General features: G+C 42.8%; 3 protein-coding genes across 4 annotated transcripts; 1 reads left to right on the top strand and 2 right to left on the bottom strand.

Annotated features, from left to right (window-relative positions):
• Positions 1–16,039: 16,039 nt before the first annotated feature.
• LOC123060222 (B3 domain-containing protein Os05g0481400) lies at positions 16,040–19,318 on the top strand. Its single transcript, XM_044482815.1, has 7 exons — positions 16,040–16,265; positions 16,471–16,530; positions 16,628–16,726; positions 17,605–17,639; positions 17,726–17,897; positions 17,992–18,198; positions 18,842–19,318. Exons 1-7 carry the CDS (start codon positions 16,170–16,172, stop codon positions 19,067–19,069), a joined length of 897 nt encoding a protein of 298 aa, XP_044338750.1. The 5' UTR covers positions 16,040–16,169; the 3' UTR covers positions 19,070–19,318.
• A 128-nt stretch (positions 19,319–19,446) lies between these two features.
• On the bottom strand, positions 19,447–27,810 carry LOC123060207 (probable LRR receptor-like serine/threonine-protein kinase At1g06840). 2 transcript variants are annotated; one of them, XM_044482800.1, is made up of 21 exons: positions 27,491–27,810; positions 26,553–26,736; positions 26,211–26,352; positions 25,643–25,714; positions 25,272–25,343; positions 24,871–25,014; positions 24,708–24,779; positions 24,527–24,598; positions 24,356–24,430; positions 24,088–24,156; positions 23,802–23,870; positions 23,664–23,735; positions 23,098–23,184; positions 22,955–23,023; positions 22,159–22,655; positions 21,642–21,800; positions 21,244–21,527; positions 21,046–21,097; positions 20,466–20,716; positions 20,249–20,383; positions 19,447–20,016 (listed from the first exon to the last, which is right to left on the bottom strand). In XM_044482800.1, the coding sequence occupies exons 2-21, from the start codon at positions 26,647–26,649 to the stop codon at positions 19,669–19,671; spliced, it is 2,838 nt and encodes a 945-aa protein (XP_044338735.1). In that variant the 5' UTR covers positions 26,650–26,736; positions 27,491–27,810; the 3' UTR covers positions 19,447–19,668. The 2 variants fall into 2 exon arrangements, with proteins under 2 accessions (XP_044338735.1, XP_044338740.1); XM_044482805.1 differs by lacking the exon at positions 27,491–27,810 and having other exon boundaries at positions 25,672–25,714; positions 26,553–26,637.
• A 6,557-nt stretch (positions 27,811–34,367) lies between these two features.
• LOC123060198 (serotonin N-acetyltransferase 1, chloroplastic) lies at positions 34,368–37,800 on the bottom strand. Its single transcript, XM_044482787.1, has 8 exons — positions 37,566–37,800; positions 37,397–37,482; positions 36,669–36,732; positions 35,598–35,784; positions 35,404–35,503; positions 35,164–35,264; positions 34,971–35,064; positions 34,368–34,724 (listed from the first exon to the last, which is right to left on the bottom strand). Exons 1-8 carry the CDS (start codon positions 37,601–37,603, stop codon positions 34,645–34,647), a joined length of 750 nt encoding a protein of 249 aa, XP_044338722.1. The 5' UTR covers positions 37,604–37,800; the 3' UTR covers positions 34,368–34,644.
• Between the last annotated feature and the right edge of the window lie 34,289 nt (positions 37,801–72,089).

Raw genomic sequence — 72,089 nt, 5'->3', positions numbered from 1 at the left:
GTATAAATAAGCCCATTAAACATCGAAAATAGAATATATAATAGCATGGAACAATAAAAAATTACAGATACGTTGGAGACGTATCAGTAGCGTAAGTATTTCCCTCAGTTGTTGAGAACCAAGGTATCAATCCAGTAGGAGACTACACGCAAATCCCCTTGTACCTGCACAAACAAACAAGAACCTCGCAATCGCAATCAACGTGATAAAGGGGTTGTCAATCCCTTCACGGTCACTTACGAGAGTGAGATCTGATAGAGATAATAAGATAAATATTTTTGGTATTTTTGTGATATAGATTGGAAAATAAAGATTGCAAAATAAATAGTAAACTAGAATTGTAGGTTGGGAACTTATATGATGTAAAGTAGACCCGGGGGCCATAGGTTTCACTAGTGGCTTCTCTCAAGATAGCATGTATTATGGTGGGTGAACAAATTACTGCCGAGCAATTGATAGAAAAGTGCATAGTTATGATGATATCTAAGGCAATGATCATGAATATAGGCATCACGTCCGTGACAAGTAGACTAGAACGATTCGGCATCTACTACTATTACTCCACACATCGACCTCTATCCAGCATGCATCTAGAGTATTAAGTTCATAAGAACGGAGTAACGCATTAGGAAAGATGACATGATGTAGAGGGATAAACTCAAGCAATATGATATAAACCCCATCATTTATCCTCGATGGCAACAATACAGACATGTCGTTTCCCTTTCTGTCACTAGGATCGAGCATCGCAGGATTGAACCCAAAGCTAAGCACTTCTCCCATTGCAAGAAAGATCAATCTAGTAGGCCAAACCAAACTGATAATTCGAAGAGACTTGCAAAGATATCAAATCATGCATATAAGAATTCAGAGAAGAATCAAATAATATTCATAGATAATCAAGTCATAAACCCACAATTCATAGGATCTCGGCAAACACGCGGCAAAAAGAGTTACATCTAATAGATCTCTAAGAAGATCAAGGAGAACTTTGTATTGAGATCCAAAGAGAGAGAAGAAGCCATCTAGCTAATAACTATGGACCCAAAGGTCTGTGGTAAACTACTCACACATCATCGGAGAAGCTATGGTCTTGATGTAGAATCCCTTTGTGATCGAATCCCCCTTCGGCAGATCGTCAGAAAAGGCCCCAAGATGGGATCTCACGAGTACAGAAGGTTGCGGCGGTGGAAAAGGTGTTTCATGGCTCTCCCCGAAGGTTTCAGGGTATAAGAGTATATATAGGTGAAAGAAGTAGGTCGGTGGAGCTGCGAGGGGCCCATGAGGGTGGGGGCGCGCCCTCCTACCTCGTGGTCGCCTCGCTGCTTCCTTGACGTCCACTCCAAATCTCCTGGATCATGTTTGTTCCAAAAAAGATCCTCGCGAAGGTTTCATTCCGTTTGGATTCCGTTTGATACTCCTTTTCTGCGAAACACTGAAATAGGCAAAAAAAACAACAATTTGCACTGGGCTTTCGGTTAATAGGTTAGTCCCAAAAATAATATAAAAAGTTATATTAAAGCCCATTAAACATCCAAAACAGATAATATAATAGCATGGAACAATCAAAAATTATAGATACGTTGGAGACGTATCAGAGTTTTTGGTTTTCTTGAACAAGCAAATAAAAGTGAAAAGCAAAAACGAGAAAAACTATTTACACGGGAAAGCTCCCAACAAGCAAAAGAAGAACATGGATAATGCCACAACTAAGCATGCATGGAAAGTAAACTAACTACAACTATTTTTGAGTTTTCTTTTTAGTGCCACAACTAAGCATGCATGGAAAGTAAACTAACTACAACTATTTTTTTTATTTTTCTAAGGTTTTTCAAACACACAAAAAAGAAAGCGAGAAAATAAATTTAACATGGATAATGCAATGAAAAAATGTGGATACCGACAATTGGAATGAAATGTGTGAACATGAATGTAATGTCGGTGGAAAACACGTACTCCCCCAAGCTTAGGCTTTTGGCCTAGCTTGGTAATCGATCAGTAGCCTGGATAGTAGTCAGCGTGGTAGCTCACGGAGGCTCTTGGTGCGGATGCCTCGGCCTGCCGTGCTGCCTCAACCGCCGCGTTGTGGGCACGTGCCTCACTCTCAAGAACAAAATATCTTTCCCTGCTGTGATAATCAAAGAGAGCAGACGCAGGCAAATATGTGTGCACAACAGATGCTTGGTTAAACAATAATTTATAAGTGAAATTATGAATATCTCCTTTAAGGATCTTATGATTTTTCATAGCATCAAAGTCCAAATACTGTGTGGGTAGGATAGGGTCAAAGGGCAAAGGTGAAACACCTAGCTCTCTTGCTAAATGCGTGGCATAAATTCCACCATAGAAATAACCACTATTAGTGTTGTGTTGTAACCTGCATGCAATCGCCCCAAGATTATAACGTCTATCACCAGTGAGAGCAGCGCGTATGAGGCTCAAGTCTGGAGCACAAAGTGTACTATAATCTTGCTTGCCTACAATACATTTCCCATTGAATAAAGCAAAGCATTGAATTGCGGGAAAATGAATGCTCTTTATTCTACCTTGTGTCACTCCCCTCGTCTCACCGTAGCAAAGACTAGTCAAGAATGATTGGTACTCAGCCCTCGGCGGTTCGTCAAGCAAACCCCAGAATGGGAGTTTGCAGTGATGAGCAAATCTCTCTAGTGATATGGTGAACGGATTTTCATACAGTTTAAATGACACCCTAGACTCACGTGCATGAAATTTAAATCCTTTGACAAATGATTCAGTGAGAGTTTGGTGTTGATCGCGCTTATCTGAAATGTAGGGATTGAGACCGGCATTGTGAACATATTGCTCAAATTCCTCCTTAATGCCCACAAGCACCATATAATCATCGCCTGGCCATAGACATGTTTTGGTGGTGGCATCTCGAATGGAACTTTCACTTGGTTCAACATAAGACCTACGAGCGGAGCTGTCACTAGAAGATGCCCTCGAGGATCTCCTCCTCGAAGAACTCCTTCCAAATAGGTTCATCATGTTCGCGTACAATTTTCTGAAATTTTTTGGGTGACAAAAATTTATCAACAAAACTTTACAAGATTGATAGCAGCTACTCATAGGGATACATAGAGGCCATAGCAAGCATTCAAACTACTTAGAACTCTAAGAATTCAACATGCAAGCTTATCTATAGCAGCACCAAGAGTAGCTAATTATTCAAAATATAAACCACTAAAACAAAAACTAATTGGACAAACGGTGGGGTCATATACCAAGCAACAATCTCCCAAAACAGTTTCGGAAACGGAGCTTCGAGCAAAGAGATCGAAATCCACGGGTTTGAGAGCAAGAACACGGGAGAGAGAACAATGGTGAATTTTTTCTGGAGGTAGGTGATGATGTGGTGTGAAGAGATAAGTGAGGGGGCCCATGTGGGGACCACAACCCACCAGGGCGTGCCTGGGGGTCCTGGCGCGCCCAGGTGGGTTGTGTCCACCTGGTGCACCTCCCTCTGATGTTATTTGCACCAGAAATTCTTAATATTCAGAAAAAAAATTGTATTAAATTTTTAGGGAATTCTGACAACTTTTATTTTTGGGTCATTTTTTATTGCACGGGAAATTCAGAAAACATACAAAACATGGCATTTTATTTTATTTAACTAATAAAAACAAAAAACAAAAGATAGGGACAGAAGGTAGTGCTTACTAAATTCATCAACTTCATACCTCTCAAAAATGATTCATTAATAAGGTTGATCAAGTCTTATTAACAACCACTTTCGATTAGCATGAAACCGAAGAACTATCGTAAATCACTAAGTTACCTCAACGGGGATATGAATGTCCCCAACAATAAGCATTTCATATTTCTTTTTGGCGGTAGGTAGAGGTATTTGAAAACTTCCAATAGTGATTGTTGGAGATTTTTCAATAACATTAATACCATTCACTTGGAACTGTTTCTTCGGAAAGTGCACCGTATGCTCATTACCATTGATATGAAAAGTGATCTTGCTTTTATTGCAATCAATAACAACCCCTACAATATTCAAGAAGGGTCTACCAAGGATAATCAACATGTTGTCGTCCTCGGGCATCTCAAGTACAATAAATTTAGTCAAAATAGTAACATTAATTAGCAACAACAATGGGCACATCCTCAGAAATACCGATAGGTATGGCAGTTTATTCAAATCAAGTCTTTTATATAAAGAGAAAGGCATAACACTAACACCAGCTCGTAAATCACATAAAGCAGTTTTCACATAATTCTTTTTGATGGAGCAAGGTATAATTGGTATTCCCGGATCTCCAAGTTTTTTAGGTACTCCATCTTTAAAAGCAGGGCCGGCCCATAGGCCGGGGCAACGGGGCAACCGCCCTGGGCCCCTAGGAGGTAGGGGCCCCAGCCCAGGTAGTTGTACAGTTTATGTGTTAGGATATTTTTGTCTTTTGGTCCAGAAAAATAAGAGGAAAAAAAAGAAAGCCCAAGCCCAGCACGTAGGTAGCACTCACGGACCGAAAGAAACGATCGCTAGTTCGCTCCGCTGCGACACCACTCCATCGATCTCGTCGAGCTCCAGTCTCTTCGCCTCCTCCCCCAAATTCTCCAATCCCAGAGAACAGCGCCGCCGCTCCCATGCACTTCCAAATTCAAGGTGCCCCTCCCTTGCACCCATTAATGGAGACCAATGGTGCTATTCTCTTTCCCAATCATCTCTCTTTGCATCCTCAACCTTCCCCATCAAGTAGACGTTTGAGGCATCACCGCATCAGAGATGGTACGTCTCCCTCCAATTCTTCTCTTCCTAGTTCATACTCTTCTGTTGGCCTGTAATTCAAAGCTTCTTTGGATCCAGGGATGAGAAGGGGGATGGGGAATGAGTGTTTCAGCCTTGCAGATCTAGGAAGCTACATCGACAATTCGACATCAAGCCATATGCTCATATTCAGGTGCTTTTGTTCCTTGTATTGACTATTTTTCTACAATTATTTGGTGAGATATCTTTTAAAAAATGGTTACTAATGAGAAAAGGAAATGAAAAAAACTTAAGAGATGAACTAGTAAACTCACCGAAAGCTTCAATTGACATTTTTTTTATAAAAAAGGTAGTTAGAAACGGCAGTTCTTCGAATAACTTGAAGTGTTCAGAAGTATATTTGGCTTCTTACTTAGCTCAAAAGACTTTTATTGAATGATATTTAATTACGCAAATGTTGTGCTAAATTTGTAGAAACGGTTTCTCAAAATTATGTTGAATCAGCTGATCTCTTCTCGGAATTACGACTACGACAAATGACTATACCAGAATCTGATGTGCCATTGCGTGCTATGGAGATTTTCGAGTTTGTTAGAGACATAGACTCTTTTCCAAATATATTAATAGCTTATCGAATTCTATTTGCTGTAGCATTCACTGTAGCATCAGCTGAACGCAGTTTCTCAAAGTTGAAGTTATTGAGAAATTATTTGAGATTATCATTGTCACAGGAAAGATTGAATCATAGTTGCCATGTTTCCGGTACCGTGGGAACGAGGAACGGGAATGGGGGACGAGAGTCGGGGGCTGGAAAAAATAGGGTACAGTGGGGGTATACATCTCTAGAACGATTTTTCTAAAGCGGAAACGCAATCCAATCAATTCCGGTACGATGAATCCGGTACGGTACCATGGAACGAGGAACGTGAATCTTTACGGGTGCGGGGAGCAACTAGCTGGGAGGGACCGAGCGAGTACTTATACAGGGAATTGGCTGCATCGTCGATTCATGAAGACTAAAATATATCATCTCCTTCCCAATGGAAAATTTATTAGCAGCCTTGGAGTAATTTGAGAGCAGAACAAGGAAGTTATTTGGGGGAGTGGAAAAGAACGGGGCAGAAATTAAAACGAGGAGTTCATGATTGATATGGCTGACCTTTTGCTTACTCGATCGATTAATAACCAAGACTGTCGAGTCGCCAAACCTGAATTAATGATCCGGCTGCGGAAACGCCGAATCCGCATCGAATCTTACCGAATCGATCCTCGTTCCCAAATCTGATTCTGGGTCGATGAATCCGAATCGAGGGACGGCCCACCGTTCCCCGTTTCTGACTACAATGGATTGAATGGTCTTGCTACTTTATGCATTAGGAAAGCAAAGTTGGATGAAATAAATATTGATGCACATATCTGATCATCATATTCAGGAAGCTTTGGAGACGTTTTCTTCGGGTAAAGACATCGAGTAACGAACAGATTGAAGAAAATAGAATCTAATGTAAGCTCTCAGGCATTAACATTATATCTCATGATAACACAAACGCTTCCAGTTGCTATCAGTTTGGACAAGGTTTTCATACTTAGAAGAGCGAGATGATTGTCTCTTTATGCCCCTTAGAAGAGCGATCTTTTGTAGAACTATATTGTTTCCATGCTATTAGAATGTAGTTCTCTAGACCATGAATCTATGCTATGTATTGAATTGCTTTCGAAATAGAATGCATTCTGAATTTTTATTTGTCCATAAGGGCCCCATTTTGTCGTCTCGCCCCGGGGCCCTGAATATATATGGACCGGCCCTGTTTAAAAGTATAATTAGCAAGCATGGTGGAGATTTCAGCTTCCAGTATTTTTCTCTTATTGGTGATGATGTCTTTCATATACTTTGCATAAGGAGGCATTTTCAAGATATCAGTCAAGCGAGTACGCAAAAAGACTAGCCTCGGCATTTCAGCAAAGCGTTCAAATTCTTCATCATCTTTCTTTTTAGTTGACTTAGGTGGAAAAGGCATAGGTTTTTGAACCCACGGTTCTCTTTCTTTATCGTGTTTTCTAGCAACAAAGTCCCTTTTATCATATCTTTTATTCTTAGGTTGTGGGTTATCAAGATCAACTAGTGGTTCTATCTCAACATCATTGTCTGTTTCATTACTATTTGCTTGAGTATTTTGATGAACCTCATCATTACCTTTTTCATTATCATAAGTTGAGTGTTCATTACCAGATTGAGTTTCAACATCAGAAATAGAAATTTCAGTATCATTATCTGGAGGTTTTTCTACTTCAGGTTCACTAGAGGCATGCAAAGTCCTATCATTTTTCTTTTTCTTTTTCTTTTTAGAAGGACTACGTGCATCAGTGTTAGCTCTTTGAGAGTCTTGTTCAATTCTTTTTGGGTGTCCCTCAGGATAAAGTGGTTCCTGACTCATTTTACCTCCTCTAGTTGCTACTCTAGCAGCAAAGTCATGTATGTTATTGTTCATTTCATCTAGCAACTCTCTTTGAGATTTAGCAACTTGTTCTTATAGGGCTTGAACCATAGAAGCATGTTTTCCAACACCTCTAACATCATTTGAGATTCTAAATAACAAGTCACTCAAGCGAGCAATCATATCAGAATTGTATTTTAATTGTTTCATAACATTTGCATTGAAGTGATCTTGTTTTCTAATATAGTTCTCAAACTCATAAAGGCACTGGCTAGGGTGCATATTGTGAGGATTGTCATTATCATTGAATTTCATTAGAGAATTTACCTCTACCACCTTAGATGGTGATGGTGCATTAAGCCCATGTATTTCTTCAATAGGAGGTAAAATTTTAACATCCTCAGCTTTAATACCTTTTTCCTTCATAGATTTCTTTGCCTGTTGCATATCTTTAGGACTGGGATATAATATACCCCTCTTCTTTGGAGTGGGTTTAGCCAGTGGTTCAGGAAGAGTCCAATCATCATAATTTTTCAATATGTTATTCAATAATTATTCAGCTTGCCCAATAGTTCGTTCCCTGAAAACACAACCAGCACAACTATCTAGGAAATCCCTAGAAGCATTGGTTAGTCCATTATAGAAGATATCAAGTATTTCATTTTTCTTAAGAGAATGATCAGGAAAAACATTAAGTAATTGGCAAAGCCTCCCCCAAGCTTGTGGGAGATTCTCTTCTTCAATTTGCACAAAGTTAAATATTTCCTATAAAGCAGCTTGTTTCTTATGAGTAGGGAAATATTTTTCAGAGAAGTAATAAATCATATCCTGAGGACTACGCACACAACCAGGAACAAGAGTATTGTACCAAGCTTTAGCATCACCCTTTAATGAGAACGGAAATAATTTGAGAATAAAGTAATAACGAGTTTTCTTATCATGAGTAAAAAGGGTGGCTATGTCATTCAGCTTAGTAAGATGTGCCACAACAGTTTCAGTTTCATAACCATGGAAAGGATCAGATTCAACCAAAGTAATTAACTCTAGGTCGACAGAGAATTCATAATCCTTATCATCAATAAAGATAGGTGCAGTAGCAAACTTAGGATCATATGGCATTCTAGCATTCAGAGATTTTTCTTTATAATTGCATAATAATTTCTCTAGATCATCTCTATCCTTACAAGCAAGAATGTCTCTAGTTGTCTCTTCATTCATAACATAGCCTTCCGGTACCTTAGGCAATTCATATCTAGGAGGGCTAGTTCTAGTAGGTGTTTCAAGATTTTCAGTTTCAAGATCATCATCAGATTCAACAACATCATGTTGTCTTACTCTAGCAATTTGTTCATCAAGAAAGTCATCTAGTGGCACATCATTATCATCAAGCAAGGTACTAGCATCATCATAAGTATCATTCATAGCAGAAGCAGCATCATCAATAACTTGCATCATATTAGGATTAACAACATATGGTGGTGTTGCAAGTTTACTTATAACAGAATGTGAATCTAAAGCAGAACTGGATGGCAGTTCCTTACCTCCCCTCGTCTTAGAGGGATAAATCTTGGTCTTAGAATCCTTCAGATTCTTCATGGTGATAAATTGATAATAATCCCAAGTGACTCAACAAATATAGCTATGCTCCCTGGCAATGGCACCATAAAAGGTCTTGATAACCCACAAGTATAGGGGATCGCAATAGTTTTCGAGGGTAGAGTATTCAACCCAAATTTATAGATTCGACACAAGGGGAGCCAAAGAATATTTGAAGGTATTAGCAGCTGAGTTGTCAATTCAACCATACCTGGAGATTAATTATCTGCAACAATGTGATCGGTAGCAAAGTAATATGATAGTTTTGATAATAGTGACAACAGTAATAGTAATGGTAACAATGTTAACAATAGTTTTATAACAAGTGCAACAGTAACGATAGCAGTGGTAACTTAGCAAGAACAGTATAAGATAAATTCGTAGGCATTGGATTGGTGACTTGTTGGATGATATTCATCATGAGACAGTTATAACCTAGGGCGATACGGCACTAGCTCCAATTCATCAATATAATGTAGGCATGTATTCCGTAAATAGCCATACGTGCTTACGGAAAGAACTTGCATGACATCTTTTGTCCTACCCTCCCATGGCAGTGGGGTCCAATTGGAAACTAAGGGATATTAAGGCCTCCTTTTAATAGAGAACCGAAACAAAGCATTAACACACAGTGAATACATGAACTCCTCAAACTACGGTCATCACCAGGAGTGGTCCCGACTATTGTCACTCTGGAGTTGCCGGATCATAACACATAGTAGGTGACTATAACTTGCAAGATCGGATCAAGAACATGGATATAATGATGATAACATAAACGGTTCAGATCTGAGATCATGGCACCCGGGCCCAAAGTGACAAGCATTAAGCATGGCAAAGTCATAGCAACATCAATCTTAGAACATAATGGATACTAGGGATCAGGCCCTAACAAAACTAACTCAATTACATGATGAATCTCATCCAACTCCTCACCGACCAGCGAGCCTACGAAGGATTTAGTCACTCCCGGTGGGGAGCATCATGGAATTGGCGATGGACAAGGGTTGGTGATGACGAAGAACGAAGATCCCCCTCTCCGGAGCCCCAAATGGACTCCAGATCTGGCCTCCCGATGAAGAACAGGAGGTGACGGCGGCTTCGTCTTGTGGATTGCGATAATTCTTTCTCCCTGATTTTTTCTGGAAAATAGGATTTTATAGCGTAGGTTTCAGGGTCTGCGGGGCCACCAGGTGGGGACAACCCACCTGGACGCGCCAGGAGGGGGGCGCCCTGGTGGGTTGTGCCCACCCAGGTGCCCCCTCTGGTGGATCTTGGCTCCAGAAACTTTATTGATATAAAAAATTCTCGCAAAGTTTCGTTCCATTCCGATAACTTTTATTTCTCCACAAAAACAACACCATGGTAGGTATGCTGAAAACAGCATCAGTCCGGGGTTAGTTTCATTCAAATCATGCAAATTAGAGTCTAAAACAAGAGGAAAAGTGTTAGGAAAAGTAGATACGTTGGAGACGTATCAGCATGCGTCCCACATCTCTTATTGTTTCTCCACCGCTCATTATCATTCTGATTTCGATCTGCTACACGAGCAAGTCATTGCATTGCGTCACCATCACTAGGTTACCTGGTTGTCCTTCGCATGCACGCTCCACCTACTCCTCACAACAACTGTTGATTCAACTACAACACATCCATTTGTTGTAAGGGAGGAGAAACAACCTTCACGTATGGATCATAAATCTCGTGCTTCCTTTGTACCATTTCTAGCATAAACTGCCATGATGTCTATTTTACGATCAAGATGCTATGTGTGTGTGTGTGTATGGTTACTATTCATCACCCAGGATGCAGAATAAGTTATTCTTCGCCCGAGCTAATCTTACGATCATTTCATAATTAAATTACGTTTGGAATTCAAATAATTATATTCCTATTGATTCACTACGTAAAATTTGACATAAGAAAATAAAAATATAGGTCATAAGACAAGAAAATTTGCAGTTTATGTGTATTTTAGACTATGTTTTTACGTTTATAATTTTACATAACATAATATATTTTTTACGGTGATTATATATTTTCTTACGGTCTCTTTTTGCGTTGGAAATAAGACAAAACTTACGAAACGTAAAATTACGATGCATTGATGGTAAAATAGAGGGGGGTGAAGAATAACTATTCCTCACCCAGGATGACGAATAGCGCACGCTATTCGTCACCCTGTGTGAGGAATAATTATTCTTCACCCCCTCTCTATTTTGACGTCAATGCACCGTATTTTTAGGTTTCGTAAATTTTGTCCTATTTCATATGTAAAAAGAGAACGTAAGAAAATATATACATAACATAAAATATTTTTTACGACGAGTATATATTTTCTTACGTTCTCTTTTTACGTATGAAATAGGACAAAATTTACGAAACCTAAAAATACGGTGCATTGACGTCAAAATAGAGAGGGGGTGAAGAATAATTATTCCTCACCCAGGGTAACGAATAGCGTGACCCTATATATATATATATATATGTGTGTGTGTGTGTGTGTGTGTGTGTGTGTGTGTGTGTGTGTGTGTGTATGTATATATATGCAAGTTCAGCGAAATCACATACCCGAGAAATATTAGCGTTGGGAGTTCATTCAAGGTGCAGACATGTAATTTGTATTGCAGTATTAATTGATACTTTTTTATTACTCACCCCATTCCTAAATATAAGTCTTTTTAGATATTTCAATATGGACTATATACGGATGTATGTTGGCATATTTTAGTGTTTAGATTCACTTATTTTTCTCCGTTTGTAGTCCATGTTGAAATCTCTAAAAATACTTATATTTAGGAACGAAGGGAGTAACAGCACATCAGATGTATTGTCTACTTTCCATTGAGATGATAAAAGATAAGATCCTTTGCAAATTTGGTTAGAGAACTGATCCTTAGTAAGTTGATTTCAGAGTTACACGTTAAATTCAAGCCATCTTCTGCAAAACTTTTCTTATTTTTATTTTCTTACTCTTTTTCTCCTTACCGTGTACCCCTCTCTTTCAAATTGTTTATTACACTACCATCTCACTGCAACGTGTGGGGTATTGTATAGCTGACAACATAGCCAGCAACCAGCTAAATTATCAGCCATGCTCTGCTGATGAATTCACTCCCATATTTGATACTCCGTGGTAAGAGGATTGCCATCACGTGAACGAGCGCCTGGGCCCACCTGCCAGCCGCACAACGACACTAGCCGTCGCCCTTCCATTGTCGTGCGACGTGCTGGTCGAACCCTCTCCCCCCCCCCCTCCATTATGTTCAAATTCAAAATCCCCAAACCCGTGTCTATTTTCCCAACAAAGAACGAAAGGCAGGCCGCCCCGCCCCCTCCCACTCTCCAAAACTGTGAAAAGGAAAACGAGAGAGAGAGAGAGAGGAGCAAATGATTGGAATGAACAATAATCATCTCACTGATGGAAATTAGGGGTATTTACACCTAGTACATAGCAGTTTACAAAGGGGGTGGTTGCCAAAAAGGACAACCGACATATCATTGATTAATTACATAAAACTATATATTAATTATTCCTAACACCCCCTAATCAATTCTTGATCTTGTAAATAGCCATCTTCTTGATAAGGACTTCTTTACAAATAGCCGCGTCCTTGAGAATGTTCATCATTCCATCTTGAGAAAGACTCCTCCAAAAACCCTATGGGGAAAAATATGAGGATGATAGTAGTTGATATGTTGTTAAAACTCCTTTAAACCCAGTGGGAAGAATAAGGAGAAAATGATACAACATATAATGATTATTATCTCTTGATAACTTTATGAGAAAAACCTTTGAGAAGGAAAAACTCATTGGTGAGTTAAGAAAACAATATGCATTGCATGCTTTGCTTTTAAAAACCCCGACGAGGAAAAACTTGAGAGTAGCACATATGATGTTGAAAATATATTGCCTCATTAAAAAAATTTATGAGAAACTTTGAGCAAAACTCATAAGGAAAAGAGTGCAACCCGATATGTCATTAAAAACTCCTTCAAAACCCAATGGAAAAAATATAAGGATAAAATGATATGGCATATATGAACACTTGTGTTATATTGTCTCATTAAAAACCTTTTGTGAGAAACCATTAGGGAAAAACTCATATAAGGAAAAAAGAGTACAATATATGCAATCTGGGGATTGTTAACAAGTTATAGTTTGGGAGATTACCCCCTGTGTGCAAATCCAGAGGATGTCTCATATCAATTCCATTGACATGATAATGACATTGTGAATAATCTGTTGGATTTTCCAATATTTTGTTTGCAAATTATTTCCTCACTTTCTACAATTCACGAGGATAAGTGATTTTTTAGCAATGTGCTTTACGATATTGCTTTTGATATAACCTGTAGGTATTGGGTAACACAAGTGGTAGAATCTTGATAAAATCAGGTTATGCGATTCTACAGAATCTCAACCACATGATTTCGAGTGTGGTTAATCATTCTATCGAGCCATACATATTTTGCAATGCTTTTAGATAAAGCAATATGTCAGAATGATAAGTGGAAATGACCGTTAATGTCTATTTAGATGACTTTCATGATAAGCCTATTACAGTGAATTCACTCATTGATATGGCATTACTGAGATCAAATAAAGAGCCAATACCATTACATCATATCATGGTCATATTTTGATTTTTTTATGGAATTGTCCAAGATTTATTGTGAGCTTGAGACATAACCTAATATTTTTATATCGACCATATACCTTTTTGTTGGGGGTTGCACTCTGAACAAAGATAACAAATATAGTGTCAGATTTGATGTAGTTTGCAGTTATATAAGTGCCTTGGAGTTAGTGAGATGTAGAACTGTAGGTCCTGATTATCACCCTAGGTATGAATGGATTTGTACACTACCAAGGCAGTATGACCATATACGTCTTTTATTGTTATGATATATCCATACTGAACTTCTCGTATATGTTTTGGATATATGTAGACTGATTTATGTATTCTCAAGAGAATGCTCAAGTTGTAAGCTTAAGCTAAATTTGGTTGAATCCAAATTTTCCATCTTGAGATGATTTTATGTATTTTTAGGTCTTGTAGAGACATTTATGATGAAATCATCGATATACACTAAGATGATGTAAGGAAATCAAATTTGTGATTTCCTTATTAAAGCACATAAACAATCATCATTATTTGAGCAATCCTTCTGAAGAAAGAACCCAGTTAGTCGGTAGTACCATATGATTTCCGACTATTTCGAACCATAGAGTGACTTTTGAAGTTTTACACAAAAATGTTACGATTTACTTTTGGATCCGGAATTGTAAGCCCTACAGGGACTTCAATATAGATTTTTGAAATGAGTGACCCATAAGAGTATGTAGTCACCGCATCCATTAACTACATGAATAATATTATTTGTACTGCTAATGAATTTTATTATCGAAACATAATTCCACTCATACCAAAAGGGTATCTTACATCATAATCGATGTTGGGTCTCTACGTGAACCCTTTTGCTACAAGCCTCGCTTTCTCACCACCTCATTGACTTTGTCTATGAATGAGAAGTTTTTAGTATTTCATATGGATGATACTTATGATGAGTAGGTATTACCACGGTAAATACCACTCGTCTGCAGAGCGAGTGCTATTCTTCATTATTTGCTTCCTTTTATGTGAACCAATGTGAGTGCAAGAGACACTCAGCCTGCCTCTTCTGTTGCAAAACATTTTTTTATTTTCTTATTCTTTTTCTCTTTATCGTGCATCTTTTTTTTCAAATTGTTTATTACACCACCATCTCCCATGCAACGCATGGGATGTTGTCGAGTTGATAATATAGCCAACAGCCGGCAAAATTATCAACCATGCTCTGCTCATGAAGTTGCTCCCATATATACCTGGCCATGCCGGCAAAATTATCAACCATGCTCTGCTCATGAAGTTGCTCCCATATATACCTGGCTATCTATAGGGTCGGGTCGGGCTTCGAGCCAGGCCTACTAAAGCCCGATGCAAAAAACCCAGGCCCGAGCCTGGCCCGGCCGTCGGGCCTAAAAATCAGGCCCGAGCCGGCCCATCACGCTAAAAGCCCGCCGGGCCTCTTTGTTAATGCGCCAATACGATGGGCCCGAGCCCAGCCTGGCCCGGCCATCGGGCTTGAAATCTAGGCCTGAGCCCGGGCCGTGGACAAGGTCGGGCCGACCGGGCCAGGCTGCCCATGGCCAGGTCTACTGGGCAAACCCTAAACGGCGCCCTCTGCGCCCGTTCCTTCGGTGTACGCAAACGGGCGCACACCCCCTACACTGAGATGGGCCGACCCATACCGCCTCCCACTTTCCGTCTATAAGTGATGCAAAAAGAGTGCGACCAGCGGGTTTCGAACGTACGACCTCGCTTTGCAAGCAAGCTACGTTAGCCAACTCGACCGGTAGATCAGACGTGGTTACAAACAACCTTTCTGCTCCTTTATTATTCCTTCATTTCATTTTTCTTATTCTTTTTCCTATTCTTTTTTCCTTTCTCTAATTCTATGAGAATAGTTCAACGGATTATATGAACGTTCTTTGAAATTCGGTGAATTTTTTCAAATTGATGAACTTTTTTCAAATCATATGAATTATAAAATCAGTGAACTTTTTTTCAAATTCGATGAACTTTTTTTCAAAATCAGTGAATTTTTTTTGAAATTCGTGAACTTTTTTTCAAAATCTATGAACTATTTTCAAATCGATGAACTTTTCCATTTTAATGAACTTTTTTTTTTCTTTTTCGCGATGTTTTTTTAAATATGTGGATATTCAAATTTTGTTCAATTTTTTTTCAGAAGGAATCACGGTTTTCTATATAGCGTGGATGAGCTTTACCTCTTAAATGTTACGCGTTGCAATTAATTCAGTTGCGCATAGTTGGTCTAGTGGTAAGCCTACCATGCGCTGCTGCTTGTTTGTGCGGGTTCGAATTCTCCCAAGAGCGAAGATTCACAGTATTCTTTTTTGCGGCAGAAATACATTTTTTCAATGGCCAGCGTATTTATGGGCCGGCCCACTAGCGGGCTGCAGTGGGCTCCCGGATCCTCAACCGGCGCTTAAGGCGCCCTATAGGAGCTCCCGGTCTACTGTCCCATATTTGATACTCCGTGGCACTCCTGCCATCACGTGAACGAGCGCCTGGGCCCACCTGGCAGCCGCACGGCGACACCAGCCGTCGCCGTTGCCGTGCGACGCGTCGGTCGGATCCCCTTCTCTTCTCCCCTCCGTTCCGTTGAAATTCAAAATCCCCAAAGCCGTGTGCGTCTTCCTTCAAACAAAGGCAGGCCGGCCCGCCCCCCTCCCTCCCACTCCTCTCCCAAAGGACCCGAAAATACTTTGACCCTCCCCTTGACCCGCGTCTCGCCCTCCGCGTGGACAAGACAGAGGACAGAGAAGCCGGCCCATGGCGACGGCGGAGGCGGGCAGCGCCAGCGGCGCGGGCGCCGCCTACGAGGAGGAGCGCCGGAAGCGGATCCTCGACAACCTCAAGCACCTCGAGGTTTGTACTCTCGCGCTCAAATAACCAGCACGGACCAATCCCCTTCCTTCTCTCCCCCCTTTTCTTACGAGCAGCAGCAGATGCGCGAAAGATGAGTCATTTCGCGACGATACTCACTGCCGATTTGTCTCTGGATTCTTCGCCGTGGCTTCGGATTTGTTTTCAGAAAACTAATTTCTTTGCCTCTTCCCCCCTTTTTCTGCAGGATTTGGGCATATCGAAGATGGCCAAGAGCCTGATCCAGGCCACGAGGCAGCAGGACAAGGTGCGCGCATCGCAGCAGCTGCGCTTTCAATCCGGGCGGTGTTTTAGTGAGGCGCGGTTGCCGTGGGTTGTTTCGATCGATTTCGTTGATTTTGCAGACCCCTCGGGCGAGCCCAAAGTCCAGGAAGAAGTTCGAGGCCACCACTGAAGTCAGGCGCTCCTCCAGGGCCAGGACCACTGTTTCCTACAAGGATGATGTGAGTCCTCGCTCTTTTTAAGCCGGTCTTATGGCTTCGTTAGATTTGCTGTGTTTCTGATTTTAAAAACAGTTTTTTTACTATACTCTGTTCGAAGGAGAACATACCCTTTTTGGATGTTGTTTCTGTCATTCTTGCAATCTAATGCATCGGTTGGGCTGGGGTTTGTATATGTTCTAGTATCCGTTATCATTTGGGGCCTGCTACAGATACGAAATACCTGTGCTATATGAAGTTAGATATTGTTGTCCTGCTTCTAAACCTGTAGGTAAAAAGTGCAAATTCGAAAGAAAAAAAAATCCTTTGCTAATCCTGTTTGTGAAGTTCATGGCAACCTCAAATGGGTATTTTACAAAAATGGGTTCCTTAGTGTCTTGATTTGCCCCCAGATGCAGTTTTGTCTTTATTTGACTCTGTGAGGTAATTATTGTCTTTATTTTAATAGTTTCTTTAGGATACTCTGTTTGAAGGGGGATATATCCTTCCTGAATGTTGTTTCTCTCATTCTTGCAATCTGATGCGGTTGGGAACTTGGGATGGGGTTTGTATATGTTCTATCGGCGATCATTTGGGGCCACACTCCTCTGCCGTGACCGTGCCTGCTAACACGGATATGAAATATGTGTGCTATATGAAGTTAGATAGTGTTATTCTGTTTCTAAATGTGTAGGTAACAACTGCAAATTCGAAAAAGCAAAGTCTTTGCTAACCCCGTTTTGTGGAGTTCCTCAAATGGGTACTCTACAAAATTGTTCCTTAGTGCCTTGGTTTGTCCCCAGATGTAGTTTTGTCTTCATTTTGTTCATGAAGTGACTTAATTTGTTTTTGCGTTGCCATGCTAATGTTGACACTAGACTGCCATTTGTTTGTTTTTGCAGTTTCCGGAACTTGATGATTTTGTGCGCCGCAGAAGGTAGTAGTCTCACTAACTTTGTTGATTAATCTTGGACATGGTTGTCCCCTTCTTAATGTAATTGGTTACTCTCCTTTATTGACCAGGATAAGTAAAAGTGTGGACAATGGTAGGGGATACACTGGGAGAATTTCTTCTTATCAACAACAACAGCGTGCTTTTAAAAGAGCTGAGAAACTTAAAGATAGTCTAGACCCTGACAACCCGTCGTTTGTCAAGACCATGGTTCGATCACATGTATCCAGCTGCTTTTGGCTTGTAAGATGTTGTTCCCTGGATTTTTGTTTAATCAATTTCGATACATATGCAAGATCAACTAATACTCACAGTTGCGAATTTTCCTTTATACAAGGGTCTCCCTTCTAGTTTCTGCAAAGATCATCTGCCTCCCAGAGAACATAAGATGGTGTTGGAGGATGAAGAGGGTGTTGAATTTGATGCCGTATACATCGGAAATCGAACAGGTCTGAGTGGTGGATGGAGAGGCTTCTCAATGCACCATGACTTGGAAGATGGGGATTCATTGGCCTTTGAATTGGCTGAACCTGACAGATTTAAGGTACTAACTATTTTTCTCTAGTTCCTCATTAATCTGGAGCAGATAAACTTTGTTATCATTGCTGCAAAACTTGCAATCTTGTCCCAACTCTCAATTAAGGTCTTTTTCCTGCTGGGACCGGATTAAGGAGCTCACGTAGAACTATACAAGTGAACAAAATCATAAATTTCTGAAATCATAAATTACCTTCGAGAGAGTGCATATTAATGTATATAACACAAACAGGGGAAAACTGGTATGATACTGATATGTTCTTCCCTCCTTTTCTTTATGCAAGTCCGCCTCATATTTTGTGTCTTATGTTTAACCATCGATTTGACCAACGAGTTATATACCACAAAAAATATACCATTGACTCATCACCTTTGAAAAAGTTCCAAATGGTATACTTTTTTAGCGGATATAACTCATACTTTATTGGTTAAATCGATGGTCAAAGTTAGACCCAAAATTTGCGGTGCCTTGTATGAACAAAATTGGGGAGGAGATTTGTATGACTATCATCGAGCTGAGGAATCGTGTTGCATGCATACTCAAACAGTAATAAACATCAGGTCTAGCAATTTGTTCTGATGTACATTTAGTTGCATTTTTTGGGTTCTACATCTATAGCCCTTCACATGCTATTATTTATTTGTTGCAGATTTACATTTTTAAAGCTATCGAAGATGGAAAAGAGGCCGAGCCTAATGATAAGAATACTGATGTGGACAGTGATTCAGCCCAGGAAGTTCCTGACCAGACGGATTCACCTGTTTCTGAACCCCCTTCCAGCCCTGAACCTCTAAAAGGAGCTAAAAGAAGAAAGCTCCCTTCCAGCCCTGAACCTCTAAAAGGAGCTAAAAGAAGAAAGCTCCGTGGGCGACGGTAGTTCTCTTATTGGTTCGTCAGTCCTGAAATATAGGTACTTAGGGCAAGTATGTTGCCGTATTACCGATGCGCTCTCCTGCCAGGTCATCTGTTTTGCATCTTTTGTTGGCCTGTTTTAAAACATGGGTGCTCAGTAATCACCCTTCCACTGCGGCAAACCGATACTTTTAGCCATTATCAGCATATTGTCGGCCTAGATTACATGTAAAGAGATGTTCTGGTACCAGTAATCTAGCTTTCGTAACCCCTATATATTATGCTAATATGGTGTGTCTCAAGCACTGCAATATGTTTCTCACCATGTTTATGTGTACATGATGCTAATCATCACTCATTCTGTGTACATGAAGCTTCTGAAATTCTGGAATGTCCAGCATAAGTGAGAACCACAGCTCATGTCACCCTGCGTACATGAAGCTGCTAAATTTCTGGAAAGCTCAAGCTATGTCAATATTCCTCAGCTATTCTCATTCACATTCTCTAGTTTACATCAAAGCTGACTAATTAATTAATGTACAACACAAACGATCCAAGCGTAACAAGTCAATTGTACAAAACATCATCGCATTTACAAGTTAAAATCCTATGAAAACACCAAGATCAGCGAGGAGACAGCACCTCAGAGAGCACGCCGCTGCTTGCATTAACACTGCCAGAGGTCTGTGTGACAAAGGAAGTCCCGGTTGCTGAAGAAGTTGACAAGGATTTACTCATATCAGCTGAGTCTGTATCCGTAGTCTCCAGCAGAACAAGATCCGCCTCAGGCATCATCCTCAAGATGACCTCGAGTTCTCGGACGATCTCTGACATGGAAGGCCTTGCGTCGGTCTCATCCTGGCAGCACTTGGTTGCTAGCAAGAGGAACCTATTGATGCAGTCTGGAGGACACAGGCCCATCCGGCTGTCGACGATTTCAGAAATATTGCCTGATTGGTACGCTTTGTTTACCTATAACATGCACAAAATTAGTTACTTTACTGAACTGTTTGCGTTCCACTTAAATTCATGTGTGCTGAATGATGTTGTCACTTTCTCTAAAGCAAGTTCAAAAGAACATGTTGAGCCACTGCCTGGTGCCCGCTGATATCCCCTCATTAGTTAAACATGCTGAATCATGTTTATACTTTATGTGGATTTCCAAAGCTAGCTAAAATTACAGTTTAAAGTGAAGATTATTTACCTCTCTCACTATGTTCTTCCCATGCTCAATTGGCTTCATCCCAGTCAACATTTCAAGAAACACAACACCAAGGCTGTACACGTCACTTTTATCCGTCAATTTATGAGTCAGGAAGTATTCTGGATCAAGATATCCCTGCCAAAAAGAAAACGAATTATCTCGTTATTCTGCTAGAAAGCGCGGCAACTGTAGTATCTCTGGTATAACTAATACTTACTGGTGTGCCCTTAACAACAGTGGAAACATGACCTGCTAATGTCCCTTCAATATCCGGCACTGGGGCAAGCCTCGAAAGACCAAAGTCAGCCACCTTTGGAACAAATTTCGAGTCCAAAAGAATGTTACTGGCCTTCACATCACGGTGAAATATAGGAGGGTTTGCATCAGTGTGTAGATACAGAATTCCCTTGGAGGCACCCAATGCTATGTGAAGCCTCAACCCAAAACCGGGAGATAGTTTGGCCTTGGCTGCGATCGGCGGAAAATTGCAACATAAGATGAGGTGCTTAATTGAGGAAAACAGTTTGAACAGGTCGAATGGTCCAATGATTGCACTAAACTATCAAGAGTTCCAAATCATATATAATTGATGAAAACACATCTACAAATAAGATTCACTAAACTGATGAGTATACAGATGATCTTGAATTAAGAGCCCTGGCTAGTTTGGATGAGCAGGATCAGCCGGGATCCTGGATCACCCAACCCAACTGGGCCTACAGAATCAATGTAGTACTGGAAATAAAATGAAAATTTTGAAATAAAATTTGAATAATACAAGGTCACTGTGTACTTACAAGAAAGATGATCGCGTAAAGTACCATTTGGCATGTATTCATAAACTAGCATCTGCAAAAACACAATTTCGCATGACAGCATGAATGACAGAAATTAATAGGATTGCCCTTCAGTGTAGCATTAGGCACATCTTCTTATCAGTGTAATGTTGACAAAATATCATATCTTTATTAATAATGTAAACAAAAGAGATGCACCTGTTCATCTGCTTCATCACAATAGCCAACTAAGGAAACCAGATTCCGATGATGCAATCTGGATAACAGCTCTATTTCCGTGCAGAACTCCTTCGAACCTTGCAGAGAATCCTCATGTGCCCGTTTGATTGCTACAATTTCCCCATCATCTAGAGTTCCTCTATAGACTTTTCCATAACCTCCTTGACCAACTTGAGCTAACAGGTCAAAATTATTGGTGGCCCTAGCCATTTCTTCAAATTTGAAGCACCTCACACCGTCAATTTTGACAGAAAATCTCGACACTGCAAATGGTAATGTGATGCAAATCTTCAGGTGCTACCTCTTGAATAAGATGTCTGCTAGCAACGTTTATTTGCATAATCAGTTTATTGCATACAAAAGTATTAGTGACTTACGTGACCGTTTTGAAATGGTTCTACTTCTGTGTCTTGAACGCCTTCTCATTATAAAAACAGTGGCTACTGCAGAAAGTGCAAAAGCAGCAGCTATTGCGCTTGCCAGGATACCGCCCATTGCGGTTTTGCTTAAACCCGATGAAGCTTCATTTGGATATTCTGTAAAAATTATGCACAACAGACATGTTACTAGTAACAGATGGGAGTAACTGGTCAGAGGACAGTGGCGCCATAGAAACAAATGAATCATGAATCAAAAATAAAATAAAAAATCAATTATTAGTTACACTATGCCTTCCTATCTTCTACAGAAATCTATGGAAGTATTTAATCAAAATAACTTGCCAACGACAAATACTAGATAGTTGTGTTGCATGGAGCCATTAATTGTGCTGACCAAACTAACAGAAAGGCTACAAAGAAAATTGCCACCATTTAGTACTCCCACATGGCCTAAAATTAGAATTTTCATCATAAAACTATGCTTTTGCACAATTGAGCTTCGGAGAGTACATACCATCTGCATAAGAACCAAGTGTGAAATTGAGAAGCTCATATGGACCAAAGATATCTGGAAGAGTAATTTCCCATCCAGCAAGTACATGTCGGAGTCGCACAACCTCAGACATATTGAATAAACTTGTATTGCTTGGGAATAACTTGAGGTGCATGTTGAGCCTTGGACCCACCTCCCATGTGTAGTGCTCAACATGTAGCTGGTAAACATACAGTTTCAATAAAGACGTTGTGCTGTCCCCGAAGGCACCTTCATAAGGATTGAAGTCTGTGATTCCTGGACTCTTCAGTCGAAGTCCAACTCCAAGTGGCACGGCACAAAAACACGGTATAGGGGATGATGGGTTGTACTCGTAATTTTTATCTGATGGGCAAGGTGAACAAATTGGGCTAGAGTCTTGTTGCTGTTTAGAGGTTTGCTGGTTTACAGACTGGGGTTGACAGAGGCTGTCTATCGGAGCTCCACTAGAATTCCCACAGACAGGGTTTCCATACAACCTGCACAAAATGACAACAGTAGTGATTACTATCCATTACATTATATTTCAGTTTACAACAGATACAAGTATGCATTGCGAAATCAATTTCTAGTTCTTATTTTATTCTCAAATTCAGAAAGGGAGACTTGTAGCAACTCTAAGTAGATAACAAAGGTGGTGCTCATCACCAAAACAGAGATCAACTAAAATATACTTGCATGTTCAGAGGATGCATTTGAACAGATAATATGGATATGTTTATGTGGTAATGCAAATTGCTGATGCATGATAAAGCATGAGATATGTATGAGAACGTACATTACAGTAACATTTTGGGGAGGACTAAATGCAGCTGGAATAGTCTTGAGGTAATTATTTTGGAAATCCCTGCATGATCGAAAAATGCATTAAATATACATAGTTGATACTATCAGGAAAAATATCTGCAAAAGGGATCATACAGAACAAGGCTTCGATTTCCAGTAAGAACGATGTCATTCCAGATTGTCGAGGGAACATCACCATCTAGATGGTTGTTTTCAACTGACCTGTAAAATGAACTTGTCATGCACATCTAGAAAAATAAAGCATAAAGAGTATATGATTACACAGAAACTATTTACGTATGCCTGTATTTGCAATCATGATAAAAAAAACAACTCATACAGGGTGATTTTGTATCAATCTAAATAAAAGTAAGTAGTACTTGTAAACCAACAATGAGTTGATCAATATACACCTGCAGAAACCCCAAGTCTTCACTTAATAAGATATGATCTAGAGTTCACATTATTTACGTTTGCAGTAAGACAGAAAGATGTCTGAAGCAGGATTTAGGAAACTAAGGCTCAGTTTGCGGTTGCTGAACTGTGTTTTTCTGTGCTTATTTTATAATATTTTGTGAAAAAATATCCAATAGAATATGTGAAGAGTGGTTAAAACAAAGACTACAGTTGGCACAAGTGGGTTGGGCAAACAGTATGATAATCCAGCGCAATGCCAAACATGGCCTAAATGGTGTACTTACAAAAGCTGAAGATTAGGAAGCTCTGAGAAGTTTAACGGGACAGTTCCATTAAGCAAGTTGTGTGACAAATCACTGCCAGAAAACAGAAATTAGTCGAGTGACTAAAGACAATAGACAAACATTATCAGAGGTACATACAGAGTAGTGATATTTGGCGCAAGCTTATTAGTTGGTATTGGTCCTGTCAGTTTGTTCCAGCTAAGATCCCTGAAAATGCATGTGAGTAATAGCAGTTTAGACACCGGTGGAGTTATTTCCTGAAATGCATGAACTTAAAATGGATTGTCAAACTGCTATCTCAAACATAAATCATCAGTAACAAGAAGTATAAGGTATGCCACGTTCAAAGTGCAAGCCATAACATCAAAAGATAATAATTGGAAAATAACTATGCATGTACTTTTAGCAGGGCTAGTGCACTCACAAATAGCCAAGTTCAGATATGGCACTCAGATCAGGAATAGCGCCCTGCAAGTTGCAGTTCCTAAGACTCCTGATAACACAAGAAAAGTTCTCCTCAGTTCCACGAACTCAGTGTAAGTGTAAGAATGACGGATATTAGACATTGGCATGTTGAGATGTTGCTTAATAAAACTGGAACAAAATCATTATATGGAGATATTTAAAATTGTATAAAATAAGGAGGAAAAAGACAAACGTGTAAGGATAGAGAAAGAAAAGATCATACTCACAGCTTTAACAGTGTTTTTATGTTGCTGTATGTAGAAGGGATGGAACTTCCACTGAAGTTATTGTTGTCAGCCTGACTAGAAACAGAAACATATGAATATAAGAAACAGGTGTTTTTTATTTTTATTTTCATGAGAAAAGTTCTACTCAGAATGTGCTAATGGGGCACATACAGTATTTTCAAAACAGGTGACTTTGCTAATTCTGTAGGAAGAGGTCCAGACAAATTGTTGTTGTCAACAAGGCTGCAAATTTGCAAGTGTTCGTTACATCGAAAAACAAATATCAGATACATAATTCCTACTAAACTTTCACAAGGAGAAAATTTTGGGAAAGAAATAGACTTCCACATACAGGTGAAGAAGTAACGGGATTCTCCACAATTCAGATGGAATTTTCCCACTTAATGAATTATTGTTCATGTGGCTGAAATGAATGGAAAACAGAGGTTAGAGCTAAGTTCACATTGAACATCAATTAGCAAAGCATAGGGAAAATGGAAATGAACATTTCTTACAGATGTTTCACATTTCTTAAGTTGGCAAATGACTTCGGTATCGGTCCCAGTATTTGGTTTTGGTCAATTTGTAACCTGTTCAAGCTCTGAAGGTTGCCGATCTCATCTGGTAGGAAACCAGAGAGCTGATTGCCATTCAATAGTCTGCAAAAGGCATAAAACTTAACAATTGGCATAATTTGTTATATACATATTGGGATGTTGCTGTGATTATTCCTCATGTAAATAATAAATGATACTAAGTGTTTTTTTTATGTACACAGTATCTATTGTGTAAGTACTTCTGCGCCAAAAAGATCTTGCATAGGTTTAGCAGCAAAGGAACAGACAAATTATGTATCTTAGAAGGTTCCATTGATTTCTTTGCATATCGAAGGGGGAAGTCAATAGAAAGCACTTACATAAGTTTGAGTGTAGTGATGTTTCCTATCTCTTCTGGGATGCTACCTGTTAAATTGTTCCACATAAAATCCCTTCATGAAAAATAAGAATTATTTAGTATTAGGATAGAATAGCTTCAGAGTAAACATGACAGCTACTATAAGCATGAGACAAGCATTCAACATCGGAATAGGATTATGGTTTTACTGACTGGTTACTCTCTTCAGTAATTCCATAGTGTAGGATAATTTAAGCCTTTGTATCAAATTGCTACTACGACACCATGAATTTGTATACGTTGATAATACTGAAGTGTAGCAAGTCTTAATATTTAACTACTGCAGAAGAACTTAAGTAAATCAGTAACTTCACACATCAGAGTAATACTTACAGTGTTTTCAGCTGAGATAAAAGACTGACCTCTGGTGCCAAAGTTCCAGACAGGTTCCTCTTAAATAACTGTCTGCATTGAATAAAATATATGCTATCAGGAACATGACAGGTTGCACATTACGCTAAAATAATCAACCCGACAAATAATAAGTGACCTATAACAATCAAAACTACAGGAAAATATGGTGGGATAAATTATCAACATCAAGGGACAAGGGAGATGCACAGTTGCCCCTTACAAGTAAAGGTAGTTCCTGTTTTGCCTTCGAGTAAACTGCTTATTATTTTTTGACGCGTCTAAACTGCTTATTATGACCATGAGATACTTTTAAGTTTAAGGCATTAATTAGTTTCTTATGGGTGCATGAAGAAAACATATATTTTATTAGTGATCCACATAACACATAGACATTAGCATTTAATTGGAAAGGCTACTGCTTGTAAACAATCTTGCCTGTTGATAAATAGAGAGCTCATCTTAAAAAACCATGATGACCAGAGCTCATAGAATGAACAAACAGAAGTGAAGATATTATGAACAGATTAGATAGAAGTAGTGATCATACAATTCTGTCACATGAAGCGCATCATTGATTATGTGGCAGAAAACTCCTGTCCAATTAGAAGTGCATGGATCTCCCCTGTTCCAGTTCTCAAGGTTATTCATAGGATCAAGTAAGCTTCGCTTGATAGCCCCGAGTGCATCGACTACATCATTATGAAAAATAAAACACTCAGTTTGTGTGAAAGGTTGAAAAAAAAACATAATATAACATAGTGAGAGAATACTGTCTCAGCTGAACATCAGACATAACATCATAAAAGATCAATCGGTTTTCCTTGTTTTTCTTTTCAGAATGGTAGCAGTAACATAGTACAAGATACTCCACACGCAAGCAGGAGATTACCTTCTGAAGGGTCAGTACTTTGCCCCAGCGCAACATCCAAGCAGGGGAGCATCACAGCCAGAATAACCACGCAGAAGATGCCTCCAAAAGTAACCATCTCTCTCTCACTGTCTGACCGTTTAATTAAGCAGAAACTTCTGACATTCCCAACAGGAATATTGTTCTTTTTCAAGAGCTCTGGGTCCTAAACAAGAAAAATGCAGCAGTGATTAGCATCTAGTGATTATGCCTCATGACAGCCCAAAAGCCAAAACACCCGTGATGCCGACGCTAAGATCAGAAAATAATAGTATATTATTCATCCTTGCACGATTTTTTAATGGGAGGCGCGCTGATGATGGCCAGGCCAATTGGCCAGATGTGATAACAGTCACATGCAGCTGTGCACCAACCCCTCCTTTGCACAAGCAAGCAGATCTATGCGGACTCGGAGCGATCAAGCCAAACCATTTTAAAAAAACTGGTGGCAAACATATTTTGCTCGTCTCCCAGCCCAGGGACCACGGCCATGAATGAAGTGGACGGCACCGATAATTACGCCACACTGTTTTGCAGCCACGACATGCCAACTGAAAATCGGGGGATGCAACAGGTACTTGCACCCGATGCCGATGGGCTAAAGTGCGGACAAAGCCACCGGCAAGTGCCGCGACAACGATGTTGCAGGTAGACTGGGACTTCGAACGGTAAATGGATGGGTAAAATGTTTTGAGACGCTTCGGGACGGGATCCGGAGGGGATGAGGAACCGATGAAAATGCCTGGACTGGAGCAATCGAACCAAACCTGGAATTTTTTTATCAACTAAACTCGGAAAACCAGTAATTTTCTGCGGCGCATGAGGCGGAGCAGAATCAAACCTGGCCAGCAGAACAAGATTCGCAGGAATGTCCGCTGGTAGACTGTAAACCAGATGGAAGAATCTGGGGAAGAACGCACCTCGAAATTGCGCCGCGAAGCTCCTCCCTCCCTGCAAGAAGAGGGCGGCAGGAAAGCCGGCGGGGAAGGGGGCGCGGCCTCGCGTCCGTCCCCCCGGAGCTCCGATGCTTCTGTCCTCCCTGCTTAGTTCGCTCCCACACGGGCACGGCGTTCCTCTCCGACCACCGCCTGTCCCTGCGGCCGCGAGACCTGTGTCGTGCTGGTACTGGTGGCAGCAGCAGCAGAGAGAGAGAGAGAGAGAGAGAGGAGAGAGAGAGAGAGAGAGAGAGAGAGAGGAGGGAGGCGACGAGGCGAGGCTATCGTAGGCGCCGTGGAACTGGAGTCCACCGCCGTCGTGGCGCGCTCGTTATATGAGTGGGGTGGGGGATCCCCCGGCTGCTCTTTTTTTTCTTTTCGTTTTTTTAGGGACCCCGGCTGCTTTGGGCGTAGACTGTGCTGGAAATTCTTTTGCAATTGGAATTTGCACGCGAGCCCTTGTGGAACCCCGCTATCTCACCAGCTAGATGGCCCCGTATCAAGGGGACGCTACAACGGTATTCCCTTCGTCCCAAAATAAGTCTGTCTCAAAATAAATATCTTGCGAAGGGAATAATATGATAACTACTGAATTCAAAAAAAGAAATAAAAAATTGGTTTGCCTTTTTTAATATAGTACAATTGAAGTCGCTCGTATACACGAGCATACGCTGACCCTATGAGTGCACGCATACATACTTTACCTCTATGAGCACCTTCGAGAGACTGAACCAACATAGTATCTTGAAATTTCACGAAGTCACCATAAATACCTCGCAATCGACGGAAACGTCGAACCAAAATATGATCGCTTAGTAGTCACATGTTATCTAGTTTAATTTTAATCATCTCGTAATTTTAGGGGGTTCAAACATGAATTTGCAGAGAATAAGATAATCTATTCTATAACCTAGTATATTTCTGGCCTTCCCTAAATGAATGCATAAAAACACCAAAAGTATTTGTCGTTGACGGGTACATGTGACCATGGTATGTGACAAAGTAGTCGAGTGGTCGTCTGGTCACTTCCTGATATCTCTGGCTAGTAACATACGATATCAGTTGCTTGCTATAAAACTCTGCACTCGAATTGGGATTGTTAGGTTTCTTTGGGAAAGCACACAAATAGCTGTCGTGGCGAGAAGACATGCGCCATTGGATATGACCTAGCAGTATTTCTCCCGAGGTCTTGTGTTCAGTATCGTCCCCTACATTATGTATAGGGAGATCCATAAATGCACCCCTTACACGAAACACTTCACAAAACCCCGCCCTAATGGCACATTGTGCAGCACGAGCCCCCCAGTCACTTGGGGTGGGTGGATAACCTAGGCTTTTGCATATTTCAATGCACCATCATAAGAGCATCTCCAACATGCGCCGGTCGCGTCGCGCGCAAAAAACAGATATGCTACGCGCGTATCGCCTGGTTTGACGCGGCGCGCAGCGCTGGCTCCAGCAGCCGCGCTAAAATGCAGCGCGCGCGTCGCTCCAGCAGCGCGCAAAAATGCAGCGCGCGTGACTCGCACAAACAACATATGCATTCGAAAACATAAGCAAAAAGATCAAAACAAACAAAAATAAATAGTTCAATTTCGTTTATTACAACTCAAACAAACAGTTTATCGTTCAATACAACAAACAGTGCAATTAAACACAACAAATAGTTCAACAATACAATAACGAACGCATAAATCATGATGCTCTTTGTCGTCCATTCCATGCCCACCACTCCTTAATGAGATCCTTCTGAAGATCATTATGCGCTGCGAGACGTCGAATGACATGATAGGAGGCAACAAAACGGGCCACCCTTTCAGCCCTCCGTCGCACTCGCATGGGATGTCCCAAGAGCTCATACTAAGAGTAGTCTACATCTTGGCCACGCTCATTCTCGATGATCATGTTGTGCATGATCACACAAGCATGATCACACGAGCGGCAGCGAGCGCGTGGGCGCTGTTCATCGGAGGACCAGCACGCGCGCGGGGCGGCGGGACTAGAGGGGGGGCGGAGAAAGCGCGCGGGGCGGGGATAGGCCGGGAAAGCGCCGAACGGTCACCGGGTAGCTCGGTCAGCGGCGGCGGCGCGGCTGGAGGGGGCTGGGAGGTGCGAGCGAGCACGCGAGAGTCCAGCGCGTGGGAGCCGGCGCAGCAAATAAGCGGCGCGCGATTGCGTTTCGGCCCGCGCGCTGGACTACGTATGCCGCGCGCGCTGTTTTCGCGCGCCCGCTAGAGCAACTATTCCGGTTGTGCGCGCTAAAACGGGAGATTTTGCGACGCGGCGCTAGTTTGGCGCACCTGTTGAAGATGCTCTAAGCTGTAAACATGCACCTCGGTATGCATGTCATGCCATATAGATCAGATATAGCATCATCATACACAGTTCCCGATGAGAAACGAGCCTACTTGACTGATATGAGCAGCAGCAGAGTTCATCTTGCTTCACAATGGTCCTATATTAACTGATAGTTGTCACACATGTTTTGTTTGAGCAAAGCGTGTGAATAGTTCAAAATTGTGTGTGTAGTTATCATCTTGAGAATTGCAACCGCGTGATCTCGGAGCGGTGGTACTAATTGCTATTAATTATATCAAAATTCTAACCGCCCTCTAATGCGCTAATATAACCCATCAATGCCTACTTCAAGCGGCATTGCTCTCTTCTTCATCCCCGCGTTCTCCCATTCTTTCTGCAATCTCTAGCAGTACCGGCATGTCCTTCTCTGAAGGGCCATGAAAGAACCCAGACTCCTCCTGCGAGGACGACACCCCCAGTCTGTCCGCTTCAAGCGGGGAGTCATTGGGCTCACAGTCCATGACTCCGCCCTTGATCCCCAACCTCGAATTTATCCAGTTCATGGAAAGGCCAAAGCCGCCATCGGAACCCGACTCAGAGGAGGAGCACCCGGAGAACCATGAAGAAGATGACGATGATGAGAAGGAGGTAGGGGCAACGAGGAGGAGGGGGAGGACAGCGGCGAAAAGAAGCCGACGGTCACCAACAAGTGTCCTCGCCAAGACGATGGCGTTTCTATTAATGAAATATATAAATTGATGCAATCGTATGACGACTATCCTACGGTTGCTTTAATTAAGTATGTACGTCTGCAGACAGAGGATGTTGTTCGTATAGATGGGACAAGTCACATCGCACACAATCCATATGACGTAATCATGAGAGATGATCTTCAGTATAACACAATTTTGTTGATTAAATTGTATGCCTGGTAGAGCACACAATTCTCACAACATAATGTATGCACTTTCATGAGTTATTGCACATGATTAACGCAACTTTTAAATCATCACATACGGTAACTACTAAAATACTAGCACATTTTTGATAATCTAATCCACGAGTAGATAATAAACATGACAATCATTGTGTGTTGCAACTCATACCGATACCTAAACATGTGAGCACGTACATGACATAGAACTAAAACATCTATGAACACATCATATCTGGTTAGCACGTGAATAAGAAAATAGGGGATGCATAAGTCATACCCTTGGGTTGGCCAGGCCAACGCAGCGGCGGAAACAACAGCCTTGGCGACGTCCGTGGCCTTCTTCTTGGCGGCTTCATCATCGACCATAGGGTCGATGCAGGGGAAGTAGTCAAAGCAAATGAGGACAGAGACGGGGACAGACAGGGAGCAGTCGCGCCGAGACGCTCCTCAAAAACCTTATCGCCCTTCTCTTGGGCGGGATCTCGAAGGACAGGGTTCCAAAGGCACCTGCTCTCCCGACCAACCGTGCACGCGGTTGTTGGGACGGGATCGCCGGAAGTAGCACACTGAAAGGAGCGGTAGATGATGGCTGGAGTGAGTGTGCCGGCTGCACTGGCCAACTCCTCCAATATATAGGTCGTCGGGTAAATGGGCCTGGGCCGAGGCCCATGACCAAGTCCGCGAACAACCCACCATCCAATGTCTTGGACATTTGCACTTCTGTTAGGTGTGATCTCGGCTCAGCTCATTCCCGCAACCAATGATGCGCGCGTCCTGGCGTGGCGTGGCGAGGCGAAGCAGGCGACAGAGGAGGAGCGCGCGTACCACTCCTTTTCCCAAGCTCCCAATGGCATGTGGTAGAGCAACCATTATAAAGAGGTCCAACTCTTCTTCCACTAGCAGTATGGTACTAAATTTTCCACCTACTTACCATACACCTACATGGGCCTCAGAGTTTAACCAAGAATATTGTCTTATATGGGCCAAAGTCCATCAATAATTCAACAGTGACCATATAGCGTAACATGTGCGATGCTCTAAGGCAGTCATGGATCCTTTGACGTAGCAATCCCAGCCTTTCGGTCACTGACATGTGAGGCCCCCATGATTGGTGGGACCCATGTGTCAGTGATTCAATGGCAGAATAGGCCACGTCAGGGGATCCCCATCCCTCCAAGGCATCGCACACAACTCATTTTGGTAAAGTGTTTGCCCATCAACGCACATGATTAAGAAATATCAATTGTGTGCGTTATGATGACATAACTCCGCCTATGTTGTCTCAATATAGCCGGTCCCAAGTCCGGATAAAGGAGAAGGGTTGTGATAGGCTTGGCGAGCCAACGTAAAAACTCAGCCATTTTTATGGAGATGAAACCCAAAAGATGCCTACCCCAATTTTTTTTGGACTAAAGGCTTTGTTGTTGTTGTTGTTATGATGACATATCACACATGCATTGTACCTTAATGTGTGCCCATTATCACACACAACTTGCGTTTCAAAATCTTGTCTGATGGATGGGCCCACACGTTTCTTTTTCTGGCACATGAGTTTATTTCTCTACCGTTTGTGATGTTTGCACCGCACATAGTTCGGTCCAAAGGTGTGCAGTAGATGTGTTTTCTTAGCCCCATTTTGCAGCAGTGATACATTCCGTGCGCCTATGGGGCGCCCAGATTTGTACAAAGATTAATTAGCATATATCGACCTTTTGAGCAAAAAGAATGACGGCGGCCTTAGATTTCGTGGAGCAACAACTAGTGGTGGATCGACATAGAGGCATGCAAGCATGCTAGCTGAGGGGCATCAAAGTCAAAGTGGTCTGCATCATTAGTGGAGCGTAGATGGGACGACAGTGGTGAGAGTGAAGCGGCTCAACTTGATTAAGATTGTGCTAGTAGATATGTACATATAGTTACCGTTGCTCTGGTCAAAATGTGTGGCTACTGGCTAGTGCATGCATGCTGGCCGTGTGCTTTTGGGATATTTACCCCCAGCTTGATCTAATCCAATACAATTTGACAGTCCAGAGAGATCCAGCTAGAGAAGGTTTTTTTCACCTTTATATCAGTGACGCGTGATACATGACTAAGTTTGGAAAAAAAGGATCAACAACAACACGGGCTGATCTTCTTCTCTTCTTCCTTTTGTCCCTTTGTTAAGTCCACGAGACTTGAAAGCTACTCAAGTTGGTACAAAGTGATTCCGATAGCCTCATTAAGCTAAGCAGCTTTTGAATATGTGGACCTTCTGCTACTTGATAGCAGCTTTTCTTAATCAAGCTGGGAATCACTGCATCATTGCGTCCAATATCATATGACATGAGTTTTGAGAGGGTAATATCTGGGTAACCATAAGAAAGCCCATCTAACTATAAAACAATATCCAGACGAAATTAGTCTACATTTCCTGGCCTCGGGGTCGGGGATCAGCGGAGAATGAGAGTAGAGTGGCCACATCGATGCCGTAAACAAATCTATACTTAGCCTGTGAGGGTGATGGTGAGTGGCGAATATAGAGAGATGGCTATATATTAGTACATGTAACCGCGCACCGAGAAAGCAAGATCAAGGTTCAAGTGGAAGCATGCTTATGCATGGGTTTTAGACAACGGTGGCAGCGTTCCCACTGGTAACGCGGCGACACACTGACGCTGCCATGACGCGCACACACCTCCCTGAGCGACACTATCGATGGGTCCATCACTCACCTTGTGCGAGATTCTAATTGTGGCCAGACTTTCCGGCCCCAGATAGACCTGCAAACCGCCAAGAAACATCATATCCTCGATCATCTCATCAGCTCGCGGGTTTGGCGCTGGGAGTCGGACAGAAAACCCGTCTGATTGATCAGTCGCTGCTAGTCACTGGTAAGAGCGCGTGATAATAATTTCTCGCAGAAAAAAGGGCGTGTGATGCTAATGACCTCTTCTGGATGGTCGGGGTTTGTCAGGCTAACCCTATCACGATTCACGCACCCGGTCGATCTTCCATTCCAGCTGCGTGATATGATATCACCGTCGTGGAGGGCGCACACTGTGTCTGTGTGTAGCCCGCACGCCATGGCAGGATTCCCGAGCAAGACAACGTACTTGACTGACGGCAGTGCATAGGAAAATGTATGTGAGCTCTCTCATTTATTCCAGTGGGTTGAAGGTTGATTGGTCGGAACGTGGAGTGCAATCAACCACGGATCATATCTGCTCTGCACCACTATTCGCGTTCTGGAATCGGTTTGCGCAGAGCACGTGTAGCGCAGCAGAAGATCGCTGCAGGGCGGCCGAAACGGATAGCCACAAGATCGGGTCAAGAACGCACGCGCGCTGACCGCGTGCGAGCAGGAGCAGCGGCAACGGCTTGTCGTTGACGGCACAGGTTGGCCGCCGGTGACACCAGCTGCATTGAGTGGCTTGGCTTGTCGGCCAGCGAGATGAAAAGCTTCCACGGCACGACCCACCTCTCCAGCTTCAGTGGATGATGATGGCCAACACGAGACGACCCCATATACATTCATACATACGCTGCTCGAAAAATCTCACACGTTAATGACAGAAACAGTCCAGAAAACCGACCGATTACTGGACCGACCGAGTGAACGGCGACGCGATGTGGACCTGGACATGTTGATTGGAGGAAGACCAATCTCTTGACTTCCACGGTATAATAATGTTGGGTGTGGCCGTCTCCTTCGCAGTACGAGAACAGGGATACTTTACTTCCTAGCAGTTACATACAGACCAACAGGACCTGAGAGCCGGTGGCACCAGACGTTGCAAATGGCCATCGGCCACTCGAGTCGCTGTTATACACAGCTCAGCTCCTGCCAATATTCTTCTGCACTGGAGCAGACTGCGCCGGTCGTCGGGCGGAGACCAGGCGGGCGCCCGGGCCGCCACCGGAGCTACTAAACTCTGGGGTACCAGAACATGCCCTTGATGCCCTGGGGGTCGGCTTCGAACCCCATGTTCTTGTAGAAGTCCACCACTGCAATTAATCAGAAGGAATCAAGGACCACCAACAATGATCCGTTAGCAGCCTGATGAAACAGTATATACTACTGTGCTGCATTATCTGCATCCGGCAACGAACGGAACATCCATTTTTCCCCGCTACCACAAAGCAGAACGCATCGATGTGCCGCGGCGCGCGTGTATTACGAGGAAATCAATTAACAACAACAATAACAAAGCCCTTCAGCCCCAAACAAGTTGGGGTCCGCTAGAGAAGTACCTTTACTGTCCGCAAATAGTGTGATGTTGCTGATGTCCCTCTGGAGCAGAGTACGGATCACTTTCTCCATGAGTGTTTTACCAAGACCTTGACCCTGGAATGATTAAGTTCTAAGCCACTACGCACGAATCTTGATACAACAACTAGTAAAGGAGGACTCAGACACAAAGCAGAAAAGTCTTCGCCAATTCACCTGATAGGAAGGATCAACAAGGACGTCCCAGATTGTAGCATTGAACGCATGGTCTGAAGTTGCCCGCGCCATACCAATCAGTTGCTTCCTCTCTTCTCCCTCTGTCAAACAACTTCTATACTAAGATGTTCGTCAGCTAGAAAAATGAATTTCTGCAAATAATCTGAAGATTAGGAAACTGGTTTTAACTTATTTGCACGGATCACACGAGATCCAGTAACAATTAAACAACGCAAGTACCTGTTTCCGAAGACCTAGTTATTGAATGTAGTGTAGCGACCAAGTAGCTGTTTCTTAAGGATGCTGCTATTTTTGTTAGAGGTCTGCGTGGCCATCCTACCTATGAGATGAACATTACAAAACTAAATATTTCTTGTAGGATAAATCACTAACACTGCAGGACGAAACATCAAAGTGCTTTGAGGAAAGATCACCTTGTCACATAAGGCCTGGAGATCATATACATCAATATCACCAGCTGAAGAAAATAAGATCTGTTCTGTGCTACCGTCAGGGAGTGTCCTTTCTAGGAGCACTAATTCCTCAGGTACAATTTCTTCTTCTTCAAGTGCTGTGGATAGTGGCTCTACTGTCTCTGTACTATTGCTAGTTTTTAAAAACCTGTGAAACAAAAGCATTGGGTTTTTTCCCCATAAGGTACAAATTTCAGAAACATGACATGCAACTGTTGGATAATACTCTAAAGGTATGTAACATGCAAGAAAGATCATGAGTTTTCAGGCTCGGTGTTCAGTATAATATTTTGAGACTCCCTTGTTAAGCGGACAATAAAAGAACATATCAAACTACTTGTTCGGAGAGTGGCTTCTTGGCAGCAGTCAGAGTTTCTTTCCTCGACACTTTATTTGGGGTTCTATCATGCTTCTGTCAAGCCTGGCTGGAATGCCGTGCTCTCTTCGTTGGGGCAATCACACTGGATCTAGCATACTCAACAGGGGCATAGGGTTTCTGTGGTGCAGCGAGCACATTTTCAGCAGAGTTGCAGTGTGGTGTGCTCTTCTGCCCGTGCTCACATGTCCATTGGTTTGTGGGTGTTCAGGTATTGCGTTTTCTGTGATGTGTGTGAGCTCTGGGCCTAGTGTGCTAGGCTGGTTGAGTCCACTGTATCAGTTTTCGGCTGGTTTTTCTACTTAATGGAGAGGTGGAGCTCCTGCTGCTTGCTCTGGAGAAAAGATGATCCGAATTTTAGCAGGATCATTTTCCTGCCACCATGATTGAGTCCCACTATAGCAATGCTTGTTCTCATGATTAACATGTGAATTCTTAGATGTCACTGTTACTTTATCCTCGCCTTCTTTTGTCCCAGGCTCCCAGCCATGATAATGTGGGAAACCCGCACTTGTTTAATGGTTTAACCCTTTGCATCAAGGTGGGAAGCTCTGGAAATAGTGTTTTTTTCAATAGTACATAGATGATATAGTAGTAGATATTTTTTAAACATAAACATAACACAAATATTTAAAGGGGTACATAATGTACTTTACCCAGATTTGAGAGAGTCCCATAGACCGGCCTTCAAGGACCAAGCTGTTGCAGACCGTGTGTTCGCTGCAATCAAAACATGATTAGATCATTAGTGTTTGGCAAGCACTTATTAGTTATTAGTTCAGCAAATGAACATTTATGCTTCATGAACAGGTCGACAGAGGTGACAGAACACATCACGAACAATATATTCAGCCTACTAGCAAGTAGCAACTAACAGATGACAAAATAACAAAGGCGTGCAAGTTCATTGGACACCAAACATTTTAAAACATGGTGCAATCAGTGGCCTCCTATCTAGCACGATGCTGATTTTTTAGAGCCAATCAGCAGAGGAACTCACAGAGTCAATTTACCCACAAGATGTGCAAATAGCATAGCTGGAATTTGGGGGTGGGTACAGCAACGTGCGAGATAGACTGATGGCGTCTTCCAAACATTAACAAGAAAAATTAGAAATAAATAAGCATTCAGCATTGCTGGAAACTATTCGCGGTGCAATTTCTACATTAACCACCACACCAAGTTCCATGTGAGTCATGGGCCAGCCAAGAAACGAACGACCATTCCTAATCTGGTTCAGCGTGTCGCCGGCTTGACTCAGGTCCTTGCTAGCCTAACATTGGACTCATCTTCACACTTGAGTCCGAATCGAGCCCCACGATTCTGCCTGCGAGTGCCCGCTGCAATGTAACTATGTGGGGAAGGGAAACAAAAGTGTGTGTACCTTGGTTCCGGTTATGGAAGAACCTCGGCGCCGGCACTATGCCCCGCGCCTCCGGACGGCACGCCGTCGGGACGCAGACGCCGCATCTGCGAAGAAAGGGAAGAAAATCAGCAAGAAACGGGTAGAGAGGGGAGCTTGACTTGATTTGATTTGGGGCTACTGTACTTACATGGACGAGGAGGGAGTGACGGCGAAGGCGGCCACCATCTTCGCGGCCTGCTGATTCCGGCGGCAGCTCGCGCGCTTCCGGGGAACAGGGGCGGGGTGGTGGGGAGAGGGGAAGGGGGCTCACGCGCGCGGTATGCGGCTGCGTCGCTCGCGGCCAGTCGTCGCGTCGGGGCGGTGGATAAGGTCAGGTCAGGTCAGGCCAGGCGAGAGTGGGAGAACGGCAGCGAACAGCGCCGCTTTCCGAGCCGTGTTTTGCTGAAGAGGCAGGCGGGCGGGCAAAGCCCACCGGCTTGATGGCGTGAGCCCACTCGGCCCGGAAGCAACTCTGGAAAAAGTTTGTCGAAACATGTTAACACGGGAAATTCAATTATGAAGACGGTTCGGCATTTGGATGCATGGTTCAAGAAATAGAACGTTTTCAACAAGGGGGCAGCTACGCGGGCAGATCGTTTTAAAAGATCGGTCGGGTCGCCAGCCATCGGATCTGGTGCATCGAGTGGCCAGCGGCACTCTCCATTATTGCAACACAAGCCTTGTTGCGGAAATATTTTGCAACCAGCAATGCCCTCCATTATTGCAACGCATGTCTTGTTGCACATTTTTTACACCCTCCATTATTGCAACACAAGCCTTGTTGCGAATTTTTTTTGCAACCGTGATCTTGTTGTAGATTTTATTTTTTGCAACTAGCAATGTCCTCCATTATTGCAACACAAGCCTTGTTGCAGAATTTTTTCGCACCAGAGATTTTGTTGCAGAATTCTTTTGCCATGTTATTGAAGAAGGAACTTTTGCAACACACAGGATATTGCAGAAAAAATTGCAACAAAGATGATGTTTCAGAAACACTGCCGCTGTTGCTGACAACACCGTCGCTATTCGCACGGCCGGTGATGGTCAGGGGCGGCATGGACGAGGTCTTGCATGCAGTCGCAGTTCCCTGAACCACGCACTAGCTACAAAAAACAACATCATCTAGTAGGAGATTTGGGTGAGAGATTGAGAGAAGGCTTGAGAGAGACAAAACGCCATGAAAGAAAGGAAAAGGTTGAGCGGTTGGTGTGGGTGAGATAAAGATGAAGGGAACTACTCCATACAGATAATGCTGGACGGGTCCCGCGCAACACGCACATCGCACGGGAGAGGCGGCGGATGCTCGCGCTTGATCGATCGTCTGATCTGAATCGTTTTCTTTTCAACAAACGAATCTGCAAAAAAAAATTGCAGGTTGGGGAAAGCACAATTTGTGCTCCCTAAAGAGCAAAAAAAAAACACAATCGTGCTTTCGGTTTTTTTGGAGTGTTTATCGGTTTTCTTTCGTTTCAGTTTTGGCATTTTCATGAAAAAGAAACACTGAAAATTATTATATGAGATCTAGATTTGAAGAGCTCGACTCAAGAAATCCAATGGTGAAAAATGGTTCGTGTTTTGGATACATGGTTCAAAATATAAAACATTTTGAAAAAACGAATCTACAAAAGAAAAAAAGGGCGAAAATCTCGGGTAGCGACAAGTCATCAACGAAGATGGTGTGAGTGATCTTTGCAAGGGGCACCCTTAAATTAATGATTTCATAACTTCATGATTTCGGTTTTCTGGAGCTTCTAGAAGCTTTAGACCATTTTTTCTTTGTGGTTTCTGCTGGTTTTTCTTTGGTTTTTGGTTTTTCTCTTTCCTTTCCCTTTTTCATTTACATTTTTATTAAAAATTCAAATCCATTAGCTTTTTGAAGATCATAAACAATTTAGATTCATAAACAAATCTTCAAATCCGTGAAGGTTTTTTCAAAATCGTGATGAATCTTCAAATTTGCGTCTTTTTCAAAACTGTTAACTTTTTCTAAGTCTTTGATTTTCTTGAATTTAAAATACTGGTAGTCAGTTTTCTTTCTTGAACAAGATAGCAACAATACCCGGAAAAAAGGGGACAACAACAATACCCGCAAAAAATCAGGATAGCGAAATACCCGCAAAAAAAGGACAGCACAACACCAATAGAGAAAAAGGCAAGTGAACAGTTTTCTTTAGGAAGACCGAGCGAACAGTTTTTTTGGACTATAACTAAGCTTTATTCATCAAAAACCATAAATTGTGGGATACACATTGGATCATAAGATTGGCCAAACCACACATGGCATCCCAGTCCTAGCGCGAGTGAAAACTTGATGCGCTTCTACGTTCACCTTATGACTTTCAAAAGTAAAATTACGTTGAAACAAACTAGAGTATGATTTGATATCGCTAATGATAGCACGGTAACTTCCTCTGGATCTGCTGTTAATGTCCAAAACCACTTGCCAGGTGCCAGAGGCGATGACAATGCGATGGAGCTGAAGATCTTGACCTAATGCAAGAGCCTCCCTGCATGCAATAGTTTATAATGTCGTCGGGTCATCTACCCCACCAATGACCAAGGGCCGGCCCACACACGTGAGCGTATGTGCACTGCAGCGCTAATTAGCGCCACAAGTACTGATTAGAAGGTCTCTACATCGCCCCGCACTCATATTGGAACGCATTGGATCCGGCTTGCCTGCTCCCTCCTCATGCTTCCATCCGTGCTCCCACTTTATCCTATGGTTCAAGCCACGTATGCGGGAGCACGGATGGGCACACGTCGAGGGAGCAGGCAAGTCTCGTCCGGAACGCACTAGCGTGTTGTGAGCCGACCAAATATGTCGGACCGCTTAGTGCTAGATTAGTGTAGGTACGACCTAAACAAGTATGATTCATGTTTTTCTTTTGTTTTGTCCACTGCCAAAATGATTCGTGTTTTTTTGTTTTTTCCACTGCCAAAAAAATGTTCATACTAATACTGCAAACTCAAAAATATTTGTCACTTTACAAATATCTAATAAAAATGCAAATTAAAAAACATGTTCATGAAATTAAAATATATATTCATGAAATTAAAATATGTTTAAAATATTCTAAAAAGTTTTTGAGTTCAGCAATACTGAAATGTTTACAAATTAAGAATTGAACAAATTTTTAAATGCTGAACAACTCTGAAATTGATGAACATTCTCTTGAAATTGCGAACAACTTTTTGAATTCGAAGTTTCAAAAAAACTGAACATTTATTGAAACTTCAATTTTCTTGTGGAAAACATGAACAATTTTCAAATTTCGAAACATGTTTTTGAAGATTTTTTTCCTTTTTTAAAATTTTCAAAAAAATAAGAAAATGGAAGGAAGGGAAAAAGAAACAAGAAAAAGGAAAAAAGAAACTATAAAATCACACAAAAACAACCGAGAAAAGAAAACAAAAAACGGCCATTACGGTCCCAAAGCTTCCAAAACAAAGAAGGAAGCTTCTGGAACCTTCCCAACATAGGCTGACTTGCGAGCGCATGTTGTCGGCGTTCTGGAAACGGGGGTCTCCAGACTTGCCTGCCTGCGGCCCACGGCGTGACTCCACCAGCGCGCGTGTACGCCCCATCTTCATCAACAAACACTCAAGACCCTTGCGAAGGGCCAAGCCTCGCGAGGCGTACAACGCAAGACCTCCTCGAGGGCGGCCTCACTAGGCTGGGCTGCGAGGGGCAGAGAGATCAAAGCGAGGGGCACCTCGCGAGGTTCCTGTGACGTAAGCCATGACGACGAAGGTCAGGCGGGCACCAGGCGTGCGCCAGCGTGCGCAGTGTACTCGTTTCCTCTTTGATGCTAAAGAGGCAGGCGCGGGCGAGGAGTCCCGAGGCATCAGGCAAAGGTTTCCATATCGGTGCAATAAGACCAAGACCAGCAGGACGGCAGGACAGAGGTCACCGTGGAGTCCAGGACGGCATCACCACCAGAGCCTTTGGTAGGTGAAGACCACCTTTTGTCAGGATAACTCGTACTAGTTGTCTTCCTTCAAATTTGGCCGTTCTTGGATCACTTCCCGCCTACATTTGGGAAAAGGATCAGGACCTTTATAAATAGTACTGGCCACCATAGTAGGAGGCGACTCATCTAGGATCGGATCCATTCCATCCTCAACCACACAAGCTCATCGAGCCCAAGAACACCTCTTCTAAGGAGGCTTTTCTTCCCTTATACTTGTTCATCCTCAACCCAAGAGGCAATCCACCACACCACACTGGAGTAGGGTATTACATCACATCGGTGGCCCGAACCAGTATAAACCTTGTGTCCTTTGCTCTTCGGGTTCGACGAGTTAAGTTCTGAGATCGTTGTGAGAGCGTGAGCTGGGGGAAAGATCTTCGTGCGCACCCCAGTGTTCGAACCTCAAGGGTTTTGCCGGAACCCGAAATCCGACAATTGACGCGCCAGGTAGGGGTGCGCTGAAGCTTTCCTTCCGTCGATCCACGTTCCGTGACTCCACCACATCCATGTCAGACGCTCGCCGAGCTCGCACCGAGCGCCAAGCCGCCCTGGCCGCTCACGTCGCCCAGACGGCGTCCGTTGACGGACCTCCCTGCCGTTCTCCATCACTTGTTGCCAACGCCGCGACCGGTCCGGCAGCAAACAAGCAGCAAGCATCATCACTTCACCCCTCCGTGCGGCAGGACGGCCGCACCGCCACCCTGTCGCTGACTTCGGCAGGCTCATCGTCCCACGCTCATCACGCGCCCATGGACGCACAGGCCGCGCTGCTCATGGCACACGAGCTCCTGCGCTACCGCCCGGTCGACGACCTCTACGAGGACTGGCTAGACTGCATCGCCGAGCTCGTCAGCACCGATGGAGGCTCTCCTGCACCGTCCTGTTGGGGAACATAGTAATTTCAAAATTTTCCTACGCACACGCAAGATCATGGTGATGCATAGCAACGAGAGGGGAGAGTGTTGTCTATGTACCCTCGTAGACCGGAAGCGGAAGCGTTAGCACAACGCGGTTGATGTAGTCGTACGTCTTCACGGCCCGACCGATCAAGCACCGAAACTACGGCACCTCCGAGTTCTAGCACACGTTCAACTCGATGACGATCCCCGGACTCCGATCCAGCAAAGTGTCGGGGAAGAGTTCTGTCAGCACAACGGCGTGGTGACGATCTTGATGTTCTACTGTCGCAGGGCTTCGCCTAAGCACCGCTACAATATTATCAAGGAGTATGGTGGAAGGGGGCACCGCACACGGCTAAGAAAATGATCACGCGGATCAACTTGTGTCTAGGGGTGCCTCCTGCCCCCATATATAAAGGACCAAGGGGAGGAGGCCGGCCGGTCCTATAGGCGCGCCAAGAAGGAGTCCTCCTCCTAGTAGGAGTAGGACTCCTACTAGGAGGGGGAAGGAAGTGGGGAGGGAGAAGGGAAGGGGGGCGCCGCCCCCCCTCTCCTAGTCCAATTCGGACCAGGGGGGAGGAGGCGCGCGGCCCACCCTGGCTGCCCATCTCTCTCCACTAAGGCCCATATGGCCCATTACTTCTCCCGGGGGGGATTCCGGTAACCCTCCGGTACTCCGGTTTTCTCCGAAATCACCCGGAACACTTTCGATGTCCGAATATAGCCGTCCAATATATCAATCTTTATGTCTCGACCATTTCAAGACTCCTCGTTATGTCCGTGATCACATCCGGGACTCCGAACCAACTTCGGTACATCAAAACTCATAAACTCATAATATAACTGTCATCGAAACCTTAAGCGTGCGGACCCTACGGGTTCGAGAACAATGTAGACATGACCGAGACATGTCTCCGGTCAATAACCAATAGCGGAACCTGGATGCTCATATTGGCTCCCACATATTCTATGAAGATCTTTATCGGTCAGACCGCATAACAACATACGTTGTTCCCTTTGTCATCGGTATGTTACTTGCCCGAGATTCGATCGTCGGTATCTCAATACCTAGTTCAATCTCGTTACCGGCAAGTCTCTTTACTCATTTCGTAATACATCATCTCGCAACTAACTCATTAGTTGCAATGCTTGCAAGTCTTATGTGATGTGCATTACCGAGAGGGCCCAGAGATACCTCTCCGACAATCGGAGTGACAAATCCTAATCTCGAAATACGCCAACCCAACATTTACCTTTGGAGACACCTGTAGAGCTCCTTTATAATCACCCAGTTACGTTGTGACGTTTGGTAGCACACAAAGTGTTCCTCCGGCAAACGGGAGTTGCATAATCTCATAGTCATAGGAACATGTATAAGTCATGAAGAAAGCAATAGCAGCATACTAAACGATCGGGTGCTAAGCTAATGGAATGGGTCAAGTCAATCACATCATTCTTCTAATGATGTGATCTCGTTAATCAAATAACAACTCTTTTGTTCATGGTTAGGAAACATAACCATCTTTGATTAACGAGCTAGTCAAGTAGATGCATACTAGTGACACTTTGTTTGTCTATGTATTCACACATGTATTATGTTTCCGGTTAATACAATTCTAGCATGAATAATAAACATTTATCATGAAATAAGGAAATAAATAATAACTTTATTATTGCCTCCAGGGCATATTTCCTTCAGTCTCCCACTTGCACTAGAGTCAATAATCTAGATCACATCGCCATGTGATTTAACATCAATAGTTCACATCACCATGTGATTAACGCCCATAGTTCACATCGTTATGTGACCAACACTCAAAGGGTTTACTAGAGTCAATAATCTAGTTCACATCGTTTATGTGATTAACACCCAAAGAGTACTAAGGTGTGATCATGTTTTGCTTGTGAGATAATTTTAGTCAACGGGTCTGTCACATACAGATTCGTAAGTATTTTGCGAATTCTATGTCTACAATGCTCTGCACGGAGCTACTCTAGCTAATTTGCTCCCACTTTCAATATGTATCTAGATCGAGACTTAGAGTCATCCAGATCTATGTCAAAACTTGCATCGACGTAACTTTTTACGATGAACCTTTTGTCACCTCCATAGTTGAGAAATATTTCCTTATTCCACTAAGGATAATTTTGACCGCTGTCCAGTGATCTACCCTTAGATCACTATTGTACTCCCTTGCTTAACACAGTGTAGGCTATACAATAGATCTGGTACATAGCATGGCATACTTTATAGAACCTATGGCTGAGGCATAGGGAATGACTTTCATTCTCTTTCTATCTTCTGCCGTGGTCGGGCTTTGAGTCTTACTCAATTTCACACCTTGTAACACAGCCAAGAACTCTTTCTTTGACTGTTCCATTTTTGAACTACTTCATAATATTGTCAAGGTATGTACTCATTGAAAAAACTTATCAAGCGTCTTGATCTATCTCTATAGATCTTGATGCTTAATATGTAAGCAGCTTCACCGAGGTCTTTCTTTGAAAAACTTCTTTCAAAACACTCCTTTATGCTTTGCAGAATAATTCTACATTATTTTCGATCAACAATATGTCATTCACATATACTTATCAGAAATGTTGTAGTGCTCCCACTCACTTTCTTGTAAATACAGGCTTCACCGCAAGTCTGTATAAAACTATATGCTTTGATCATCTCATCAAAGCGTATATTCCAACTCCGAGATGCTTGCACCAGTCCATAGATGGATCACAGGAGCTTGCCTATTTTGTTAGTACCTTTAGGATTGACAAAACCTTCTGGTTGCATCATATACAACTCTTCTTTAATAAATCCATTAAGGAATGCAGTTTGTTTATCCATTTGCCAGATTTCATAAAACGCGGCAATTGCTAACATGATTCGGACAGACTTAAGCATAGATACGATTAAGAAACTCTCATCGTAGTCAACACCTTGAACTTGTCGAAAACCTTTTTGCGACAATTCTAGCTTTGTAGATAGTAACACTACTATCAGCGTCCGTCTTCCTCTTGAAGATCCATTGAATCTCAATGGCTCGCCGATCATTGGGCAAGTCAATCAAAGTCTATACTTTGTTCTCATACATGGATCTCATCTCAGATTTCATGGCCTCAAGCCATTTCGCGGAATCTGGGCTCATCATCGCTTCCTCATAGTTCGTAGGCTCGTCATGGTCAAGTAACATGACCTCCAGAACTGGATTACCGTACCACCCTGGTGCGGATCTCACTCTGGTTTACCTACGAGGTTCGCTAGTAACTTGATCTGAAGTTACATGATCATCATCATTAGCTTCCTCACTAATCGGTCTAGTAGTCACAGGAACAGATTTCTGTGATGAACTACTTTCCAATAAGGGAGCAGGTATAGTTACCTCATCAAGTTCTACTTTCCTCCCACTCACTTCTTTCGAGAGAAACTCCTTCTCTAGAAAGGATCCATTCTCAGCAATGAATAACTTGCCTTCGGATCTGTGATAGAAGGTGTACCCAACAGTCTCCTTTGGGTATCCTATGAAGACATATTTCTCCGATTTGGGTTTGAGCTTATCAGGATGAAACTTTTTCATATAAGCATCACAACCCCAAACTTTAAGAAACGACAACTTTGGTTCCTTGCCAAACCATAGTTCCGATTGTGTCGTCTCAACGGACTTAGATGGTGACTTAGATGGTGCCCTTTTAAACATGAATGCAGCTGTCTTTGATGCATAACCCCAAAACGATGTTGGTAAATCTGTAAGAAACATCATAGATTGCACTATATCCAATAAAGTACGATTATGACATTCGGACACACCATTATGCTGTGGTGTTCCAGGTGGCATGAATTTGTGAAACTATTCCACATAGTTTTAATTGAAGACCAAACTCGTAACTCAAATATTTGTCTTTGCGATCAGATCGTAGAAACCATATTTTTCTTTTTACGATGATTTTCCACTTCACTCTGAAATTATTTGAACTTTTCAAATGTTTCAGACTTATGTTTCATCAAGTAGATATACCCATATCTGCTCAAATCATATGTGAAGGTCAGAAAATAACGATACCCGCCGCGAGCTTCAACACTCATCGGATCGCATACATCAGTATGTATTATTTCCAATAAGTCAATTGCTCGCTCCATTGTTCCGGAGAACGGAGTCTTTAGTCATCTTGCCCATAAGGCATGGTTCGCAAGCACCAAGTGATTCATAATCAAGTGATTGCAAAATCCCATTAGCATGGAGTTTCTTCATGTGCTTTACACCAATATGACCTAAACGGCAGTGCCACAAATAAGTTGCACTATCATTATTAACTTCGCATCTTTTGGTTTCAATATTATGAATATGTGTATCACTACGATCGAGATCCAATGAACTATTTTCATTGGGTGTGTAACCATATAAGGTTTTATTCATGTAAACAGAACAACAATTTATTCTCTTACTTAAATGAATAACCGTATTACAATAAACATGATCAAATCATATTCATGCTCAACACAAACACCAAATACCACTTATTTAGGTTCAACACAAACCCCGAAAGTATAGGGAGTGTGCGATGATGATCATATCAATCTTGGAACCACTTCCAACACACATCGTCACTTCACCCTTAACTAGTCTCTGTTTATTCTGCAACTCCCGTTTCGAGTTACTAATCTTAGCAACTGAACTAGTATCAAATACTGAGGGGTTGCTATAAACACTAGTAAAGTACACATCAATAACATGTATATCAAATATACTTATGTTCACTTTGCCATCCTTCTTATCCGCCAATCACTTGGGGTAGTTCCGCTTCCAGTGACCAGTCCCTTTGCAGTAGAAGCACTTAGTCTCAGGCTTAGGACCAGACTTGGGCTTCTTCACTTGAGCAGCAACTTGCTTGTTGTTTTTCTTGAAGTTCCCCTTTTTCACTTTGCCCTTTTCTTGAAACTAGTAATCTTGTCAACCATCAACACTTGATGTTTTTCTCGATTTCTACCTTCATCGATTTCATCATCGTGAAAAGCTCGGGAGTCGTTTTCGTCATCCCTTGCATACTATAGTTCATCACGAAGTTCTACTAACTTTGTGATGGTGACTAGAGAATTCTGTCAATCACTATTTTATCTGTAAGATTAACTCCCACTTGATTCAAGCGATTGTAGTACCCAGACAATCTGAGCACATGCTCACTAGTTGAGCGATTCTCCTCCATCTTTTAGCTATGGAACTTGTTGGAGACTTCATATCTCTCAACTCGGGTATTTGCTTGAAATATTAACTTCAACTCCTGGAACATCTCATATGGTCCATGACGTTCAAAACGTCTTTGAAGTCCCGATTCTAAGCCGTTAAGCATGGTGCACTAAACTATCAAGTAGTCATCATATTGAGCTAGCCAAACATTCATAACGTCTGCATCTGCTCCTGCAATAGGTCTGTCACCTAGCGGTGCATCAAGGACATAATTCTTCTGTGCAGCAATGAGGATAAACCTCAGATCACGGATCCAATCCGCATCATTTCTACTAACATCTTTCAACACAATTTTCTCTAGGAACATATCAAAATAAACACAGGGAAGCAACAACGCGAGCTATTGATCTACAACATGATTTGCAAAATACTACCAGGACTAAGTTCATGATAAATTTAAGTTCAATTAATCATATTACTTAAGAACTCCCACTTAGAAAGACATCCCTCTAATCTTCTAAGTGATCACGTGATCCAAATCAACTAAACCATGTCCGATCATCACGTGAGATGGAGTAGCTTCATTGGTGAACATCACTATGTTGATCATATCTACTATATGATTCACGCTCGACCTTTCGGTCTCCGTGTTCAGAGGCCATATCTGTATATGCTTGGCTCGTCAAGTATAACCTGAGTATTCCGCGTGTGCAACTGTTTGGCACCTGTTGTATTTGAACGTAGATCCTATCACACCCGATCATCATGTGGTGTCTCAGCACGAAGAACTTTCACACTGGTGCATACTCAGGGAGAACACTTCTTGATAATTAGCGAGAGATCATCTTGAAATGCTACCGTCAATCGAAGCAAGATAAGATGCATAAAAGATAAACATCACATGCAATCAAAATATGTGACATGATATGGCCATCACCATCTTGTGCCTTTGATCTCTATCTCCAAAGTATCGTCATGATTTCCATCGTCACCGGCATGACACCATGATCTCCATCATCTTGATCTATATCAATGTGTCGTCACATGGTCGTCTCGCCAACTACTGCTCTTGCAACTATTGCTATCGCACAGCGATAAAGTAAAGCAATTATTTGGCGCTTGTATCTTATGCAATAAAGAGACAACCATAAGGATTTTGCCAGTTGCCGATAACTTCAACAAAACATGATCATCTCATACAACAACTTATATCTCATCACGTCTTGACCATATCACATCACAACATGCCCTGCAAAAACAAGTTAGACGTCCTCTACTTTGTTGTTGCAAGTTTTACGTGGCTGCTACGGGCTTAAGTAAGAACCAATCTCACCTACGCATCAAAACCACAACGATAGTTTGTCAAGTTGGTGTTGTTTTAACCTTCGCAAGGACCGGGCGTAGCCACACTCGGTTCAACTAAAGTTGGAGAAACTGACACCCGCCAGCCACCTGTGTGCAAAGCACGTCGGTAGAACCAGTCTCGCGTAAGCGTACGCGTAATGTTGGTCCGGGACGCTTCATCCAACAATACCGCCGAACCAAAGTATGACATGCTGGTAAGCAGTATGACTTATATCGCCCACAACTCACTTGTGTTCTACTCGTGCATATAACATCAATGCATAAAACCTAGGCTTAGATGCCACCGTTGGGGAACGTAGTAATTTCAAAATTTTCCTACGCACACGCAAGATCATGGTGATGCATAGCAACGAGAGGGGAGAGTGTTGTCTAAGTACCCTCGTAGACCAGAAGCAGAAGCGTTAGCACAACGCGGTTGATGTAGTCGTATGTCTTCACGGCCCGACCGATCAAGCACCGAAACTACGGCACCTCCGAGTTCTAGCACACGTTCAGCTCGATGACGATCCCCGGACTCCGATCCAGCAAAGTGTCGGGGAAGAGTTCCGTCAGCACGACGTCGTGGTGACGATCTTGATGTTCTACTGTCGCAGGGCTTCGCCTAAGCACCGCTACAATATTATCGAGGAGTATGGTGGAAGGGGGCACCGCACACGGCTAAGAAAACGTTCATGCGGATGAACTTGTGTCTAGGGGTGCCTCCTGCCCCCGTATATAAAGGAGCAAGGGAAGGAGGCCGGCCAGCCCTATAGGCGTGCCAAGGAGGAGTCCTCCTCCTAGTAGGAGTAGGACTCCTACTAGGAGGGGGAAGGAAGTGCGGAGGGAGAAGGAAAGGGGGGCGCCGCCCCCCTCTCCTAGTCCAATTCGAACCAGGGGGAGGAGGCGCGCGGCCCACCCTGGCTGCCCTTCTCTCTCTCCACTAAGGCCCATATGGCCCATTACTTCTCCCGGGGGGTTCCGGTAACCCTCCGGTACTCCGGTTTTCTCCGAAATCACCCGAAACACTTCCGGTGTCCGAATATAGCCGTCCAATATATCAATCTTTATGTCTCGACCATTTCGAGACTCCTTGTTATGTCCGTGATCACATCCGGGACTCCGAACTAACTTCGGTACATCAAAACTCATAAACTCATAATATAACTGTCATCGAAACCTTAAGCGTGCGGACCCTACGGGTTCGAGAACAATGTAGACATGACCGAGACATGTCTCCGGTCAATAACCAATAGCAGAACCTGGATGCTCATATTGGCTCCCACATATTCTATGAACATCTTTATCGGTCAGACCGCATAACAACATACGTTGTTCCCTTTGTCATCGGTATGTTACTTGCCCGAGATTCGATCGTCGGTATCTCAATACCTAGTTCAATCTTGTTACCGGCAAGTCTCTTTACTTGTTTCGTAATACATCATCTCGCAACTAACTCATTAGTTGCAATGCTTGCAAGTCTTATGTGATGTGCATTACCGAGAGGGCCCAGAGATACCTCTCCGACAATCGGAGTGACAAATCCTAATCTCGAAATACGCCAACCCAACATTTACCTTTGGAGACACCTGTAGAGCTCCTTTATAATCACCCAGTTACGTTGTGATGTTTGGTAGCACACAAAGTGTTCCTCCGGCAAACGGGAGTTGCATAATCTCATAGTCATAGGAACATGTATAAGTCATGAAGAAAGCAATAGCAACATACTAAACGATCGGGTGCTAAGCTAATGGAATGGGTCAAGTCAATCACATCATTCTTCTAATGATGTGATCCCGTTAATCAAATAACAACTCTTTTGTTCATGGTTAGGAAACATAACCATCTTCGATTAACGAGCTAGTCAAGTAGAGGCATACTAGTGACACTTTGTCTGTCTATGTATTCACACATGTATCATGTTTCCGATTAATACAATTCTAGCATGAATAATAAACATTTATCATGAAATAAGGAAATAAATAATAACTTTATTATTGCCTATACGGCATATTTCCTTCATGTCCCTCTCGCTGCCTCGCCCGCCTCCGGCCGCGGGAGAGGTAGCTCACGGGGCGCCTCCGCCACACCTGCATGAAGACAGCGCCCTCGCGTCGAGACGCACGGCACATGGAGCACCCCCGTCTACTCCGCACCAAGAAGGCGTCCTCACCCCGAGACGCGCGGTCCCGCGGCGCGATCCGCCACGCCGCGCGCCCGCGCATGAAGAAAGAAGGTGCCAAGAAGTTTCCCGACCGCAGGAAAACACTCCTGCACTCCCCGCACCACCACGTCAAGACCGCACACCGCCTGTAGTGACGGTGCTTGGGTACCAAGACCAGGCTCCTCCACCACGATGGGCTCCGGTGACCACAGCAGGCTGCCGAGCCTTCACTCATGAACTACGCACCATCATTTGGCCAGGCAAGTTCAAGCCGGATCTGCCTCCATGCTACGACGGCACCCCGACCCCGCGGAGTTCCTGCAGCTCTACGAGCTGAGCATCGAGGCGGCCAACGGCGATGAAAGAGTCATGGCGAACTAGTTTCCCATGGCTCTCAAGGATGGCGCTCGCTCGTGGCTCCTGAACTTGCCCGTCGGATCAATCTCCTCCTGGGATGAGATGCGCGACCGCTTAGTCGCCAACTTCTAGGGCACTCGCGATCGCCCTCCGTCCGCGGGTGACCTGCGTCGCATCAAGCAACAGCAGGGAGAGACCCTGCAGAAGTACATCCAGCGCTTCAACAGTGTTCGCGTCAAGATCCCCAAGGTGACGGACGAGGCCATCATCTCAGCATTTTATGATGGCGTCCTCAACGTCAAGATGAAGGAGGAGCTCGCCATGCACGAGGAGCTATGCACGGCTCTGGAGCTGTTTAACATGGCGATCAAGTGCACAAGAGCTGAGGAAGGGTGTCTTTCCCTCCTCGAGCTCCTTGCTGCCGACCCAGAAGAGAAGAAAGCCAAGGTTAAGGACGTGAAGTGCAAGGGAGTAGCCATGCTCACGGCGGAGCCGGACACGAAGCATGGCCGGGACCACCCCGAGTCGTCCAAAAGCAGCCGTTCGTTCTACGCCTTCCACAACGTACACATCCACATCACCAACGATTGTCAAGAGCTCAGGGCCATCCAAGATGGACGCTTCGGTCGACGCCCCGAGCGCAACGACCGGGCTACGACCCAGGAGGAGGACGAAGTGGAGGACGTTGGGACGACTGCGGCCCCCGCCAGGAGTGGCGCTACTGGACTCGTCAAGACCACTGGCAAGAGGAGCCTCGTGAGGGCGCTTGGCGTGACCAGCCTCGCGAGAACCGTTCTCAGGGCAATCCTGGCCTCCCTCCGTAGCCGCCACCACCAAGAAGGAACGACGACCATCATCAGGACGAGGGGACTGGGGGCTTTCAGGAGCCGCGCGCTATCGCCTGCATCTTGGGCGGTGCTCAGGCCCCGGCTTCCAAGCGCATCTTCAAGCAGTTTGCTTGTGCGGTGAACGCGGTCCTCCCTAGGCTCGAGGCCACGCGCCCGCTTAGGTGGTCCAAGTACGCCATCACCTTCAGCTCGATGGACCAGCTCAAATGCGCGGCAACCACCGGCGTCCTCCCGATGCTCTGTTCACCCGTCATCAACAATGTCCAAGTCACCAAGACCCTCATCGACGGCGGCGCGGGGTTCAGTGTCCTGTCCGTCGAGACGTTCGACAACCTTCAAGTGCCCTACGATTAGCTACAACTTACCAGGCCCTTCTCAGGAGTGACCGACAGCTCCACCTGAAGGAAATATGCCCTAGAGGCAATAATAAAGTTATTATTTATTTCCTTATTTCATGATAAATGTTTATTATTCATGCTAGAATTGTATTAACCGGAAACATAATACATGTGTGAATACATAGACAAACATAGTGTCACTATTATGCCTCTACTTGACTAGCTCATTGATCAAAGATGGTTAAGTTTCCTAACCATAGACATGAGTTGTTATTTGATCAATGAGATCACATCATTAGGAGAATGATATGATTGACTTGACCCATTCCGTTAGCTTAGCAATTGATCGTTTGTTTACTGCTATTGCTTTCTTCATGACTTATACATGTTCTTATGACTATGAGATTATGCAACTCCCGAATACCGGAGGAACACTTTGTGTGCTACCAAACGTCACAACGTAACTGGGTGATTATAAAGGTGCTCTACAGGTGTCTCTGATGGTACTTGTTGAGTTGGCATAGATCAAGATTAGGATTTGTCACTCCGATTGTCGGAGAGGTATCTCTGGGCCCTCTCGGTAATACACATCACTATAAGCCTTGCAAGCATGATAACTAATGAGTTAGTTACGGGGTGATGTATTACGGCACGAGTAAAGAGACTTGCCGGTAACGAGATTGAACTAGGTATTGGATACCGACGATCGAATCTCGGGCAAGTAACATACCGATGACAAAGAGAACAACGTATAGTGTTGTGCGGTTTGACCGATAAAGATCTTCATAGAATATGTAGGAACCAATATGAGCATCCAGGTTCCGCTATTGGTTATTGACCGGCGACGTGTCTCGGTCATGTCTACATAGTTCTCGAACCTGTAGGATCCGCACGCTTAAAGTTCTGTGACGATCGGTTTTATGAGTTTATATGTTTTGATGTACCGAAGGTAGTTCGTGTTGGGGAACGTAGTAATTTCAAAAAATTCCTACGCACACGCAAGATCATGGTGATGCATAGCAAAGAGAGGGGAGAGTGTTGTCCACGTACCCTCATAGACCGAAAGCGGAAGCGTTAGCACAACGCGGTTGACGTAGTCGTACGTCTTCACGATCCCACCGATCAAGTACCGAACGCACGACACCTCCGAGTTCAGCACACGTTCAGACCGATGATGTCCCTCGAACTCCGATCCAGCCGAGTGTTGAGGGAGAGTTTCGTCAGCATGACAGCATGGTGACGATGATGATGTTCTACCGACGCAGGGCTTCGCCTAAGCACCGCTACAATATTATCGAGGTGGACTATGGTGGAAGGGGGGCACCGCACACGGCTAAAAGATCAAACGATCAATTGTTGTGTCTCTAGGGTGCCCCCTGCCCCCGTATATAAAGGAGCAAGGGGGGAGGTGTGGCCGGCCAGGAGGGGCGCGCCAGGAGGAGTCCTACTCCCACCGGGAGTAGGACTCCCTCCCTTTTCCTTGTTGGATTAGGAGTGGAGGGGGAAAGAGGAGGGAGAGAGGAAGGAAAGGGGGGCGCCGCCCCCTTCTCCTTGTCCTATTCGGACTAGGGGGGAGGGGCGCGCGGCCCTACCCTGGCCGCCTCTCCTCTTCTCCACTAAGGCCCACTATGGCCCATTAATCCCCCGGGGGGTTCTGGTAACCCCTCGGTACTCCGGTAAAATCCCGATTTCACCCGGAACACTTCCGATATCCAAATATAGGCTTCCAACATATCAATCTTCATGTCTCGACCATTTCAAGACTCATCGCCATGTCTGTGATCACATCCGTGACTCCGAGAAACCTTCGGTACATCAAAACTCATAAACTCATAATATAACCATCATCGAAACTTTAAGCGTGCGGACCCTACGGGTTCGAGAACTATGTAGACATGACCGAGACACGTCTCGGGTCAATAACCAATAGCGGAACCTGGATGCTCATATTGGCTCCCACATATTTTACGAAGATCTTTATCGATCAGACCGCATAACAACATACGTTGTTCCCTTTGTCATCAGTATGTTACTTGCCCGAGATTCGATCGTCGGTATCCCAATACATAGTTCAATCTTGTTACCCGCAAGTCTCTTTACTCGTTCCGTAATACATCATCCCATAACTAACTCATTAGTTGCAATGCTTGCAAGGCTTAAGTGATGTGCATTACCGAGTGGGCCCAGAGATACCTCTCCGACAATCGGAGTGACAAATCCTAATCTCAAAATACGCCAACCCAACAAGTACCTTCGGAGACACCTGTAGAGCACCTTTATAATCACCTAGTTACGTTGTGATGTTTGGTAGCACACAAAGTGTTCCTCCGGTAAACGGGAGTTGCATAATCTCATAGTCATAGGAACATGTATAAGTCATGAATAAAGCAATAGCAACAAACTAAACGATCAAGTGCTAAGCTAACGGAATGGGTCAAGTCAATCACATCATTCTCCTAATGATGTAATTCCATTAATCAAATGACAACTCTTTGTCTATGGCTAGGAAACATAACCATCTTTGATCAATGAGCTAGTCAAGTAGAGGCATACTAGTGACACTCTGTTTGTCTATGTATTCACACATGTATCATGTTTCCGGTTAATACAATTCTAGCATGAATAATAAACATTTATTATGATATAAGGAAATAAATAATAACTTTATTATTGCCTCTAGGGCATATTTCCTCCAGTCTCCCACTTGCACTAGAGTCAATAATCTAGTTCACATCGACATGTGATTTAACACCAATAGTTCACATCACCATGTGATTAACACCCATAGTTCACATCGTCATGTGACCAACACCCAAAGGGTTTACTAGAGACAATAATCTAGTTCACATCGCTATGTGATTAACACCCAAAGAGTACTAAGGTGTGATCATGTTTTGCTTATGAGAGAAGTTTAGTCTACGGGTCTGCCACATTCAGACCCGTATGTATTTTGCAAATTTCTATGTCTACAATGCTCTGCACGGAGCTACTTTAGCTAATTGCTCCCACTATCAATATGTATCCAGATTGAGACTCTGGATCAGTGTCAAAACTTGCATCGACGTAACCCTTTACGACGAACCTTTTGTCACCTCCATAATCGAGAAACATATCCTTATTCCACTAAGGATAATTTTGACCGCTGTTCAGTGATCTACTCCTAGATCACTACTGTACTCCCTCAGTGTAGGGTATACAATAGATCTGGAATACAACATGGCATACTTTATAGAACCTATGGCTGAGGCATAGGGAATGACTTTTATTCTCTTTCTATCTTCTGCTGTGGTCGGGTTTTGAGTCTTACTCAATTTCACATCTTGTAACACAGGCAAGAACTCTTTCTTTGACTGTTCCATTTTGAACTACTTCAAAATCTTGTCAAGGTATGTACTCATTGAAAAAAAATATCAAGCATCTTGATCTATCTCTATAGATCTTGATGCTCAATATATAAGCAGCTTCACCGAGGTCTTTCTTTGAAAAACTCCTTTCAAACACTCCTTTATGCTTTGTAGAATAATTCTACATTATCTCCGATCAACAATATGTCATTCACATATACTTATCCGAAATGTTGTAGTGCTCCCACTCACTTTCTTGTAAATACAGGCTTCACCGCAAGTCTGTATAAAACTATATGCTTTGATCAACTTATCAAAGCATATATTCCAACTCCGAGATGCTTGCACCAGTCCATAGATGGATCGCTGGAGTTTGCCTATTTTGTTAGCACCTTTAGGATTGACAAAACTTTCTTGTTGCATCATATACAACTCTTCTTTAATAAATCCATTAAGGAGTGTAGTTTTGTTTATCCATTTGCCAGATTTCATAAAATGTGGAAATTGCTAACATGATTCGAACAGACTTAAGCATAGATACGAGCGAGAAACTCCCATCATAGTCAACACCTTGAACTTGGGGAAAACCTTTTGCGACAATTCTAGCTTTGTAGATAGTAACACTACTATCAGCGTCCGTCTTCCTCTTGAAGATCCATTTAATCTCAATGGCTCGCCGATCTTTGGGCAAGTCAATCAAAGTCCATACTTTGTTCTCATACACTCAGATTTCATGGCTTCAAGCCATTTTGCGGAATCTGGGCTCACCATCGCTTCTTCATAGTTCGTAGGTTCATCATGGTCTAGTAACATGACTTCCAGAACAGGATTATCGTACCACTCTGGTGTGGATCTTACTCTGGTTGATCTACGAGGTTCAGTAATAACTTGATCTGAAGTTTCATGATCATCATCATTAACTTCTTCACTAATTGGTGTAGGCGTCACAGGAACCGGTTTCTGTGATGAACTACTTTCCAATAAGGGAGCAGGTACAGTTACCTCATCAAGTTCTACTTTCCTCCCACTCACTTCTTTCAAGAGAAACTCCTTCTCTAGAAAGGATCCATTCTTAGGAACGAATGTCTTGCCTTCGGATCTGTGATAGAAGGTGTACCCAGCAGTCTCCTTTGGGTATCCTATGAAGACACATTTCTTCAATTTGGGTTCGAGCTTATCAGGTTGAACTTTTTTCACATAAGCATCGCAGCCCCAAACTTTAAGAAACGACAACTTTGGTTTCTTGCCAAACCACAGTTCATAAGGCGTCGTCTCAACGGATTTCGATGGTGCCCTATTTAACATGAATGCAGCCATCTCTAAAGCATAACCCCAAAAAGATAGCGGTAAATCAGTAAGAGACATCATAGATCGCACCATATCTAGTAAGTACGATTACGACGTTCGGACACACCATTACGCTGTGGTGTTCCAAGTGGCGTGAGTTGCGAAACTATTCCGCATTGTTTCAAATGTAGACCAAACTCGTAACTCAAATATTCTCCTCCACGATCAGATCGTAGAAACTTTATTTTCTTATTACGATGATTTTCAACTTCACTCTGAAATTATTTGAACTTTTCAAATGTTTCAGACTTATGTTTCATTAAGTAGATATACCCATATCTGCTTAAATCATCTGGAAGGTGAGAAAATAACGATACCCGCCGCGAGCCTCAACACTCATTGGACTGCATACATCAGTATGTATTATTTCCAACAAGTTTGTTGCTTGCTCCATTGTTCCGGAGAACGGAGTCTTAGTCATCTTGCCTATGAGGCATGGTTCACAAGCATCAACTGATTCATAATCAAGTGATTCCAAAAGCCCAACAGCATGGAGTTTTTTCATGCGCTTTATACCAATATGACCCCAATGGCAGTGCCACAAATAAGTTGCACTATCATTATTAACTTTGCATCTTTTGGCTTCAATATTATGAATATGTGTATCACTACGATCGAGATCCAACAAACCATTTTCATTGGGTGTATAACCATAGAATGTTTTATTCATGTAAACAGAATAACAATTATTCTCTAACTTAAATGAATAACCGTATTGCAATAAACATGATCAAATCATATTCATGCTCAATGCAAACACCAAATAGCACTTATTTAGGTTCAACACTAATCCCGAAAGTATAGGGAGTGTGCGATGATGATCATATCATTCTTGGAACTACTTCCAACACACATCGTTGCTTCACCCTTAACTAGTCTCTGTTCATTCTGCAACTCCCGTTTCAAGTTACTACTCTTAGCAACTGAACTAGTATCAAATACCGAGGGGTTGCTATAAACACTAGTAAAGTACACATCAATAACATGTATATCCAATATACTTTTGTTCACTTTGCCATCCTTCTTATCCGCCAAATACTTAGGGCAGTTCCGCTTCTAGTGACTAGTCCCTTTGCAGTAAAAGCACTTAGTCTCAGGCTTAGGTCCAGATTTGGGCATCTTCACTTGAGCAGCAACTTGCTTGCCGTTCTTCTTGAAGTCCCCTTCTTCCCTTTGCCCTTTTTCTTGAAACTAGTGGTCTTGTTAACCATCAACATTTGATGCTTTTTCTTGATTTCTACCTTCGTCGATTTCAGCATCACGAAGAGCTTGGGAATCGTTTCCGTTATCCCTTGCATATTATAGTTCATCACGAAGTTCTAGCAACTTGGTGATAGTGACTAGAGAACTCTGTCAATCACTATTTTATCTGGAAGATTAACTCCCACTTGATTCAAGCGATTGTAGTACCCAAACAATCTGAGCACATGCTCACTGGTTGAGCTATTCTCCTCCATATTTTAGCTATATAACTTGTTGGAGACTTCATATCTCTCAACTCGGGTATTTGCTTGAAATATTAACTTCAACTCCTTGAACATCTCATATGGTCCATGACGTTCAAAACGTCTTTGAAGTCCCGGTTCTAAGCCGTAAAGCATGGTGCACTAAACTATCAAGTAGTCATCATACCAAGCTTTTGTCAAAACATTCATAACGTCTGCATCTGCTCCTGCAATAGTTCTGTCACCTAGCGGTGCATTAAGGACATAATACTTCTGTAAAGCAATGAGGATAATCCTCAGATCACGGATCCAATCCGCATCATTGCTACTAACATCTTTCAACTTAGTTTTCTCTAGGAACATATCAAAAATAAAATAGGGGAGCTAAACGTGAGCTATTGATCTACAACATAGATATGCTAATACTATCAGGACTAAGTTCATGATAAATTTAAGTTCAATTAATCATATTACTTAAGAACTCTCACTTAGATACACATCCCTCTAATCTTCTAAGTGATCACGTGATCCAAATCAACTAAACCATAACCGATCATCACGTGAAATGGAGTAGCTTTCAATTGTGAACATCACTATGTTGATCATATCTACTATATGATTCACGCTCGACCTTTCGGTCTCAGTGTTCTGAGGCCATATCTACATATGCTAGGCTCATCAAGTTTAACCCGAGTATTCTGCGTGTGCAAAACTGGCTTGCACCCGTTGTAGATGGACGTAGAGCTTATCACACCCGATCATCACGTGGTGTCTCAGCACGACGAACTTTGGCAACGGTGCATACTCAGGGAGAACACTTTTATCTTGAAATTTAGTGAGAGATCATCTTATAATGCTACCGTCAATCAAAGCAAGATAAGATGCATAAAAGATAAACATCACATGCAATCAATATAAGTGATATGATATGGCCATCATCATCTTGTGCTTGTGATCTCCATCTCCGAAGCACCGTCATGATCACCATCGTCACTGGTGCGACACCTTGATTTCCATCATAGCATCATTGTCGTCTCGCCAATCTTATGCTTCTACGACTATCGCTACCGCTTAGTGATAAAGTAAAGCATTACAGGGCGATTGCATTGCATACAATAAAGCGACAACCATATGGCTCCTGCCAGTTGTCGATAACACGGTTACAAAACATGATCATCTCGTACAATAAAATTTAGCATCATGTCTTGACCATATCACATCACAACATGCCCTGCAAAAACAAGTTAGACGTCCTCTACTTTGTTGTTGCAAGTTTTACGTGGTTGCTACTGGGCTTAGCAAGAACCGTTCTTACCTACACATCAAAACCACAACGATAGTTTGTCAAGTTGGTGTTGTTTTAACCTTCACAAGGACTGGGCGTAGCCACACTCGGTTCAACTAAAGTTGGAGAAACTGACACCCGCCAGCCACCTGTGTGCAAAGCACGTCGGTAGAACCAGTCTCGCGTAAGCGTACGCGTAATGTCGGTCCGGTCCGCTTCATCCAACAATACCGCCGAACCAAAGTATGACATGCTGGTAAGCAGTATGACTTATATCGCCCACAACTTACTTGTGTTCTACTCGTGCATATAACATCAACACATAAAACCTGGCTCGGATGCCACTGTTGGGGAACGTAGTAATTTCAAAAAAATTCCTACGCACACGCAAGATCATGGTGATGCATAGCATGGAGAGGGGAGAGTGTTGTCCACGTACCCTTGTAGACCGAAAGCGGAAGCGTTAGCACAACGCGGTTGATGTAGTCGTACGTCTTCACGATCCGACCGATCAAGTACCGAACGCACGGCACCTCCGAGTTCAGCACACGTTCAGCCCGATGACGTCCCTCGAACTCCGATCCAGCCGAGTGTTGAGGGAGAGTTTTGTCAGCACGATGGCGTGGTGACGATGATGATGTTCTACCAAAGCAGGGCTTCGCCTAAGCACCGCTACAGTATTATCAAGGTGGACTATGGTGGAAGGGGGGTACCGCACATGGCTAAAAGATCAAACGATCAATTGTTGTGTCTCTAGGGTGCCCCTGCCCCCGTATATAAAGGAGCAAGGGGGGATGTGTGGCCGGCCAGGAGGGGCGTGCAAGGAGGAGTCCTACTCCCACCGGGAGTAGGACTCCCTCCCTTTTCCTTGTTGGATTAGGAGTGGAGGGGGAAAGAGGAGGGAGAGAGCAAGGAAAGGGGGGCGCCGCCCCTTCTCCTTGCCCTATTCGGACTAGGTGGGAGGGGCGCGTAGCCCTGCCCTGGCCGCCTCTCCTCTTCTCCACTAAGGCCCACTATGGCCCATTAATCCCCCGGGGGGTTCCGGTAACCCCTCGGTACTCCGGTAAAATCCCGATTTCACTCGGAACACTTCCGATATCCAAATATAGGCTTCCAATATATCAATCTTCATGTCTCGACCATTTGGAGACTCCTCGTCATGTCCGTGATCACATCTAGGACTCCGAAAAACCTTCGGTACATCAAATCTCATAAACTCATAATATAACCGCCATCGAAACTTTAAGCGTGCGGGCCCTGCGGGTTCGAGAACTATGTAGACATGACCGAGACACGTCTCCGGTCAATAACCAATAGAGGAACCTGGATGCTCATATTGGCTCCCACATATTCTACGAAGATCTTTATCGGTCAGACCACATAACAACATACGTTGTTCCCTTTGTCATCGGTATGTTACTTGCCCGAGATTCGATCGTCGGTATCCCAATACATAGTTCAATCTCATTACCGGCAAGTCTCTTTACTCGTTCCGTAATACATCATCCCGCAACTAACTCATTAGTTGCAATGCTTGCAAGGCTTAAGTGATGTGCATTACCGAGTGGGCCCAGAGATACCTCTCCGACAATCGGAGTGACAAATCCTAATATCGAAATACGCCAACCCAACAAGTACCTTCGGAGACACCTGTAGAGCACCTTTATAATTACCCAGTTACGTTGTGACGTTTGGTAGCACACAAAGTGTTCCTTCGGTAAACGGGAGTTGCATAATCTCATAGTCATAGGAACATGTATAAGTCATGAAGAAAGCAATATCAACAAACTAAACGATCAAGTGCTAAGCTAACGGAATGGGTCAAGTCAATCACATCATTCTCCTAATGATGTGATCCCGTTAATCAAATGACAACTCTTTGTCTATGGCTAGGAAACATAACCATCTTTGATCAATGAGCTAGTCAAGTAGAGGCATACTAGTGACACTCTGTTTGTCTAAGTATTCACACATGTATCATGTTTCCGGTTAATACAATTCTAGCATGAATAATAAACATTTATCATGATATAAGGAAATAAATAATAACTTTATTATTGCCTCTAGGGCATATTTCCTTTAGTTCGGAGTCCCGTATGTGATCACGAACATGACGAGGAGTCTCTAAATGGTCGAGACATAAAGATTGATATATTGGAAGCCTACATTTGGACATCGAAATAGTTCTGGATGAAATCGGGATTTTACCGGAGTACCGGAGGGCTTACCGGAACCCCCCGGGGACTCATGGGCCTTGTTGGGCCATAAGGGAAAGAGAGAGGGCCCGGCCTAGGGCAGGCAGCGCACCCCTTCCCCCTGTCCGAATTGGACTAGGAGAAGGGGGGCGGCGCCCCCCTTTCCTTCTCTTTCTCTCCCTGCCTTCCCCCCTCCTAGTAGGAGTAGGAAAGGGAGGAATCCTACTCCTACTAGGAGGAGGATTCCTCCTCCTAGGCGCGCCAACAAGGGCCGGCTGGCCTCCCCCTTGCTCCTTTATATACAGGGGCAGGGGGCACCTCTAGACACACAAGTTGATCTGTTGATCTCTCCCAGCCGTGTGCGGTGCCCCCCTCCACCATAATCCACCTCGATCATATCGTAGCGGTGCTTAGGCGAAGCCCTGCGTCGGTAGCATCATCATCACCGTCATCACGCCGTCGTGCTGATGGAACTCTCCCTCGAAGCTCTGTTGGATCGGAGTTCGTGGGACGTCATCGAGCTGAACGTGTGCTGAACTCGGAGGTGCCGTACGCTCGGTACTTGGATCGGTCGGATCGTGAAGACGCACGACTACATCAACCGCGTTGTGCTAACGCTTCCGCTTTCGATCTACAAGGGTACGTGGACAACACTCTCCCCTCTCGTTGCTATGCATGACCATGATCCTGTGTGTGTAGGATTTTTTTGACATTACTACGTTCCCCAACAGTGGCATCCGAGCCTGGTTTTATGCGTAGATGTTATATGCACGAGTAGAACACAAGTGAGTTGTGGGCGACACAAGTCATACTGCTTACCACCATGTCATACTTTGGTTTGGCGGTATTGTTGGATGAAGCGGCTCGGACCGACATTACCCGTACGCTTACGCGAGACTGGTTCTATCGACGTGCTTTGCACACAGGTGGCTAGCAGGTGTCAGTTTCTCCAACTTTAGTTGAACTGAGTGTGGCTACGCCCGGTCCTTGAGAAGGTTAAAACAACACCAACTTGACGAACTATCATTGTGGTTTTGATGCGTAGGTAAGAACGGTTCTTGCTCAGCCTGTAGTAGCCACGTAAAACTTGCAACAACAAAGTAGAGGACGTCTAACTTGTTTTTGCGGGGCAAGTTGTGATGTGATATGGTCAAGACATGATGCTATATTTATTGTATGAGATGATCATGTTTTGTAACGGAGTTATCGGCAACTGACAGGAGCCACATGGTTGTCACTTTATTGTATGCAATGCAATCGCCCTGTAATGCTTTACTTTATCACTAAGCGGTAGCGATAGTCGTAGAAACAATAGTTGGCGAGACGACAATGATGCTATGATGGAGATCAAGGTGTCGCGCCGGTGACGATGGTGATCATGACGGTGCTTCGGAGATGGAGATCACAAGCACAAGATGATGATGGCCATATCATATCACTTATATTGATTGCAGTGATGTTTATCCTTTATGCATCTTATTCTGCTTTGTTTGATGGTAGCATTATAAGATGACCTCTCACTAAATTTCAAGATAAAAGTGTTCTCCCTGAGTATGCACCGTTGCCAAAGTTTGTCGTGCCGAGACACCACGTGATGACCGGGTGTGATAAGCTCTATGTCCATCTACAACGGGTGCAAGCCAGTTTTGCACACGCAGAATACTCGGGTTAAACTTGACGAGCCTAGCATATGCAGACATGGCCTCGGAACACCGAGACCGAAAGGTCGAGCATGAATCATATAGTAGATATGATCAACATAATGATGTTCACCATTGAAACTACTCCATCTCACGTGATGATCGGACATGGTTTAGTTGATTTGGATCACGTGATCACTTAGATGGTTAGAGGGATGTCTATCTAAGTGGGAGTTCTTAAGTAATATGATTAATTGAACTTTAATTTATCATGAACTTAGTCCTGGTAGTATTAGCATATCTATGTTGTAGATCAATAGCTCGCGATGTTGCTCCCCGTTTATTGTGTTCCTAGAGAAAAACTATGTTGAAAAATGTTAGTAGCAATGATGCGGATTGGATCCCTGATCTGAGGATTATCCTCATTGCTGCACAGAAGAATTATGTCCTTGATGCACCGCTAGGTGACAGACCTATTGCAGGAGCAGATGCAGACATTATGAACGTTTGGCTAGCTCAATATGATGACTGCTTGATAGTTTAGTGCACCATGCTTAACGGCTTAGAATCGGGGCTCCAAAGACGTTTTGAATGCCATAGAGCATATAAGATGTTCCAAGAGTTGAAATTGGTATTTCATACTCATGCCCGTGTCGAGAGGTATGAGACCTCTGACAGTACTTTTACTACAAGATGGAGGAGAATAGCTCAACCAGTGAGCATGTGCTCAGATTGTCTAAGTACTACAATTGCTTGAATCAACTGGGAGTTAATATTCCAGATAAGAGAGTAATTGACAAAGTTCTCTATTCACTATCACCGAGTTACTAGAACTTAGTGATGAACTATAATATGCAAGGGATGATAAAAGTAATTCCCAAGCTCTTCGTGATGCTGAAATCGATGAAGGTAGAAATCAAGAAAAGCATCAAGTGTTGATGGTTGACAAAGACCACTAGTTTCAAGAAAAGGGCAAAGGGAAGAAGGGGAACTTCAAGAATAACGGCAAGCAAGTTGCTGCTCAAGCGAAGAAGCCCAAGTCTGGACCTAAGCCTGAGACTGAGTGCTTCTACTGCAAAGGCACTGGTCACTAGAAGCGGAACTGCCCCAAGTATTTGACGGATAAGAAGGATGGCGAGGTGAACAAAGGTATATTGGATATACATGTTATTGATGTGTACTTTACTAGTGTTTATAGCAACCCCTCGATATTTGATACTAGTTCATTTGCTAAGAGTAGTAACTTGAAATAGGAATTGCAGAATGAACAGAGACTAGTTAAGGGTGAAGTGACGATGTGTGTTGGAAGTAGTTCCAAGAATGATATGATCATCATCGCACACTCCCTATACTTTCGGGATTAGTGTTAAACCTAAATAAATGTTATTTGGTGTTTGCTTTGAGCAAGAATATGATTTGATCATGTTTATTGCAATACGACTATTCATTTAAGTTAGAGAATAATTGTTATTCTGTTTACATGAATAAAACCTTCTATGGTTATACACCCAATAAAATGGTTTGTTGGATCTCGATCGTAGTGATACACAAATTCATAATATTGAAGCCAAAAGATGCAAAGTTAATAATGATAGTGCAACTTATTTATGGCACTGCCGTTTAGGTCATATTGGTGTAAAAGTGCATGAAGAAAATCCATGCTGGTGGGCTTTTGGAATCACTTGATTAATGAATCAGTAGATGCTTGCGAACCATGCCTCATGGGAAAAGATGACTAAGACTCCGTTCTCCGGAACAATGGAGCAAGCAACTGACTTATTGGATATAATACATACTGATGTATGAGGTCCGATGAGTGTTGAGGCTCGCGACGGGTATCGTTTTTGAGCAGATATGGGTATATCTACTTAATGAAACATAAGTCTGAAACATTTGAAAAGTTCAAAGAATTTCAGAGTGAAGTGGAAAATCATCGTAACAAGAAAATAAAGTTTCTACGATTTGATCGTGGAGGAGAATATTTGAGTTACGAGTTTGGTTTTCATTTGAAACAATGCGGAATAGTTTCGCAACTCACGCCACCTGGAACACCACTGCGTAATGGTGTGTCCGAACATCGTAATCATACTTTATTAGATATGGTGCGATCTATGATGTCTCTTACCGATCTATCACTATCGTTTTGGGGTTATACATTAGGGACAACTGCATTCACGTTAAAAAGGGGCACCATCTAAATTCGTTGAGACGACACCGTATGAACTATGGTTTAGCATGAAACCTAAGCTATCGTTTCTTAAAGTTTGGGGTTGCGATGCTTATATGAAAAAGGTTTCATCCTAATAAGCTCAAATCCAAATCGGAGAAATGTGTCTTCATAGGATACCCAAAGGAGACAGTTGGGTACATCTTCTATCACAGATCCGAAGGCAAGACATTCATTGCTAAGAATGGATCCTTTCTAGAGAAGGAGTTTCTCTCGAAAGAAGTGAGCGGGAGGAAAGTAGAACTTGATGAGGTAATTGTACCTACTCCCTTATTGGAAAGTAGTTCATCACAGAAACCGGTTCCTGTGACATCTACACCAATTAGTGAGGAAGCTAATGATGATGATCATGAAACTTCAGATCAAGTTACTACCGAACCTCGTAGGTCAACCAGAGCAAGGTCCACACCACAGTGGTACGGTAATCCAGTTCTGGAGGTCATGTTACTTGACCATGACAAACCTACGAACTATGAAGAAGCGATGATGAGCCCAGATTCCGCAAAATGGCTTGAGGCCATGAAGTCTGAGATGGGATCCATGTATGAGAACAAAGTGTGGACTTTGGTTGACTTGCCCGATGATCGACAAGCCATCGAGAACAAATGGATCTTCAAGAGGAAGACGGACCCTGATAGTAGTGTTACTATCTACAAAGCTCGAATTGTAACAAAATGTTTTCAACAAGGTCAAGGTGTTGACTACGATGAGATTTTCTCACTCATATCGGTGCTTAAAAGTCTGTCCGAATCATGTTAGCAAATTGCCGCATTTTATGAAATCTAGCAAATGGATAAACAAAGCTGCATTCCTTAAAGGATTTATTAAAGAAAGAGTTATATATGATGCAACCAGAAGGTTTTGTCAATCCTAAAGGTGCTAACAAAATATGCAAGCTCCAGTGATCCATCTATGGACTGGTGCAAGCATCTCGGAGTTGGAATATACGCTTTGATAAGTTGATCAAAGCATATAGTTTTATACAGACTTGCGGTGAAGCCTGTATTTACGAGAAAGTGAGTGGGAGCACTACAACATTTCTGATAAGTATATGTAAATGACATATTGTTGATCGGAAATAATGTAGAATTATTCTGTAAAGCATAAAGGAGTGTTTGAAAGGAGTTTTTCAAAGAAAGACCTCGGTGCAGCTGCTTACATATTGAGCATCAAGATCTATAGAGATAGATCAAGACGCTTGATAAGTTTTTCAATGAGTACATACCTTGACAAGATTTTGAAGTAGTTCAAAATGGAACAGTCAAAGAAAGAGTTCTTGCCTGTGTTACAAGGTGTGAAATCGAGTAAGACTCAAAGCCCGACCACGGCAGAAGATAGAAAGAGAATTAAAGTCATTCCCTATGCCTCAGCCATAGGTTCTATAAAGTATGCCATGCTGTGTACCAGATCTATTGTATACCCTACACTGTTTTTGGCAAGGGAGTACAATAGTGATCTAGGAGTAGATCACTGGACAGCGGTCAAAATTATTCTTAGTGGAATAAGGATATGTTTCTCAATTATGGAGGTGACAAAAGGTTCGTCGTAAAGAGTTACATCGATTCAAGCTTTGACACTGATCTGGATGACTTTAAGTCTCGATCTAGATACATATTGAAAGTGGGAGCAATTAGCTAGAGTAGCTCTGTGCAGAGCATTGTTGACATAGAAATTTGCAAAATACATATGGATCTGAATATGGCAGACCCGTTGACTAAACTTCTCTCACAAGCAAAACATGATCACACCTTAGTACTCTTTGGGTGTTAATCACATAGTGATGTGAACTAGATTATTGACTCTAGTAAACCCTTTGGGTGTTGATCACATGACGATGTGAACTATGGGTGTTAATCACATGGTGATGTAAACTATTGATGTTAAATCACATGGCGATGTGATCTAGATTATTGACTCTAGTGCAAGTGGGAGACTGAAGGAAATATGCCCTAGAGGAAATAATAAAGTTATTATTTGTTTCCTTATTTCATGATAAATGTTTATTATTCATGCTAGAATTGTATTAACCGAAAACATAATACATGTGTGAATACATAGACAAACATAGTGTCACTAGTATGCCTCTACTTGACTAGCTCATTGATCAAAGATGGTTAAGTTTCCTAACCATAGACATGAGTTGTTATTTGATCAATGGGATCACATCATTAGGAGAATGATGTGATTGACTTGACCATTTCGTTAGCTTAGCACTTGATCGTTTGTTTACTGCTATTGCTTTCTTATGACTTATACATGTTCTTATGACTATGAGATTATGCAACTCCCGAATACTGGAGGAACACTTTGTGTGCTACCAAACGTCACAACGTAACTGGGTGATTATAAAGGTCCTCTACAGGTGTCTCCGATGGTACTTGTTGAGTTGGCATAGATCAAGATTAGGATTTGTCACTCCGATTGTCGGAGAGGTATCTCTGGGCCCTCTCGGTAATTGATACGTCTCCAACGTATGTATAATTTTTGATTGCTCCATGCTATATTATCTACTATTTTGGACATTATTGGGCTTTATTATCCACTTTTATATTATTTTTTGGACTAACCTATTAACCGGAGGCCCAGCCCAGAATTGCTGTTTTTTTGCCTGTTTTAGGGTTTCGAAGAAAAGGAATATCAAAAGGAGTCCAAATGGAATGAAACCTTCGGGAACGTGATTTTCTCAATGAATAAGACCCAGGATACTTGGACCCTACGACAAGGCACGAGAGAGGAGGCCACGAGGTAGGGGGCGCGCCTGCCTACCCCAAGCGTGCCCTCCACCCTCGTGGGGCCCCTGTTGCTCCACCGACGTACTCCTTCCTCCTATATATATCCACGTACCCCCAAACGATTAGATACGAAGCCAAAACCCTAATTCCACCGCCGTAACTTTCTGTATTCACGAGATCCCATCTTGGGGCCTGTTCCGGAACTCCGCCGGAGGGGGCATCGATCATGGAGGGTTTCTACATCAACACCATAGCCTCTCCGATGAAGTGTGAGTAGTTTACTTCAGACCTACGGGTCCATAGTTAGTAGCTAGATGGCTTCTTCTCTCTTTTTAGATCTCAATACAATGTTCTCCCCCTCTCTTGTGGAGATCTATTCGATGTAATCTTCTTTTTGCGGTGTGTTTGTTGAGACCGATGAATTGTGGGTTTATGATCAAGTCTATCTATGAATAATATTTGAATCTTCTCTGAATTATTTTATGTATGATTGGTTATCTTTGCAAGTCTCTTTGAATTATCAGTTTGGTTTGGCCTACTAGATTGATCTTTCTTGCAATGGGAGAAGTGCTTAGCTTTGGGTTCAATCTTGCGGTGTCCTTTCCCAGTGACAGTAGGGGCAGCAAGGCATGTATTGTATTGTTTCCATTGAGGATAACAAGATGGTGTTTTCTTCATATTGCATGAGTCTATCCCTCTACATCATGTCATCTTGCTTAAGGCGTTACTCTATTTTTAACTTAACACTCTAGATGCATGCTGGATAGCGGTCGATGAGTGGAGTAATAGTAGTAGATGCAGGCAGGAGTCGGTCTACTTGTCTCGGACGTGATGCCTATATACATGATCATACCTAGATATTCTCATAACTATGCTCAATCCTGTCAATTGCTCAACAGTAATTTGTTCACCCACCGTAGAATACTTATGCTCTTGAGAGAAGCCACTAGTGAAACTTATGGTCCCCGGGTCTATCTTTATCATATTGATCTGCTACTACTTAGTTATTCCTTTGCTATTTACTTTGCCTTTATTTTACTTTGCATATTTATCATAAAAATACCAAAAATATTATCTTTATCATATCTATCAGATCTCACTCTCGTAAGTGGCCTTATAGGGATTGACAACCCCTATTTGCGTTGGTTGCGAGGATTTATTTGTTTTGTGCAGGTACGAGGGACTAGTGCGTAGCCTCCTACTGGATTGATACCTTGGTTCACAAAAACTGAGGGAAATACTTACGCTACTTTGCTACATCATCCCTTCCTCTTCGGGGAAAACCAACACAGTGCTCAAGAGGTAGCAAGAAGGATTTCTGGCGCCGATGCCGGGGAGGTCTACGCAAAAGTCAACATACGAAGTACCCATCACATACCCTTATCTCCCGCATTACATTATTTGCCATTTGCCTCTCGTTTTCCTCTCCCGCACTTCACCCTTGCCGTATTATTTACCCTCTCTCTCTATCCTCCCTCTCTTTCTCTATTTGCCTCTTTTTGCCCGCTTGCTTTTTGTTTGCTAATGTGTTAGTTTGCTTGCTTGTCACGATGGCTCAAGATAATACTAAATTGTTTGACTTCACCAATACCAACAACATTGATTTTATTAGCACTCTGATTGCTCCTCTTACAGATGCTGAATCTTGTGAAATTAATACTGCTTTGCTAAATCTTGTCATGAAAGATCCGTTTTCCGGCCTTCCTAGTGAAGATGCCGCTACCCATCTAAATAGCTTCGTTGATTTGTGTGATATGCAAAAGAATAAAGATGTGGATAATGATATTGTTAAATTGAAGCTATTTCCTTTTTCGCTTAGAGATCGTGCTAAATCTTGGTTTTCGTCTTTGCCTAAAAATAGTATTGATTCATGGAATAAGTGCAAAGATACTTTTATCTCTTAGTATTTTCCTCCCTCTAAGACCATCTCTCTTAGAAACGATATTATGAATTTTAAGCAACTTGATCATGAAAATGTTGCACAAGCTTGGGAAAGAATGAAACTAATGATACGTAATTGCCCTACTCATGGTCTAAATTTGTGGATGCTTATACAAAAATTTTATGCCGGATTGAATTTTGCTTCTAGAAATGTTTTAGATTCGGCCGCGGGAGGCACTTTTATGGAAATCACTTTAGGAGAAGCTACTAAACTCCTAGATAATATTATGGTTAATTATTCTCAATGGCATACTGAAAGATCTACTAATAAAAAGGTGCATCTGATAGAAGAAATTAATGTTTTGAGTGGAAAGATGGATGAACTTATGAAATTATTTGCTAATAAGAGTGTTTCTTATGATCCTAACGATGTGTGCTTGTCTACTTTGATTGAGAATAATAATGAATCTATGGATGTGAATTTTGTTGGTAGGAACAATTTTGGTAACAACGCGTATAGAGGAAATTTCAACCCTATGCCTTATCCTAGTAATTCCTCTAATAATTATGGTAATTCCTACAACAATTCTTATGGAAATTATAATAAGATGCCCTCTGATTTTGAATCTAATATTAAAGAATTTATTACTTTGCAAAAGAATTTTAATGCTATGATTGAAGAAAAATTGCTTAAGATTGATGATTTGGCTAGGAACGTTGATAGAATTTCTCTTGATGTTGATTCTTTGAAACTTAGATCTATTCCACCTAAGCATGATATCAATGAGTCTCTCAAAGCCATGAGAATTTCCATTGATGAGTGCAAAGAAAGAACCGCTAGGATGCGTGCTAAGAAAGATGCCTTTATAAGAGTGTGTTCTTCTAGTTGCTATGAAAATAAAGATGAAGATCTAAAAGTTATTGATGTTTCCCCTATTAAATCTTTGTTTTTCAATATGAATATTGATAATGATGGGACTGAATATGATCCACCTTTACCTAGAAGGCGTTCTAAGAATTCGGAATTTGTTGATCTTGATGCTAAAATTGATAAAAGTGGAATTGAAGAAATTAAAACCCTAGATGTTGCTAAACCCACTATTATGGATTTCAAGGAATTTAACTATGAAAATTGCTCTTTGATTGATTGTATTTCCTTGTTGCAATCGGTGCTAAATTATCCTCATGCTTATAGTCAAAATAAAGCGTTTACTAAACATATCGTTGATGCCTTGATGCAATCTTATGAAGAAAAACTTGAATTGGAAGTTTCTATCCCTAGAAAACTTTATGATGAGTGGGAACCAACTATTAAAATTAAAATTAAAGATCATGAATGCTATGCTTTATGTGATTTGGGTGCTAGTGTTTCCACGATTCCAAAGACTGTGTGATTTGTTAGGTTTCCGTGATTTTGATGATTGCTCTCTAAACTTGCACCTTGCGGATTCCACTATTAAGAAACCTATGGGAAG

This window comes from Triticum aestivum, chromosome 1A, assembly GCF_018294505.1.
Source record: "Triticum aestivum cultivar Chinese Spring chromosome 1A, IWGSC CS RefSeq v2.1, whole genome shotgun sequence".
Lineage (NCBI taxonomy): Eukaryota > Viridiplantae > Streptophyta > Magnoliopsida > Poales > Poaceae > Triticum > Triticum aestivum.
Note: the sequence above shows the minus strand (reverse complement) of the source record. Positions and strands in the feature narration are given on the sequence as shown.

What these genes read in the sequence shown, in the direction of transcription:
- LOC123060198 (XM_044482787.1), bottom strand. Translation starts at nt 37,603, where the DNA reads ATGGTGGCCGCCTTCGCCGTCACTCCCTCCTCGTCCAT. An exon ending in AACTAGGTCTTCGGAAACAG is followed by an intron (nt 35,265 to 35,403) that starts GTACTTGCGTTG and finishes GTTGTTTGACAG; the next exon opens with AGGGAGAAGAGAGGAAGCAA. An exon ending in ACTATTTGCGGACAGTAAAG is followed by an intron (nt 34,725 to 34,970) that starts GTACTTCTCTAG and finishes GATTAATTGCAG; the next exon opens with TGGTGGACTTCTACAAGAAC.
- LOC123060207 (XM_044482800.1), bottom strand. Translation starts at nt 26,649, where the DNA reads ATGGTTACTTTTGGAGGCATCTTCTGCGTGGTTATTCTGGCTGTGATG. An exon ending in CTTCCTAATCTTCAGCTTTT is followed by an intron (nt 23,185 to 23,663) that starts GTAAGTACACCA and finishes TTCATTTTACAG; the next exon opens with GTCAGTTGAAAACAACCATC. An exon ending in ACTTGGTTCTTATGCAGATG is followed by an intron (nt 21,801 to 22,158) that starts GTATGTACTCTC and finishes TAATTTTTACAG; the next exon opens with AATATCCAAATGAAGCTTCA.
- LOC123060222 (XM_044482815.1), top strand. Translation starts at nt 16,170, where the DNA reads ATGGCGACGGCGGAGGCGGGCAGCGCCAGCGGCGCGGGCGCCGCCTAC. An exon ending in CCACGAGGCAGCAGGACAAG is followed by an intron (nt 16,531 to 16,627) that starts GTGCGCGCATCG and finishes TTGATTTTGCAG; the next exon opens with ACCCCTCGGGCGAGCCCAAA. An exon ending in TATCCAGCTGCTTTTGGCTT is followed by an intron (nt 17,898 to 17,991) that starts GTAAGATGTTGT and finishes CCTTTATACAAG; the next exon opens with GGTCTCCCTTCTAGTTTCTG.